General features: G+C 46.9%; 1 protein-coding gene and 1 pseudogene across 5 annotated transcripts; both read left to right on the top strand.

Annotated features, from left to right (window-relative positions):
• The first annotated feature begins 2,083 nt into the window (after positions 1 to 2,083).
• On the top strand, positions 2,084 to 24,135 carry LOC139366382 (inositol polyphosphate 5-phosphatase OCRL-like). Of its 5 annotated transcripts, none has more exons than XM_071103816.1 (21): positions 2,084 to 2,118; positions 2,761 to 2,874; positions 5,668 to 5,853; positions 6,166 to 6,433; positions 7,658 to 7,813; positions 8,320 to 8,421; positions 8,798 to 8,912; positions 9,075 to 9,191; positions 9,534 to 9,715; positions 10,079 to 10,190; positions 10,471 to 10,580; positions 11,064 to 11,199; positions 11,424 to 11,534; positions 11,930 to 12,095; positions 12,522 to 12,757; positions 14,342 to 14,365; positions 18,117 to 18,236; positions 18,611 to 18,695; positions 20,275 to 20,402; positions 20,631 to 20,742; positions 21,148 to 24,127. In XM_071103816.1, the coding sequence occupies exons 3-21, from the start codon at positions 5,688 to 5,690 to the stop codon at positions 21,270 to 21,272; spliced, it is 2,571 nt and encodes an 856-aa protein (XP_070959917.1). In that variant the 5' UTR covers positions 2,084 to 2,118; positions 2,761 to 2,874; positions 5,668 to 5,687; the 3' UTR covers positions 21,273 to 24,127. The 5 variants fall into 5 exon arrangements, 4 of the variants coding, with proteins under 4 accessions (XP_070959917.1, XP_070959918.1, XP_070959915.1 ...); XM_071103814.1 differs by lacking the exon at positions 2,084 to 2,118 and adding an exon at positions 4,383 to 4,521 and having other exon boundaries at positions 2,778 to 2,874; XM_071103817.1 differs by lacking the exon at positions 14,342 to 14,365 and having other exon boundaries at positions 21,148 to 24,135.
• A 347-nt stretch (positions 24,136 to 24,482) lies between these two features.
• On the top strand, positions 24,483 to 55,193 carry LOC139366023 (peripherin-like; annotated as a pseudogene).
• The last annotated feature ends 5,755 nt before the right edge of the window (positions 55,194 to 60,948 follow it).

Here is a 60,948-nt window from a genome sequence, read left to right as displayed (position 1 = left end):
CCTGCTGAAGAAAAGCAGGCCCAAACCATGATGCTGCCACCACCATGTTTGACAGTGGGGATGGTGTGTTCAGGGTGATGAGCTGTGTTGCTTTTACGCCAAACATAACGTTTTGCATTGTTGCCAAAAAGTTCAATTTTGGTTTCATCTGACCAGAGCACCTTCTTCCACATGTTTGGTGTGTCTCCCAGGTGGCTTGTGGCAAACTTTAACCAACACTTTTTATGGATATCTTTAAGAAATGGCTTTCTTCTTGCCACTCTTCCATAAAGGCCAGATTTGTGCAATATACGACTGATTGTTGTCCTATGGACAGAGTCTCCCACCTCAGCTGTAGATCTCTGCAGTTCATCCAGAGTGATCATGGGCCTCTTGGCTGCATCTCTGATCAGTCTTCTCCTTGTATGAGCTGAAAGTTTAGAGGGACGGCCAGGTCTTGGTAGATTTGCAGTGGTCTGATACTCCTTCCATTTAAATATTATCGCTTGCACAGTGCTCCTTGGGATGTTTAAAGCTTGGGAAATATTTTTGTATCCAAATCCGGCTTTAAACTTCTTCACAACAGTATCTCGGACCTGCCTGGTGTGTTCCTTGTTCTTCATGTCTTTCGCTGTTTCTCTCTGCGCTTTTAACGGACCTCTGAGACTATCACAGTGCAGGTGCATTTATACGGAGACTTGATTACACACAGGTGGATTGTATTTATCATCATTAGTCATTTAAGTCAACATTGGATCATTCAGAGATCCTCACTGAACTTCTGGAGAGAGTTTGCTGCACTGAAAGTAAAGGGGCTGAATAATTTTGCACGCCCAATTTTTCAGTTTTTGATTTGTTAAAAAAGTTTGAAATATCCAATAAATGTCGTTCCACTTCATGATTGTGTCCCACTTGTTGTTGATTCTTCACAAAAAAATACAGTTTTATATCTTTATGTTTGAAGCCTGAAATGTGGCAAAAGGTCGCAAAGTTCAAGGGGGCCGAATACTTTCGCAAGGCACTGTATATAATGACAAGGGACTTTATAGGGGTGTTTTGGAAGAGAAGTTGGGTATACTACTTACGGTGCCATCTCCAGCTAGCCTATTTGGAACAGAGTGTCCTGACCTGACACATTCAGACAAGCAGCCAGGGTTGCATCATGTTCCACTTCTGCACAGTAATCACATTTCTTGTTAAGAGTTGAAAGGAAGTGTGGACATGTTCTGACGCCCTGCCTGCTGCTGTACAGTCATTGGTAGGGAGTGAGACTTGACCTACATTAACCCTCATCACAGCTCAGACAGACGCTCCATTTGAGTTGGATTAGAGCTCAGGCCTTGTGATCATTTTCATATGAGGCTCTCATTTATTTGAATGTCTTGCATGGATTTCAGTTGGAATCGACTTCAGTTCACTGATGTTTTGGCTGTTGCATTGTCATCATCAGGGAGAGAAATATGACCCTACATTAACCCACACATCACAGCTCTGAAGCTCTAACATAAATACCTAATCATTTACTTTTCATTGCGCTTGCATTTGAATATCTTGCATCATGAAACGGCAACTGTTTGGGCTAAGTTACATAAGTTCTGTTTACGTTGATCTTTTTCCACTTAAATGTTTTAGGGAAGTCTGTAAAATCACTATGACAACACCTCTCTTGCTCACTATACTGCTCACTAACACTCTCTGAAGTGTTATTGAATGGTACCATTGTTTGCAGTGCATGCTAAGGAAATGCTATTGAACTGCTACAGTTCAGAGCAGATTTCAGAGATTTGATATAGAACGGTTCCTGTACCAACAGACAGCTGATTGTGATGCAGAGCCCCTCTCTTGTAAAGCCTGCAGGCATTTAAACTTGACATTCCTTAACTCCCTACCATGGTAGCAGTATTAACTCAAGGTTATTGCTTGTCGTAGTGGAACAAGTCCAAGGTGCTTTGTTTACGATGGCCAGACATTTGAAAGTCAACAGCTAGTAGCAAGAGCCTATTGAAACCTGTTGTCATGACATATTCACTCTTCCCCACAGACCTTTGAGCCTCACGTTTACAACTCTTTAATGTTCTCTTTTTAACTGCTTTATTTCAGAGGCCGAAGAAGCGCTGCTCATTGACTTGCCATCAAAAAGTAAGACTTTTCTCCTCATACTTCCGTTTTTTAAATGGTCATCCACCTTGATAGGAATTGTTTCTAGTGGAGGTTTGCTATAAGTAATTCAGCATCATTATGTTGTTGTTTGTACCTTTATTATAGGAGCTTATGTGCAAGACCAGTGTTGTGGCAACAGTACTACAATAAAAACATGACAATCGTTTGTAACAGAGCTCTTCATCCAATTTGGTTACATTTTTAGTGCATGCCATGCATGCCCTGAGCTCCATGCCTGGTTGTCTCTGCAGATTTATTTAGTTGCAAAAGTTGGTCATGAGTTGCCTGTGGCGATGGGACCACCTGCACTCTGTTGAAATAGCTCACTGTTGGCAAATCACTGTCTACCTCATTTTGTGCGGAGTTGGTAGACATGCAAGTGGACATGGGTAGTGTCTCCATGGTTGTGGTGAGTGAGTAAATGGTATATTTGTATAGGCTAAGTTGTGGTGAATGTAACAACGTATCCTGTCATGTGTTGTCTGCCTGCCCCTCCTGCCCTGTCACTCTATACCCAGCAATAATTGCCCCTTAGGAATAAATAGTGTATTGAATTGAATGAGTCTGTGGTAGCCATAAGGGGAGTCAATGGTGGATGTGTGTTTCTCCCTGCCCCTCCAGCTTGCGTTAGGATACGGGTCAGAGGGGAGAAAGCCCTGGAGCTGATTCTGGAGCTCCAGGATGATGAGCGCAGCCAGTCCTTCTTCTCCCAGTTGAAGAGAGCCAAGCAGCAAGGTGAGCCAGTCTCTCTCTCGCCCTCGCTCTTTCTCTCTTTTTCTCTTTCTCTTTCACTCTGTCTTTCACACTCAGTCTCTCGCTCTGTCTCTCGCTCTCTGTCTCTCGCTCTCTGTCTCTCGCTCTCTGTCTCTCGCTCTCTGTCTCTCGCTCTCTGTCTCTCGCTCTGTCTCTCGCTCTCTGTCTCTCGCTCTCTGTCTCTCGCTCTCTGTCTCTCGCTCTCTGTCTCTCGCTCTCTGTCTCTCGCTCTCTGTCTCTCGCTCTCTGTCTCTCGCTCTCTGTCTCTCGCTCTCTGTCTCTCGCTCTCTGTCTCTCGCTCTCTGTCTCTCGCTCTCTGTCTCTCGCTCTCTGTCTCTCGCTCTCAGTCTCTCGCTCTGTCTCTCGCTCTCTGTCTCTCGCTCTCTGTCTCTCGCTCTCTGTCTCTCGCTCTCTGTCTCTCGCTCTCTGTCTCTCGCTCTCTGTCTCTCGCTCTCTGTCTCTCGCTCTCTGTCTCTCGCTCTCTGTCTCTCGCTCTGTCTCTCGCTCTCTGTCTCTCGCTCTCTGTCTCTCGCTCTCTGTCTCTCGCTCTCTGTCTCTCGCTCTCTGTCTCTCGCTCTCTGTCTCTCGCTGTCTCACGCTCTCTGTCTCTCGCTGTCTCATGCTCTCTGTCTCTCGCTGTCTCACGCTCTCTGTCTCTCGCTGTCTCACGCTCTCTGTCTCTCGCTGTCTCGCGCTCTCTATCTCTCGCTGTCTCGCGCTCTCTGTCTCTCGCTGTTTCGCGCTCAGTCTCGCGCTCTCTGTCTCTCGCTGTCTCTCTCTCGCTGTCTCTCGCTCTCTGTCTCTCGCTCTCTGTCTCTCGCTCTCTGTCTCTCGCTCTCTGTCTCTCGCTGTCTCACGCTCACTGTCTCTCGCTGTCTCGCGCTCTCTGTCTCTCGCTGTTTCGCGCTCTCTGTCTCTCGCTGTCTCGCGCTCTCTGTCTCTCGCTGTTTCGCGCTCTCTGTCTCTCGCTGTTTCGCGCTCTCTGTCTTTCGCTGTTTCGCGCTCTCTGTCTCTCGCTGTTTCGCGCTCTCGGTCTCTCTCTGTCTCGCGCTCTGTCTTTCGCTGTCTCGGGCTCGCTGTCTCGTGCTCTGTCTCTCACACTCTGTCTCTCGCTGTCTCGCACTCTCTCTCGCTGTCTCGCACTCTCTCTCGCTGTCTCTCGCGCTCTCTCTCTCGCTCTCTCTCGCTGTCTCGCGCTCTCGCTGTCTCGCCCTCGCTGTCTCTCGCTCTCTCTCTCGCTCTCTGTCTCTCGCTCTCTGTCTCTCGCTCTCTGTCTCTCGCTCTCTGTCTCTCGCTCTCTGTCTCTCGCTCTCTGTCTCTCGCTGTCTCATGCTCTCAGTCTCGCTGTCTCTCGCTGTCTCGCGCTCTCTCTTGCTTCTCTCTTTCTCTTGGTTCTCTCTCTGCTCAACACTACTGTACCCTACAGACGCCCTTACTCACTAGTGCATGTATTATTCATGAACTCATCCAACATGTATTTATTTCCCCAGGGTGACTGACTTCCACGCCTTAGTAATTTCCCCCTACGTCCTCTTCTCTCACGTTTCACCTATGTCCACCGGTTACATTCCTCAGCTATGTTTACGGTCAGAGGCCCCTTTCAAGGTGGCAGTGGCACCGTACCTACTGGTATGTCCTATCTCTGATGTTGAGTTACCAGAGCCACAGTTGATAATCTCCTGTAGCCGTGTCTTTTTGATTTAGTTTTGACTGTGGTTGATGTGGATTGTGGCTTATGTAAATGGGATTACTCGTATCACGTTAATATTGGTGTCCACTGTCTTCATATAATTTGCCACAGTTAAAAGACTGGCAGGGCTCTACGCTGACCTTTATTACAAGGTGCATGTGTGTGTGTACGTTGAAAAATGTAGGCGCACACAAAGACATTTAGGAGCACAATTAAAAATATGAACGGTGTTATAGATAGAGTCCTTCATTCTTCTAAGCGCACTGGTGCTCCTAAATTAACATTCCAGGTTAAACAACAAAATATTTAGGCGCATACGCGAGTGAAATGGTCTCACTGTAGAGCCCTGACTGTGTCCCATCACTACTCTGTTATAGATGCATTGTATATAGACTAATGTTTCAACCCCCCAAAAGTGCTAAAAATATAGAAAATCCATTACATTTCTTAATGATTATGACCTCATTTACAACACCCACTCCTGGAATATTGAAAGCAATAGGCTATCTATTTTAAATATAGGTCCCCAAGCAGTTTGGCTTGATTGGGGACAGTAACAGTTTTTGAAATGTCGAACCATTGCCTTGGCATGGCTGATTAATGATTGAGACAGTGTAACCCCATTACCACAGGCTGAGGGTTGCTTCCCAAATGGCACCCTATTTCCTATGGGCCCTGGTCAAAAGTAGTACACTTTATAGGGAATAGGGTGCCATTTGTGACACATCCTCTTTCTCTCTAACAGCCCTGATGTGCTGGGTGTTGCCTCATTTCCCTAACATTTTATCTCTAGTAGTATTTGCGTTGTGAAAGGTCAATAGAAACAAGATGGGTGTGTATAGAACAATGAGTGTGATCCTTGGAAGGGAGTGTTGTTGTGCTATTGTCATTGTATTGCATTTCTCTTTAGATCTACAAAAAAACAACCTAGATTTACTGTAATCTATGAGATCATTCTTGGCACTCGTATTAGGTTGCTTTCCACATTTGCAGTTTCCAACGTGTAGAGAAATGCTGTCTCATGTAACTCACAGAGTAGCTTTGTCTCTTGATTGAGTGATCCAGCTCTGCCAACTTTTCCACAGTCGAGTCCAAAAGCAAAGCGATGGATCCTATCATGCCGGCTCCCCGCAAGGTCTCTGTCCCAGTCCCACCCATCCCTCCTCAGAGAGGGATCCACAAAGCTGTCAACTCTCACACCAAGCCCACCGGCGTACCGCCACCGCCTCCCAACCTCAACAACAGCTCTTCAGCCAACCAGACCGGCACAGGTATGGACACATGGATAATATTGGTCAAATTGAGTGAAGAAGTTCAAATTGATTGCATTTTATATAGAGCTTTTCCAGATTCTCAAAGCCCTTGACATTGTATAGAGAAACTTAACCTTATCCATAACCAATGTCCAGCGCCCAGCTGGGTGATGCTACTGCAGCCATTTTGCACCGGATAGTTACCGGACATCAGCACACATTACAGTCAAGAGGTCAGGTGTGAATCCTAGACACTTATTGCATATGACGGTTGAATGATACAGTGAATGTCACAAGGTTTCTCACATATGAATCTCTCCTCTATCTCAGCTGACAGACAGGACCCAGCTCTCTCTCTGGCCATAGACTTTGGCTTCGAGGACAACTTCAATAATTCCCTTAAAGTGGAGGAGAAGAAGAACCAGCAGAATGGCATCGGGCCCCCCCGGGAAGCTCCTCCAGTTCCCCCTCTGCCTCCACGTAAAGGCTCCTACACTCCCTCCAATCCTCTCCCACCCACGCCCATCCCCACTTCCAAAGACAGAGTTTCGTCCATACAGGCTAAAGATGCCGCCTTCATCACGCCTGCCAAAACAGAGTGAGTGTTACCAGTAGGACCGTCCCATAGTATGCTCATCCTATTGGAGATGTTTTTTTTCCCTTTAAAGAACTATCTGTATTTGGCTTCTGTAGAGTACCACAGTGAGAGTCATAATACTTATAAAACCTAGTTGTCAAACAGGGAAATGGTTCCTAACACTTTTCCACTGTTCATTTGTCCCACAGGGGATTTTTAGAAACACTTAAAATAGGGTCTATGTTTCATGTAGGCTTACCCTGGCATGATGTTTTGATAGCTATGTAAATTTCTCTAGGACAAGGTGACTTCTATCATTATATTCACCTGTATTTAGTTTAGTTTAGTTTATTTTTTATTTTTACAGGGACAGTGCACATTAATCAACGTTTCAGTAAAAGTGCCGGTTTTAGCCAGCCGGCTAATTTTCAACCGCAGTCCCTGGGCAGGTTATTAAAAACAATTACAATATAGACAATAGCAGCATAGAACAAGCAAGACATAGCAACATAGGACAAGCAAGACATAGCATACAGACAGAGCAACATAGGACAAGCAAGACGTAGCATACAGACAGAGCAACATAAAACAAAAAGCAGCAATTGAACCCTCAAAAATGAAATCCTAATTAGCTGCTAATGTGGCTATCATAAAGAACTACAAATCCCATGATGATCTGGACGAGACTGCTGAACCGAGTCAACGGTAAGGATCTCTGGATGAACTATCTGATGTTAGCTAAATGTAGTAATAAATAAATTGGCAATATTTCTTTAAATGGACAATTCTATGAACTGTCTTGTGCAAGTTTTAAATTGACACAATACCTGTTAGCAAAGGTGTTAGCTAGAGATGACGTGCAGGAGCTTGTAGTTTTGCATGTAATTTACTTTGATGCTAATTAGCATTTTGATAAAAGTCACCTTGTCCTAGAGAGATATACATGGTTATCTAAATGTCACAGCAGGGTAAGCCTAAACGAAATACAGACCTTATTTTAAGTGTTTATCAAATCCCCTATGGGAAAAATGAATAGAAAAACGAATGGAACCATTTCCTTGTTTGACCGCTAAGTTTTATGGGTATTATGGCACCTTCACTGTGGGGCTCATTTGGTGTCAAAGGGCCTCTATTTATAATTTCGGTGGCCTAGATCTTGATTTGTAGCCTTTACATCACACCCTACCTGAAAAATAATGTAATGGAATAACTGTGGGAATGACTCATCCTCACCTGATGTTGCAGTCTTAGTGTTGACCGGCCCACCTCGTGGTGTGACAGCCCCACCACCAACAGCATGCGGAACGCCATGTTCTCCACTCAGGCCAGCCAGAGAGAGTACCTCATCAAACACCGCCTGGCCAAGAAGGAGAAGGAATACGTAGACATCAAGGACTTCAGGTGACTGTCCATGGGTTTGTGTGGATGGTGGGTGGGGCAGTGAGTCACCGGCTGGGTTCAAACCTGGGCCTCCTGTGTGACCACATTAGCTTGTGGAGATGATGCAAGTCTTCAGGTCTCAGCCAAGGTAACATCACAAGAGTGGTTCATTGAACCAGCTCCATTACATATGCTCCCCTGCAGTAGCCACTTGTGAGTCTGGCCAGAAAGTTGAGGAGATCCATTGAAAGTTGAGGAGATCCATTGAAACTTGAGGAGATCCATTGAAAGTGGGTTATAGCAGCAGTTATTCCACATTTTTCTGTCGTTTTTCCGTGGTCCATTTTCAAAATGTGCAGTGTCCTGGGTTGAACTAAAAGTGTCTAAGCCAACTTTTAGTCACTGAGCTGTAAGTTCTTATTCTTAGCTGTAACCCTTATCAGGCTACACTCTAGCACTAAACTCACACATGTTTCTGTCTACATAAGTATGTGAATGTCTATATAAGAATGTTTTGTGTGTTTCAGATTCTTTTCTGGAACGTGGAATGTGAATGGCCAGTCTCCAGACAGCAGTCTAGAGCCCTGGCTGTGTTGTTCGCTAGAACCCCCTGATGTCTACGCTCTGGGGTCAGTGACATGTCTATCTGAGTACCCAATGTCTTCTACACAGCATGTATGAAGGAATGAACCTGGGTCGTATTCATCAGTGCACACCGTAGCAAAAATGTTTTGCAACGAAAAACGAAGACAAGCGTTTCTTATTGGACAACTTCAGGTAGTCCCTCTCTTCTTCAGTCCGTTTTCTTCTGTTTGTTGCCTCGTGAATACGACCCAGAGTTGTGGAACTAACAATTGGATCCTCTTAATTCCTCATTAATGATGGGATGGACGTTGCTAGTTGTAAACTAGACATTTCATTACATACTATAAAGAGTGCTTTTGAAGACTTTCCCAAACATTGGAACTACCGCACTGATTTCCCTGTGCATTCTGGGTGCTGTAGTTTCCAGGAGCTGGACCTGAGCACAGAGGCCTTCTTCTATCTGGACTCCTCTAAGGAGCAGGTGTGGGTAGAGGCTGTGGAGAGAAGTCTGCACCCCAAAGCCAAGTACAAGATGGTGAGTCAATAAGCGGAATCTTCTCATCTTCAGTGGAAAACACAAATGGTTTAATCAACTACAAAATTTCATTCTTGTAATTATACACTGAGAGCAGTTGATAAAAGGACACGTTTGTAATAGGTTGATAGAAGCATCCATATCCAAATTCTGTCTTCCCAGGTGCGTACCATTCGACTAGTGGGCATGATGCTAGTGGTGTTTGTCAACAAGGTGCACAAGAATCACATTAAAGAGGTTGCGGCGGAGCACGTGGGAACTGGCATCATGGGGAAAATGGTACGAACGAGTCAAGTCAACTAAGAGGAAGTGTTTGCCTTTTGCTCCCATTAACTTTACGACTTAATAACATCATAACTTTAAACTTTATGACATTTATAGATACAGTAGGTACATAGAACATAGACATCATGTAAATGATTAGATATTTGAATACCGCAATAATATACTGCTACTGCAAAGTATTGTATTATTATGTTCATATACTGTAAAAAGGTATAGTTTTTCATATAACTAGTGTCCTTTAAACCCATACGGCCTGAGCATCTGTTGCAAGACGCTTTATTAAACAAACAAATCAATCAGTCAGTCAACGTACAATCTTTTCTTTTCTCATTCCAGGGCAACAAGGGAGGTGTGGCGGTGCGCTTTGTGTTCCACAACACCAGCTTCTGCTTTGTCAACTCCCACCTGGCGGCCCACGTCGAGGACTTTGAGAGGAGGAACCAGGACTACAAAGACATCTGTGCCCGCATGAGATTCCACATGCTAGACCACCCTCCCCACAATATCATCAAACACGAGTCAGTCCCCTCCAAGACCCATACTGTAGAGTCATAGTTCCAATGTCTACATTAGCATACCACTTAGTGCATTAGCCATGTATTCTCAGTACTACTATATGTTTCAGGGTCAAGGGGCTTACAGTAGTCATTACTATTATAGATGGAATTCTTTGGTGCTAATGTAATTCAATCCCAGAGAGAGAGACATTCTCAGGTAATAGTCCGGCATTTCAACATGTCATTTAACTGTAAAATAGTGTAACCATGCCACAGTATTTTTTTCTTCATACAGTGTAATGTGTAAACGTATGGTATTACTGTAAGACTGTTTACATGCTGTTGTGTTACAATACATAACTCTTCATCCATTCTGTGGTCCAGTGTAGTGATCTGGGTAGGAGATCTGAACTACCGGTTGTTTGTGTACGATGCAGCTGAGGTCAAACAGCTCATCTCCCACAACCAACTGAGGAAACTGCAGGAGTATGACCAGGTGAGAATACACACACACACACACATCTGTTATCTAGTCCGTTGTCAATGTTTTAAACACTTTTTAAAATGTATATTAAAATACGAATGAACTAATACTGCTTGAAGTCATGTTGGCATTTTAAAGTTCTGCACAACAACAAAAAGAAAGACATTCAATATAACAAAGCCGGATTTAATTTCCTATTTTCTCTGGTTTAAAGGGTTATAAATACTGGAGTTCCTCTGTCTGTCTCTGAATAATGTGTTGTTGGTATATTTCCCCTTCTGCCTCGATGAAGCTGAATATCCAGAGACAGAACAAGCGAGCTTTCACAGACTTCATGGAGGGAGAGATCAATTTCATGCCCACGTACAAGTATGACGCCAAGACGGACCGCTGGGACTCTAGGTAAAATACCACTGATCCGGATTCCTTTTCCACCAATCACATACTTCTAGAACACCCATAGAGTTTTGTAGTCTGATGTGTCAGCTGTTACCCCCCCCACCCTCCACCCAACTGAGTCCAAAGGATATACCCCGTGTAGGCTAATCCTCATATGCCATAGCACCTTGATTATTCATGTTAACATACCTGGTAAGATCAAACCTGAAAAGTCATATTTCCAACCATTCTCTCCAATATTGACGAGGTGGGCCGGGCCCCCTAAGCAGCTTTGTACCCCACTGCCTAAATAACACCCCACTGCCTAAATAACCCCCCCCCCCCCCCCCCCCCCCCCCCCTCCCAGTGGTTCCCACAGTTTGGGAACCACCCACTAAGTCCACGTTGTCAATCACTGTTTCAATCTGCTATCTTTCATTTGGTGCCGAATGAACAGCTGACCCCGTGTCTCTACCCCTTGTCTTTTTCTCTGGGGTTCTCCTGCAGTGGGAAGTGTCGTGTCCCAGCGTGGTGCGATCGGATCCTGTGGAGGGGCAGTAATGTGAAGCAGCTCCACTACAGGAGTCACATGGAACTGAAGACCAGCGACCACAAGCCTGTCAGCTCCCTCTTCAGTGTCGGGGTGAGGATCATGTAAACACACACACAGAATCTGGAAATCACATCTGACTGATTGAGGTCGAGACAGTCAAGGGAGACCTGACTTTAGTAAAATACACGTACCTTTAACATACTATACAGCTCATTGAGGATCATAAAATACAAGTTTGTTCTTGAGCAGCGTGCTTTATGCTATATTGAATGAATCGTTGTTGGATTGATAAATTCTATTTGTGTGTGTCACAGGTGAAGGTGGTGAACGAGGCACGCCACAAGAAAGTCTTTGAGGAGATTGTGCGCATGATGGACAGGATGGAGAACGAATTCCTCCCGTCTCTGGCACTGACCCACAGAGAGGTGAGTCGACAGAACACAGAGACATGATTCTCATCTTATTGATTTCCTGTCCAGCATTTCCTCCCCCCTGATATTTTGTGTCATATCAATAAGTCTGTTTTGTCAGTGAAGTCATGTTGATACCAAGACAGCAAGTATTGAGTCAGGGACTTGTGATTTTAAAATCCTGATGAAAAATGATAGCCTAAGAAAATGGACAAGTCTGCCCAGATGCTTGAGTTACTTTGCAGGTGTAGAATGGTATGGGGATCTATTTGCATTTCAAACAATCTACTGCATAGATCAAACAAACATTCTTGCACTCTAGCTTACTATAGCAATGTCTGTGAGTCTGTCCTCCTCTCAACCTCTCTCTTCCTCTCCCCTGCTCTCCATCTCTCCCTCGCCTCCCATAGTTCACCTTTAAGGACGTCAAGTTCCGCCAGCTGCAGCGAGAGAGTTTTGTGATCTCTAACGACGGGCAGGTCGCCTGCCACTTTGTCTTCATCCCCAAGCTCAACGACTTGCAGTACTGCAAGAACTGGCTCCGCGCTGAGCCCAGCGAAGGCTTCCTAGAGCCCAGTAAGTCTCCTTCACTTTCAGCCAGGCAGTCACACATAATTATCACACCATAATTTGCAAATAAATTAATTACAAATCCTACAATGTGATTTTCTGGATTTTTTTTCTCATTTTGTCTGTCGTAGTTGAAGTGTACCTATGATGAACATTACAGGCCTCTCTCATCTTTTTAAGTGGGAGAACTTGCACAATTGGTGGCTGACTAAATACTTTTTTGCCCCACTGTATGTACTGTTCTCAATGGTGTCATTCATCTTTTGTCATACCACCAGGGCTGTTTTCTTGAGGCACCAAAACCAAAGAAAATAGACAAACAAATCCTACCTGGATTTGTTCAATAAGAAACGCTCATGTCTACTTTTATTACAAATTGTTGTCAATGGCATACCCAAATGAACACTTCCCTTCTCGGTCTCTCCCCACCAGACGAAACTTTAGAGATCTTCCTGGATGTGTACGTGAGCAAGGACTCGGTGACGCTGCTCAACTTGGGAGAGGACGCCATCGAAGACATCCTGGTGCTGCACCTGGACAGAGGCAAGGACTACTTCATCACCATCTCCGGCAACTACCTGCCCAGCTGCTTCGGTACCTCGCTGGAGACCCTGTGCCACATAAAGAAGCCCATCCGGGAGGTCCCCATCACCAAGCTCATCGACCTGGTGAGTGTAACTAGCTAATGTGAAGTTGCTGTAGCAACCAGGGAGGGATACGTTCAAGGTAGGATAGGAGTGATGTATGTATTGAAAAGCCATTTAAATAGTGTTCATTGCAGGATTAATTGAACAGTCAATACATTTAATGTTCATGCAGGATTAATTGAACAGTCAATACATTTAGTGTTCATGCAGGATTAATTGAACAGTCAATACATTTAGTGTTCATGCAGGATTAATTGAACAGTCAATACATTTAGTGTTCATGCAGGATTAATTGAACAGTCAATACATTTAGTGTTCATGCAGGATTAATTGAACAGTCAATACATTTAGTGTTCATGCAGGATTAATTGAACAGTCAATACATTTAATGTTCATGCAGGATTAATTGAACAGTCAATACATTTAGTGTTCATGCAGGATTAATTGAACAGTCAATACATTTAGTGTTCATGCAGGATTAATTGAACAGTCAATACATTTAGTGTTCATGCAGGATTAATTGAACAGTCAATACATTTAGTGTTCATGCAGGATTAATTGAACAGTCAATACATTTAGTGTTCATGCAGGATTAATTGAACAGTCAATACATTTAGTGTTCATGCAGGATTAATTGAACAGTCAATACATTTAGTGTTCATGCAGGATTAATTGAACAGTCAATACATTTAGTGTTCATGCAGGATTAATTGAACAGTCAATACAATGTCAATTTTTTATATACTTCTTTAGTCATTGAAGGCCGCAATGGCAGATAGTTGTTTTTCTCCATGACACTTTTGGCACGAGACTCCGCTAAACTTGGCTTCCCTAACCCTAAACCCTCTAAATGGGTAAGAAATCAAAAGCAGCTAACACTGCAGCAGGCCTCAAAGACTGGTGTTGAAGAGTACATAGATTTGGTCTAGATATTTGTCCATGTCTCAACCTGTGGCTGTGTTTAGAATCCCCAAGGGGATAAGGAAGTGGCAATTAGTGTGTACAAATGTCAGAAGGGTTTTCCTGAAACATTGGGAGCACTGACTAAGTCTAGACTAGTCATATACTCGGGTCTACTTTATAATACAAAAAGTCTGTCCATGCATTTCTCCATATTGTTATTTTACACGGGCTATCTATATCCACCTTGGCCTTAGTTAGAGTCTATGTTTATATGATCCATTTCAAATGATCTCTTGCTTCCACGGTCACTATTCTAATGTCATTCTGTTTGACTCTGCACGGGTACATTTGTTTGGAATAATTCCATTTTAAAGGTTCAATCTGTAACTTTTTGACCCCCTGAAATGCTCAAGAAATCAATGCTGAAACAAAAAACCACTACAATCAGTGTGTATTACACTCGCATAAAGACCCTCTCCCAGTCTTGGCAGCCCGGGACAATACTTTTTTGAAATCAGAAATGACCTACAGATCGCACTTTTAACACAGCCTATCATTATCTTCCTGACTCCTTGGTGGTTATGCATTATCTCCTGTCTACAGTATCTCCTCTGTTCTCTCTTCTTTCTGTCTCCTCCCTCATTGCCTCTCATTGCCTTGATCATTCCTTTCCAACTCTTCACTGCTCTGCTGGGGGCGAAGGGAGAGGACAGCTACATGGAAAAGGTACATTCTACACGGTGTGTCCACCGTAGAAATAGAATAGTTAGAGTCGTTCTATTTCTATGGTGTCCCACTCTCCACTGTGAGGCTAATCTGATGCCCTGCTGTTGCTCAGCGATGTAGGCAACCCAGGTTCTAGTCAAGTAGTGTTGCTTTTCTGATTTGACATAAAAACACCTGAAATTGACCAAATATATACAGGACCTCGTGTTCTGGATTAGGGAAGCACATTGGTTCAGACAAAACCATGGCCAATTTTTACATGCTAAGGGCTTCAGTCACTGCAGGTCACTAGACCCAGTGGTGTCCTGTCTGTCCCTGTTACAGTAGTAGTAGTTATAGTACAGGTCTCTAGACCCAGTGGTGTCCTGTCTGTCCCTGTTACAGTAGTAGTAGTTATAGTACACGTCTCTAGACCCAGTGGTGTCCTGTCTGTCCCCGTTACAGTAGTAGTAGTTATAGTACAGGTCTCTAGACCCAGTGGTGTCCTGTCTGTCCCTGTTACAGTAGTAGTAGTAGTTATAGTACAGGTCTCTAGACCCAGTGGTGTCCTGTCTGTCCCCGTTACAGTAGTAGTAGTTATAGTACAGGTCTCTAGACCCAGTGGTGTCCTGTCTGTCCCTGTTACAGTAGTAGTAGTTATAGTACAGGTCACTAAACCCAGTGGTGTCCTGTCTGTCCCCGTTACAGTAGTAGTAGTTATAGTACAGGTCTCTAGACCCAGTGGTGTCCTGTCTGTCCCTGTTACAGTAGTAGTAGTTATAGTACAGGTCTCTAGACCCAGTGGTGTCCTGTCTGTCCCTGTTACAGTAGTAGTAGTTATAGTACAGGTCTCTAGACCCAGTGGTGTCCTGTCTGTCCCTGTTACAGTAGTAGTAGTTATAGTACAGGTCTCTAGACCCAGTGGTGTCCTGTCTGTCCCCGTTACAGTAGTAGTAGTTATAGTACAGGTCTCTAGACCCAGTGGTGTCCTGTCTGTCCCCGTTACAGTAGTAGTAGTTATAGTGCAGGTCACTAGACCCAGTGGTGTCCTGTCTGTCCCCGTTACAGTAGTAGTAGTTATAGTGCAGGTCACTAGACCCAGTGGTGTCCTGTCTGTCCCCGTTACAGTAGTAGTAGTTATAGTACAGGTCTCTAGACCCAGTGGTGTCCTGTCTGTCCCTGTTACAGTAGTAGTAGTTATAGTACAGGTCTCTAGACCCAGTGGTGTCCTGTCTGTCCCTGTTACAGTAGTAGTAGTTATAGTACAGGTCTCTAGACCCAGTGGTGTCCTGTCTGTCCCTGTTACAGTAGTAGTAGTTATAGTACAGGTCTCTAGACCCAGTGGTGTCCTGTCTGTCCCTGTTACAGTAATAGTAGTTATAGTACAGGTCTCTAGACCCAGTGGTGTCCTGTCTGTCCCTGTTACAGTAGTAGTAGTAGTTATAGTACAGGTCTCTAGACCCAGTGGTGTCCTGTCTGTCCCCGTTACAGTAGTAGTAGTTATAGTACAGGTCTCTAGACCCAGTGGTGTCCTGTCTGTCCCTGTTACAGTAGTAGTAGTTATAGTACAGGTCTCTAGACCCAGTGGTGTCCTGTCTGTCCCTGTTACAGTAGTAGTAGTTATAGTACAGGTCTCTAGACCCAGTGGTGTCCTGTCTGTCCCTGTTACAGTAGTAGTAGTTATTGTACAGGTCTCTAGACCCAGTGGTGTCCTGTCTGTCCCTGTTGCAGTAGTAGTAGTTATAGTACAGGTCTCTAGACCCAGTGGTGTCCTGTCTGTCCCTGTAGTAGTAGTAGTTATAGTACAGGTCTCTAGACCCAGTGGTGTCCTGTCTGTCCCTGTTACAGTAGTAGTAGTTATAGTACAGGTCTCTAGACCCAGTGGTGTCCTGTCTGTCCCTGTTACAGTAGTAGTAGTTATAGTACAGGTCTCTAGACCCAGTGGTGTCCTGTCTGTCCCTGTTACAGTAGTAGTAGTTATAGTACAGGTCTCTAGACCCAGTGGTGTCCTGTCTGTCCCTGTTACAGTAGTAGTAGTTATAGTACAGGTCTCTAGACCCAGTGGTGTCCTGTCTGTCCCTGTAGTAGTAGTAGTAGTAGTAGTAGTTGTACTAGTCCTCAATGTAATATCCCCATAAGACTGTCATTAAATGTGCTTGAGTGCATATTATAAGCTCTGTATTTCAAAACCCTTATGAAGGCCAGAAGCCCCAACTGCAATAAATAAGCTTTTTTTATTTAATTCCATTGTCCTCCAAGTATTGCTGAATCTCCTCTCTCCTCATTTCATGCATCTTGATTGGAAAGAGACCCATGGCTCCTCAGGAACAGGGTTAGAGTTAAAATGTACAGGAGGGTAGCTCTCCAGGAACAGGGTTGGAGTTAAAACCTACAGGAGGGTAGCTCTCCAGGAATAAGGTTGGAGTTAACCTACAGGAGGGTAACTCGCCAGGAACAGGGTTAGAGTTCAAACCTACAGGAGGGTAGCTCTCCAGGAACAGGGTTGGAGTAAAACCTACAGGAGGGTAGCTCTCCAGGAACAGGGTTGGAGTTAAAACCTACAGGAGGGTAGCTCTCCAGGAACAGGGTTGGAGTTAAAACCTACAGGAGGGTAGCTCTCCAGGAACAGGGTTGGAGTTAAAACCTACAGGAGGGTAGCTCTCCAGGAACAGGGTTGGAGTTAAAACCTACAGGAGGGTAGTAAATCAACATCCAGGGCCTGATGTAATAGAGTTCTGTAAAAGCCTTTATTTCTGGTTGTAGCCAAGGCGACATCTTTCTTAGAAGCTGCACTCAAATACCCTTAAGGAACAACGGTAGCACTTTGAGAGGCTCTCTAACTCTTACAATAACTTCGGCCTAGCTCTTGATATTGTAATTGGCTCTGCAGGCTATCACGGTGTCCCACTCCAGTCCTGTGAGTGTGTGTATCCGTATGTGTGACCCCCACTGCCAGAGCTTATTTTTGGACCCACTCTCGCTTGTTCTCAGCTAGATACGAAACAATGCGATCCACTCCCAGTTAAATGGCTGTCCTCCAAGACGACCCGACATCCAACCCTCGAGATAATCCACTCTAATATGTTCCCTATACCTGAAATGACACGCAATTATTATGTAATAATTTTAGGAATGGAATCAACGTTCTGATCAATGCAAAGGTGATGGCACAGGATTAATCAAATCCTCCTTAGGAATTAAGCAGCTCATAAGTTTATGAATCGACCGGGTAAAGTTGGGTAAAGCTGGTTCCAGTCACGTTACAAACCATAGAGATGATGTGTCAGAATCAGCCTGTGCTCTGACACCATTTCTTCAGTATACTGTAGTATCTATGATGGTTCTCTCAGTATAGTATCTATGTTTCTAACATGTTGTGATGGTTCTCTCAGTATAGTATCTATGTTTCTAACATGTTGTGATGGTTCTCTCAGTATAGTATCTATGTTTCTAACATGTGATGGTTCTCTCAGTATAGTATCTATGTTTCTAACATGTTGTGATGGTTCTCTCAGTATAGTATCTATGTTTCTAACATGTTGTGATGGTTCTCTCAGTATAGTATATATGTTTCTAACATGTTGTGATGGTTCTCTCAGTATCGTATCTATGTTTCTAACATGTTGTGATGGTTCTCTCAGTATCGTATCTATGTTTCTAACATGTTGTGATGGTTCTCTCAGTATCGTATCTATGTTTCTAACATGTTGTGATGGTTCTCTCAGTATAGTATATTATGTTTCTAACATGTTGTGGTTGTGTGTTACTTCAGGAGAAGTCCAGGCTGAGCTTCCTGATGGTGGACAGTGCCGGCACGGAGGACAAGCCCTTAAAGATTCCCAAGGAGGTGTGGCTACTGGTGAACCACCTCTTTACCATGTCCTGCCAGCAGGTGAGAGGATAGTTAAGGGAAATGTTCACAGCACTTTTATTTCTAGGTCGTACCACATCTGAGTGTGTTCTCAGTAATGAAGATTCTGAAATGCTGTTTGCAGTGAATTTGGATGATTTTCAGAATGAGGTATTCCTTAGAGGAGTAACCTTGGTTAACAAGGAATCCAAACAGAATATCACTCCATTTCACTATTGTCACTTCGGTTTTTTAAGAAGTGAAACAGCGCAAAATTCAGTTTGTATTCCAGGCTAACTCTTCTAGGCACTATTCTAGACTTAGTCTTTCAGCCCGTAAATAGTATTCTACCCTACCCTTATTTCAACGTCATTTCAAAACGACATTCTCCTGTAAACTCCTTGCCGTTCTTCCAGGAGGACCTGTTCCAGACACCGGGCCTGCAGGAGGAGCTGCAGGGTGTCATCGACTGCCTGGACACCAGCATTCCTGACTCCATCCGTATCCTTACTCATATGTCCCCAGTCATTCCTGACTCCATCCGTAATCCTTACTCATATGACCCCAGTCATTCCTGACTCCATCCGTAATCCTTACTCATATGACCCTAGTAATTCCTGACTCCATCCGTAATCCTTACTCATATGTCCCCTGTCATTCCTGACTCCATCCGTAATCCTTACTCATATGTCCCCAGTCATTCCTGACTCCATCCGTAATCCTTACTCATATGTCCCCAGTCATTCCTGACTCCATCCGTAATCCTTACTCATATGTCCCCAGTCATTCCTGACTCCATCCGTAATCCTTACTCATATGTCTCCAGTCATTCCTGACTCCATCCGTAATCCTTACTCATATGACCCCAGTCATTCCTGACTCCATCCGTAATCCTTACTCATATGTCCCCAGTCATTCCTGACTCCATCCGTAATCCTTACTCATATGACCCTAGTCATTCCTGACTCCATCCGTAATCCTTACTCATATGACCCTAGTCATTCCTGACTCCATCCGTAATCCTTACTCATATGTCCCCAGTCATTCCTGACTCCATCCGTAATCCTTACTCATATGTCCCCAGTCATTCCTGACTCCATCCGTAATCCTTACTCATATGTCCCCAGTCATTCCTGACTCCATCCGTAATCCTTACTCATATGTCCCCAGTCATTCCTGACTCCATCCGTAATCCTTACTCATATGTCCCCAGTCATTCCTGACTCTGTCCGTAATCCTTACTCATATGTCCCCAGTCATTCCTGACTCCATTCGTAATCCTTACTCATATGACCCTAGTCATTCCTGACTCCATCCGTAATCCTTACTCCTATGTCCCCAGTCATTCCTGACTCCATCCGTAATCCTTACTCATATGTCCCCAGTCATTCCTGACTCCATCCGTAATCCTTACTCCTATGTCCCCAGTCATTCCTGACTCTATCCGTAATCCTTACTCATATGACCCCAGTCATTCCTGACTCCATCCGTAATCCTTACTCAAATGTCCCCAGTCATTCCTGACTCCATCCGTAATCCTTACTCATATGTCCCCAGTCATTCCTGACTCTGTCCGTAATCCTTACTCATATGTCCCCAGTCATTCCTGACTCCATCCGTAATACTTACTCATATGACCCCAGTCATTCCTGACTCCATCCGTAATACTTACTCATATGACCCTAGTCATTCCAACCCCCCTGGCCCAGATCCGCTAGTAAGCCCAGCCCTGTAACAGGACACTGTGACTGAGATGCCACACAGTTAGTTGGGTCACTGCGATAAAGCGGCTGCTATACACAGACTGGTGCCAAGGCATAGATTAGCAGTGTGGAGGAAGTATGATATCTGTGGTAGTTGGGGGGTGTACGGTGTGCAATCTTCCTGTCCGTCCGTATGCTCACGCACCAACACACACAACCAGCTTGTTTGAGGGTAGCTGTTTAGGATTCAAGGGGATTTGTAGATCAGGGATTCAACATGTAGTCATGTTCAAACACTGTACACCCACCCTCGGCCAAAAATCTGTCCCCCTCAACTTTGTCTGACTGTTTCTGACTGTTCCCTGACTTTGTGTCAGCTGGTTGTAACCACTCCGTGGCCGAGGCCCTGTTGATATTCCTGGAAGCTCTGCCGGAGCCAGTGGTCTGTTACGAGCACTACCAGCGCAGCCTGGACTGCTCCCATGACAGCCGCCTCTGCAAACAGGTGCAGTGAATTCAATTACGATTTTAGGGTGGCCTAACATTAAATATTTTCACATAAAAGTCATTTTATATGAATCTGGAAATGGATATGAGTAGGAGTCATTGACTTCTGTTGAATCAATCAAGTTAATATGTATAATCATTGTAAAACATACGACACACATCCTCTCGGATCTACAAGGGGCTGGTTGTAGTTCTCATCTGTCTTTTCTCTGGGCTGTTTTGTCAGTTGATCTCCCAGCTGCCCCGGGCTCACCGCAACGTCTTCCGCTACCTGATGGCCTTCCTCAAGGAGCTGCTGAAATATGCCCACAACAACAACCTCACTGCCAACCTCATAGGTCAGTTCCCCATGGCCACATTTTCTATAACCTACATGTGCTTTTTCAGTAGGGTACACTGTAGCAAAGCGTTATGCCACGGAATGCAAATATCTGTGTTCTTATTGGACATGTTCAGACAGTAGTATGTCCCCACTTCTCTCCAATTCAAAACGTATCTTCCATACTGAACACGACCCAGATTTAGGGTCAATACTACTTCAATTCAATAAATTCAGGAAATGAAATTCCCAAGTCTAGAATAGAAAAATGTGATTTATTTTCAGTAATGTTGATAAAACATTTAACTGGAGTTTCAATTCTGACTGAATTTAAATGAAACGGCTCTAAACCCATGTTGCTTTAGAAATGCCTCTTTCTCACATCTTCCTCTACCTCTCTTTCCTCCACTGTGCCCCATGCCAGCTACCCTCTTTGCCAGCCTGCTCATCCGACCCCCGCCCAACATGGTGGGCCGACAGACAGCGCAGGACCGACAGAGAGCCATCGACTTCATTCTGGGCTTCCTCATGGGAGGGGACGAGGAGTGAGGGGTCAGGGGATCAGACCGCCGGGACCTTTTGATGACATACTGAGGAATGGGGTTTTGGTGGACACATGGTCCATGTATGTGTGTAAGGGACCATGGTGGATTGTGTTGTGGGAGAACAAACAGTGCAATTATATGGGACCCTCTCTTATCAGACTCTTATCAATGCCCCAGCCCCCAGCCTTTGTAGTGCTGTACTTCAGTCACTCACAACCATCACCATTAACCAAGTCCCATAGTTTTCATCTCTGCTCATTGTGTGGCTGCAGGACCAGGAGTTTAGGTGTTGGGCAGCTTGGAGTGACAGTGAACAGTCAACTGACTGACGCCCCACTCCCCAGGCAACCCCCACTGAGGACTGTTCCGTGCCCCATTCAACCCCCACTGAGGACTGTTCCGTGCCCCATTCAACCCCCACTGAGGACTGTTCCGTGCCCCATTCAACCCCCACTGAGGACTGTTCCGTGCCCCATTCAACCCCCACTGAGGACTGTTCCGTGCCCCATTCAACCCCCACTGAGGACTGTTCCGTGCCCCACTCAACCCCCACTGAGGACTGTTCCGTGCAAAAACGACTCCCTTTACCTGATTTGAATGTGAACTCTGAATGGAAGTACAATATGTATGTAGGAACCCACAGATACTAAGATAATGATGATCTGTTAGTACGTTACACTAAAGATACACGTAGAGGGTCGTGCAGAAAATTTGGATCGCATTCTACCTGGTGGATATTCCTCTCAGAGGGAACGATTCAGCCCATGGGTACGTAGTGATATCGCACGCAAGAGACTTCTGGTGAACACAGAGAGACTAAATGAATCCTTGCTTGTCCGAAATACCGACCAAGGAAGTTTGACGTTTTTCTACAAGATAATGATGACAATCCGGAGCAGTCCTTTCTGGGATCTGGGAGACATATTGGGGGATATGTTAGAACTCTTAGTGGGCTATGGTTTAAACAAATGTTATTTATGATTTATATTTTTTCCTTACATAACTTTGTACCATCTTTAGAGTTTATTTCAACTTCATACTTCTTTTAAGAGACCACATTTTGGATATTGAGCGTTATCGTGAGTTAGGCTGATTTCTCCATTCAAGTACATTACAACTCTGAACCCAAGTCACACTAACTTGACACTAACTTGACAGTAGAGTGATCAGTCATCCCTCCTGCTTGTACGGTATGTGCTATTCTACGGGCCAGTTTCTCAGACCCAGATTCATCTTATTGGAGAGTTAACATTCGCGATTGAGCATGCTTTTTTTTTTTTGTTCAAGAGTGGTTCAATGTGGTTGTCTCATCCAGCTATCTTAAGATGAATGCACTAATTGTAAGTCGCTCTGGATAAGAGTGTCTGCTACATGACTAAAATGAGTTGGCTTTTAGTCTTGAGTCTGGGAAAAACCCTCCCTACAGTGTGCTACAGAACATAACAAAGACAAACCCACTACGGCATCGATGTCTTAACTGTTGCAAACAGTCCCTCTCCTGTCCGTATTGACCTCTTGTGGGTTTTTTGACTGCTGTCACCTCTTATTATGGTGGTGCAAACTGTGTGTTCAATATGTATGTATTGTTTGTTGGTCATGCAGGTACCATCGTTTAAATGCTTGTTTATATGTTTATTTTCTCGCTTCAGCCTCGTCTGCCTCGCTGTCTGCCTCGCTGTCTGCCATCATACTGGTTAGAGCCTCATTGTATTGGGCCGGTGTGCTCAGGCAGGGGCCTTTCTTGTCACAGTCGATTCAGACAATATAATGCCCTGTTTTACTGTCTTGAGTATCATCTAAAGTAGCACCCTATACCCTATATAATGCACTACTTTTGACCCGAGAGCTCTGGTCAAAAGTAGTGTGCTATATAGGGGAAAGGGTGCCATTTCGGACGTACGGAATACTTTTTTCAGTTGCAAAGCATTTTTTTACAGTGCAGGTTGAACAGGATTTAGATGTTCATTACTCTCCGCTGAGACAAAACTGTTTTTTCCCCCCTAATGCTGTCGTGGAACGTGTTATGGTTGTGAAACGAGGAACTCTAATGCTGTGACATTTCTACAGTGTTTCTTCCCTTTGTTTTCCACACTGTTGTCTAGTAACGTTGGTAATAAGGCGTGAAAACAGCTCCTGGCTGGCCTGTTGTGTGACACGCTTGGTCTATGACACTTGTTTCCACTGGAAACGTTTCCCTCTCTTATGTCTCCAGTCAACTAATCTAGCCAGAAAAGCCTGTTACTTAGTCAACAGACATGTACTGTAATCTAGCCAGAAAAGCTACAGAAAAGGCATTCAAAGTTTTAGTGTTTTTTAATATCGCATGATATTGTAGCTAACACAATGACAGGCTGTTAATTAAAGCACTTAACAGTTTGGTTGTCTCTCTGTCAGCTCTCACCCAGAGAGGATTTTGAGTGGAGTTGGCCCAAGTCGTGTGTGACTTCCGGACTGCAATCATCCGTACAGTACATTCGCTTTGCTTAGCTTTGCCAAACCATGATTGGCCCTGGATGGATTGGTCCTACCTGTTGTCTCGGACTCTAACCGAGGAGGAACAGTGAATCTGAGATTGTCATCTCATTCACAACACAAAGCTTTTACATCAGAGACGAGGTCATCTCCAGCTGCAGAGATATTGTCAGAATTGAATATTCAAATTGGGAGATGAACCCACACTCATGTTGTCCTAGCTGTCCCTTCATCTGTGGTCTGTCTGTGTTTTCATGTGTTGTCTTTTCCTGCTCTGCTCCCCTTCATACTGTGGCTTTTGTAATGGTCTGTCTAGTAATAATGCTACATGTGCACAGCTGTTTTTGGTATTTTTAATTTATTTAACGGAAATAAAATAATGTATGAAAAAAACACTTTGTATCTAACCTCTTTAATTGGTGTACCCAGTTGTTCACAGGTGAAACACTCAACAGCCCTTTGGGAATCCTTTCTATCTTGTAAACACCATCTAGATAAAAAAATAATAATATTGTGACATACTTACTATGGCTGACTTGTCTGCTCCATGTCAAATGTCCAGCTGCTGACGCTAACCCCTGTAGTTAGACCAGTCAGCGGGCTGGGAGAGATCCATTGCCTGGATGAAACACTCCCCCCTCATCTTCATGTATAAAGTCCTCAACCTGGACTCACTATCATCCGTTTGGCTGTGTTAGTTACTGTAGCCCCCGCTTGCAGTACCAGTCCCAGTAAACCAACCATGGCCATGGTGAGAGTGTCTTCCTACCGCCGGCAGTTTGAGGAGGAGCAGTGGAGTCAGAATGGAGGGTCCAACAGAGATTGTGGGGCGGTATGGAGAACACTGTGCACCGAAGATGGTTTACTACAGGAGATGGACTGTATGGACAACACTGTGCACCGAGGATGGTTTACTACAGGAGATGGGCTGTATGGAGAACACTGCACTGAGGATGGTTTACTACAGGAGATGGACTGTATGGAGAACACTGTGCACCGAGGATGGTTTACTACAGGAGATGGACTGTATGGAGAACACTGCACTGAGGATGGTTTACTACAGGAGATGGACTGTATGGAGAACACTGTGCACCAAAGATGGTTTACTACAGGAGATGGACTGTATGGAGAACACTGTGCACCGAGGATGGTTTACTACAGGAGATGGACTGTATGGAGAACACTGCACCACTGCACCGAGGATGGTTTACTACAGGAGATGGGCTGTATGGAGAACAGGATGGTTATGGAGAACACTACAGGATGGTTTACTACAGGAGATGGAGAACACTGTGCACCGAAGATGGTTTACTACAGGGACTGTATGGAGAACACTATGGATGGTTTACTACAGGAGATGGACTGTATGGAGAACACTGTGCACCGAGGATGGTTTACTACAGGAGATGGACTGTATGGAGAACACTATGCACCAAAGATGGTTTACTACAGGAGATGGGCTGTATGGAGAACACTATGCACCAAAGATGGTTTACTACAGGAGATGGGCTGTTTGGAGAACACTGTGCACCGAAGATGGTTTACTACAGGAGATGGACTGTATGGACAACACTATGCACCAAAGATGGTTTACTACAGGAGATGGGCTGTATGGAGAAGACTATGCACCAAAGATGGTTTACTACAGGAGATGGACTGTATGGAGAACACTGCACCGAGGATGGTTTACTACAGGAGATGGGCTGTATGGAGAACACTGCACTGAGGATGGTTTACTACAGGAGATGGACTGTATGGAGAACACTATGCACCGAAGATGGTTTACTACAGGAGATGGACTGTATGGAGAACATTGTGCACCGAGGATGGTTTACTACAGGAGATGGACTCTATGGAGAACACTGTGCACCGAAGATGGTTTACTACAGGAGATGGGCTGTATGGACAACACTATGCACCAAAGATGGTTTACTACAGGAGATGGGCTGTATGGAGAACACTGTGCACCGAAGATGGTTTACTACAGGAGATGGGCTGTATGGAGAACACTGTGCACCAAAGATGGTTTACTACAGGAGATGGGCTGTATGGAGAACACTGTGCACCGAAGATGGTTTACTACAGGAGATGGACTGTATGGAGAACACTGTGCACCGAGGATGGTTTACTACAGGAGATGGACTGTATGGAGAACACTATGCACCAAAGATGGTTTACTACAGGAGATGGGCTGTATGGAGAACACTGCACTGAGGATGGTTTACTACAGGAGATGGGCTGTATGGAGAACACTGTGCACCGAGGATGGTTTACTACAGGAGATGGGCTGTATGGAGAACACTGCACTGAGGATGGTTTACTACAGGAGATGGACTGTATGGAGAACACTGTGCACCGAGGATGGTTTACTACAGGAGATGGGCTGTATGGAGAACACTGCACTGAGGATGGTTTACTACAGGAGATGGACTGTATGGAGAACACTGCACTGAGGATGGTTTACTACAGGAGATGGACTGTATGGAGAACACTGCACCGAGGATGGTTTACTACAGGAGATGGACTGTATGGAGAACACTATGCACCGAGGATGGTTTACTACAGGAGATGGGCTGTATGGACAACACTGCACTGAGGATGGTTTACTACAGGAGATGGACTGTATGGAGAACACTATGCACCGAGGATGGTTTACTACAGGAGATGGGCTGTATGGAGAACACTGTGCACCGAGGATGGTTTACTACAGGAGATGGACTGTAAGGAGGACACTGTGCACCGAGGATGGTTTACTACAGGAGATGGACTGTATGGAGAACACTGCACTGAGGATGGTTTACTACAGGAGATGGACTGTATGGAGAACACTATGCACCGAGGATGGTTTACTACAGGAGATGGGCTGTATGGAGAACACTATGCACCGGGGATGGTTTACTACAGGAGATGGACTGTATGGAGAACACTATGCACCGAAGATGGTTTACTACAGGAGATGGACTGTATGGAGAACACTGCACTGAGGATGGTTTACTACAGGAGATGGACTGTATGGAGAACACTGTGCACCGAGGATGGTTTACTACAGGAGATGGACTGTATGGAGAACACTGCACTGAGGATGGTTTACTACAGGAGATGGACTGTATGGAGAACACTGTGCACCGAAGATGGTTTACTACAGGAGATGGACTGTATGGAGAACACTGTGCACCGAGGATGGTTTACTACAGGAGATGGACTGTATGGAGAACACTATGCACCGAAGATGGTTTACTACAGGAGATGGACTGTATGGAGAACACTGTGCACCGAGGATGGTTTACTACAGGAGATGGACTGTATGGAGAACACTATGCACCGAAGATGGTTTACTACAGGAGATGGACTGTATGGAGAACACTATGCACCGAAGATGGTTTCCTACAGGAGATGGGCTGTATGGACAACACTATGCACCGAAGATGGTTTACTACAGGAGATGGGCTGTATGGAGAACACTGTGCACCGAGGATGGTTTACTACAGGAGATGGGCTGTATGGAGAACACTGCACTGAGGATGGTTTACTACAGGAGATGGACTGTATGGAGAACACTGTGCACCGGGGATGGTTTACTACAGGAGATGGACTGTATGGAGAACACTGTGCACCGAAGATGGTTTACTACAGGAGATGGACTGTATGGAGAACACTGCACCGAGGATGGTTTACTACAGGAGATGGGCTGTATGGAGAACACTGCACTGAGGATGGTTTACTACAGGAGATGGACTGTATGGAGAACACTATGCACCGAAGATGGTTTACTACAGGAGATGGACTGTATGGAGAACATTGTGCACCGAGGATGGTTTACTACAGGAGATGGACTGTATGGAGAACACTGCACTGAGGATGGTTTACTACAGGAGATGGACTGTATGGAGAACACTATGCACCGAAGATGGTTTACTACAGGAGATGGACTGTATGGAGAACATTGTGCACCGAGGATGGTTTACTACAGGAGATGGACTCTATGGAGAACACTGTGCACCGAAGATGGTTTACTACAGGAGATGGGCTGTATGGACAACACTATGCACCGAAGATGGTTTACTACAGGAGATGGGCTGTATGGAGAACACTGTGCACCAAAGATGGTTTACTACAGGAGATGGGCTGTATGGAGAACACTGTGCACCGAAGATGGTTTACTACAGGAGATGGACTGTATGGAGAACACTGTGCACCGAGGATGGTTTACTACAGGAGATGGACTGTATGGAGAACACTATGCACCAAAGATGGTTTACTACAGGAGATGGGCTGTATGGAGAACACTATGCACCAAAGATGGTTTACTACAGGAGATGGGCTGTATGGAGAACACTGTGCACCGAAGATGGTTTACTACAGGAGATGGACTGTATGGACAACACTATGCACCAAAGATGGTTTACTACAGGAGATGGGCTGTATGGAGAACACTGTGCACCAAAGATGGTTTACTACAGGAGATGGACTGTATGGAGAACACTGCACCGAGGATGGTTTACTACAGGAGATGGGCTGTATGGAGAACACTGCACTGAGGATGGTTTACTACAGGAGATGGACTGTATGGAGAACACTATGCACCGAAGATGGTTTACTACAGGAGATGGACTGTATTTAGAACATTGTGCACCGAGGATGGTTTACTACAGGAGATGGACTCTATGGAGAACACTGTGCACCGAAGATGGTTTTCTACAGGAGATGGGCTGTATGGACAACACTATGCACCAAAGATGGTTTACTACAGGAGATGGGCTGTATGGAGAACACTGTGCACCGAAGATGGTTTACTACAGGAGATGGGCTGTATGGAGAACACTGTGCACCAAAGATGGTTTACTACAGGAGATGGGCTGTATGGAGAACACTGTGCACCGAAGATGGTTTACTACAGGAGATGGACTGTATGGAGAACACTGTGCACCGAGGATGGTTTACTACAGGAGATGGACTGTATGGAGAACACTATGCACCAAAGATGGTTTACTACAGGAGATGGGCTGTATGGAGAACACTGCACCGAGGATGGTTTACTACAGGAGATGGGCTGTATGGAGAACACTGCACTGAGGATGGTTTACTACAGGAGATGGGCTGTATGGAGAACACTGTGCACCGAGGATGGTTTACTACAGGAGATGGACTGTATGGAGAACACTGCACCGAGGATGGTTTACTACAGGAGATGGACTGTATGGAGAACACTATGCACCGAGGATGGTTTACTACAGGAGATGGGCTGTATGGACAACACTGCACTGAGGATGGTTTACTACAGGAGATGGACTGTATGGAGAACACTGCACCGAGGATGGTTTACTACAGGAGATGGGCTGTATGGAGAACACTGTGCACCGAGGATGGTTTACTACAGGAGATGGACTGTATGGAGAACACTGTGCACCGAGGATGGTTTACTACAGGAGTTGGACTGTATGGAGAACACTGCACTGAGGATGGTTTACTACAGGAGATGGACTGTATGGAGAACACTGCACTGAGGATGGTTTACTACAGGAGATGGACTGTATGGAGAACACTGTGCACCGAGGATGGTTTACTACAGGAGATGGACTGTATGGAGAACACTGCACCGAGGATGGTTTACTACAGGAGATGGACTGTATGGAGAACACTGTGCACCGAAGATGGTTTACTACAGTAGATGGACTGTATGGAGAACACTGTGCACCGAGGATGGTTTACTACAGGAGATGGACTGTATGGAGAACACTGTGCACCGAGGATGGTTTACTACAGGAGATGGACTGTATGGAGAACACTGTGCACCGAAGATGGTTTACTACAGGAGATGGACTGTATGGAGAACACTATGCACCGAAGATGGTTTCCTACAGGAGATGGGCTGTATGGACAACACTATGCACCGAAGATGGTTTACTACAGGAGATGGGCTGTATGGAGAACACTGCACTGAGGATGGTTTACTACAGGAGATGGACTGTATGGAGAACACTATGCACCGAAGATGGTTTACTACAGGAGATGGACTGTATGGAGAACACTATGCACCGAAGATGGTTTACTACAGGAGATGGACTGTATGGAGAACACTATGCACCGAAGATGGTTTACTACAGGAGATGGACTGTATGGAGAACACTATGCACCGAAGATGGTTTACTACAGGAGATGGACTGTATGGAGAACACTGTGCACCAAAGATGGTTTACTACAGGAGATGGGCTGTATGGACAACACTATGCACCAAAGATGGTTTACTACAGGAGATGGGCTGTATGGACAACACTATGCACCAAAGATGGTTTACTACAGGAGATGGGCTGTATGGAGAACACTGTGCACCGAAGATGGTTTACTGCAGGGTGTCTCAACCTTTTTTATAACAGGCTGGGAAGCTTATTGGTGGACTTCTTCCATTAAACTAGAATGTAGCAGACAACCCTCTGAAGGACCGGGCAGCAACATCTTAGGGACCGTTTCTGGTCCAGTCACCAGAGTTTGAGTGACACTGGTTTACTAGAAGGAGGCTAATGGAAAGAATATGATGTTTGTATTGTGTTGTGCAAATTGGAGATGGGTTGAGACATACAGTACTTGTAAGGTTTATGGTAATTTGTCCGTTTCAGAATTCAACAAAGTTTGAGTTATGACCAGATGTTTGTTTTCTTTCACTGAAGTATGTCTGAGTAAGCTTTGCACTATTTCTATATACATTATAGAAGGTCACTCCGTTTAACATAGTGTTTAGTGTTAGTTACGCCTTGTTCGTCCCAAGGGAAAAGTTTGACAGGTGATGACAAACGCCTTTTGTACTTGCATCAAACAATGAAATCAGGTTACCCCGGGCGGTGTTAATTTACACAGAGCTGATTTGGGAGAGGCAGCTATGCTATTCATTCAAAACTTTTCAGAGATTGCGATCTTGTGGCCCTTGATTTTCAATGTACATGCACAAAACCAACCAATACTTGTGATATTTAACCTATAGGTGTGTGTGTGTGTGTGTGTGTGTGTTGTGGTGTGTGTGTGTGTGTGTGGTGTGCACCCCTCCCACTGGGGTGTGGCTGCTGAGGAGTGTACGTGTGAGAAGCTGGACTTCGTGGCTGCCAAGGCGCTCGACAAGGAGAGTCTGGTCCAATTCACTGAAGACCACAGCGTTATTCTCGCCCTGATCGTTTTGTGGCACTCATCAACATGGTGAAGCCGGGATGGATTCAACCCTCTAAACATTGTCCTACGGTTGTAGGAACATTGTCCTAAGGTTGAGCAAACATTGTTTTGAGATGGACCAATATCATATCACCATATATCCAGTGCAAAACGCTACGATAAATCAAGTGTTTTTCTTGTAGTCAGTCTGTTGTAGTCAGTCTGTTGTAGTCAGTCTGTTGTAGTCAGTCTGTTGTAGTCAGTCTGTTGTAGTCAGTCTGTTGTAGTCAGTCTGTTGTAGTCAGTCTGTTGTAGTCAGTCTGTTGTAGTCAGTCTGTTGTAGTCAGTCTGTTGTAGTCAGTCTGTTGTAGTCAGATGCTCCAAGGAAGCAACCCATTAAATGTAACATACACAGGGTTGTACAATTCCAGTAACTTTCCCCAAAGTCCCATCTTTCTCAGATATCGTGGTTAGAATATACCTGAAATCAGACAGAAATAAGCAAATCATCTGAATCCTCCAACCGGGATGTTTGGAAAACCAGGCAATTTTCTGGACAATTATCAGAATTTTTCAACCCTAACCATGCATGTCATTTCCTGTGTCAAAAAAAACATGCTATATCATTGTACGTGCTGTTTGTGCCCTTTTAGGTGCGCTGCTTTGAGGAGGACAATGACTCTCTGGAGGCCCAGATCTGTGAGCTGCAGGAGAGGCTGGCTGGCCAACAGACCACCTCCCAGCTGTCCCTGAATGCAGCTTGGATGACATGGTGGAGAGACTGCTTAAGGAGAGGGTACATATTAACAATATAGTGGAATGGAGGCATTCAAATCACACTAGGAGCTAGGAAACAGACCGTTACCACTACCTACCAGTGCCAGACTGATATGCCACTGCGTGTCCAGGATTGGAGCCTGTGTGATGTGGAGGAGCTGAGGAGAGAGCTGGACTGTCTGCAGGAGCAGTATGAGCAGACCGTCCAGCAGAGGACACTCATCCGACTGGAGTGGGAGGATGTTGGCCTGGTAATGACCTCACTCCTGCACCCCTGGCGGCCATTTTGGTGTTATTGTTTAGTATGTGTTGATTTGTTGTCTTCGTTTGTTATATATTCTCTAACAATGAGTAGACTTTTAATGTGTGCTACTGTCGATATAGAACATGCATAAAGACATAGATCTAACTTGTGGTAGCTCAACTTCTGTACCCAATCTTCATCTGCAATGAAGTACAATCATCTTCAAAAAGAAAATATTTCGAAATGCAAATAGGCAAAGAAGGGTGGAAAGAAAGATAATTCATCTGAACATTCAGAGGGCCAATATTTGGGAGCGTTAATGCAACTGCACTAAACTATAATAACCACTAGATGGCACTATTGCCACGACTTGCCAACACTGTTTTGTCCTCTCCTATTAAACACATACCAGCTGTGTGTCTCATCATAGCCCAGCAGCTCCTCTGTAGCTCTATAGATCTCTACCCACTTTGTTGAACTGATCATCAGTCCTACAGTCTGGGCCGGCAGCCACAACGCAACCCGAGAACCCCAGTCTTAACAAACCCTACTATCCCATTTCCTCTCATTCCCTCCCTGCCTGCCACATCACACCCCTCTCCAATGTCAGCCCAGATGTGGGAGAAGCTGTTTTCATGTCTCCTTATTGAGTCATTCAGGCTTTTATCCCATACAGATGTAATACAGACAGTAATATAGTCGGAGCAGTAATGCTGCTGGCTGGCTCAGCCTCTGGCTCCGATAGGAAAGCAGCTGGAGTGTGGAGAGAGACTAGAGCCGGTGGGAAAAGGACACAGGCAGGGAGTGGAAAGGAGAAGAGAGATTGAATGTGATTGTGAACCAGTGTTGGAAGCAGCTCCTCGGGAGGAGGCTACTGTCTTTCTCGGAAGACAGACAGGCCGACAGACAGGCCTTGGAAGGGGTCAACAAGGCATGGCTGGGTATTTGAAGTCCAGCCTTGCCATTGGCTATTGATTAAGCTACATTTTGGACAGCTTCCATTGTCTGGTCTGGTCTTGTCTGGTCTGGTCTGGTCTTGTCTGGTCAGCCAATTCTCTGAGTGTTCTTTTGAGCTTGTATCTGGGGCTATGGATACAATGTTTGGTTCAGCAGCAACAACGTGTTGAAGGCTGGAGGAGCTAGCATATTCTAATTCAAAGCAGTAGATGGTGCTATAAAGCATAGCTAACCTTAAGCGACGAGAGGAGAGGAGAAGGGTCATGTAGGGGAGATTTCTTTAGTCTTTACAGTCCACAGTCTGCGAGCGCAAAACTCTCTCCAATTGACAGGCTCATGTTTGCCTAGAGATAACAGCAACAGACCGCCTGCCTCTTGTGTGACATCCATCAGGGCCCCATGTGTTCCAGCAGCCACAGCAGAAAGGTTCCCACCTTGGACCCGTTTTTCATTCAGATGTAAATGCTAGCACCAGGAGTAATTGAATTCATCACCAATTAATCAGGCACTTAAAAAGGGCTGGATGAGCTAAAAGCTAATTAGCTCTCTCCATCCCCCCCTCTTCTCTGCATTGCAGTGTCTAGCTTGCTACCTGCTGGCTGAATGAATAGAGTGTGTCATGGTTCTTATGTGCTGAATTTCAAATAGAACCTAGCCCCTTCTTCTTACCTCTTACCCCCTAGGCACTCATGTAGATATTAAAGGATTGGATTGGTGTAAGCCAGTGTTTTCCACTACTGGTCAAGGGGACATATGTTTGTTTTTGCCTAGCACCAATACACCTGATTAAACTAAAGACTTTATGACGAGTTGATTAGTTGAATCAAGTGTCTTATTGCTCCCCTTTGGGTCCCCAGAACCAGGATTGGTAAATACTAGTGTAAGCAATATTGTGAAAATGCCATCCAGCCTATCAGAAGACAAGCTGGAGCTTTCAACATATTGTTAACACCTATCCAAACAAGTTTGATCTAAACAAGTGCATAGTGGGTAGGGACTACGGGTTTAGTTGGAACAACTAATAGTGTTTGTGGTTTTCTGATGAGCGCTGTTGGTTTTCTATTGATCTAGCTCTCTGCTGCGAGGGGGGGGAGGGAGGGAGGGCGAGCGAGGGGGGAGGGAGGGAGGGCGAGCGAGGGAGGGAGGGAGAGGGGGAGGGCGAGCGAGCGGGGAGGGCGAGCGAGGGAGGGAGGGCGAGGGGAGGGAGGGAGGGCGAGGGGAGGGAGGGAGAGCGAGGGGAGGGAGGGAGAGCGAGGGGAGGGAGGGAGAGCGAGCGAGGGAGGGAGGGCGAGGGGAGGGAGAGCGAGCGAGGAGGGGTGGGAGAGCGAGCGAGGGGGGAGGGAGAGCGGGTGAAGGGGGGAGGGAGGGAGGGAGAGCGAGAGAGGTGGAGGGAGGGAGAGCGAGCGAGCGAGAGAGGCGGAGGGAGAGCGAGGCGGAGGGAGGGAGAGCGAGAGAGGAAGGGGGGGAGCGAGGGTGAGCGAGCGGGAGGATGAGCGAAAGGAGGGAGAGCGAGGCAGAGGGAGGGAGAGCGAGGCAGAGGGAGGGAGAGCGAGGCGGAGGGAGGACAAGCGAGGCGGAGGGAGGGAGAGCGGGTGAAGGAGAGGGAGGGAGAGAGAGGCGGAGGGAGGACAAGCGAGGCGGAGGGAGGGAGAGCTGGGGAGGGAGGGAGAGCTGGGGAGGGAGGGAGAGCGAGCGAGGCGGAGGGAGAGCGAGGGGGGAGAGAGGGAGAGCGGGTGAAGGGGAGGAAGTGAGAGGGAGGGAGAGCGGGAGGGAGGGAGAGCGAGAGGGAGGGAGAGCGAACGAGAGGCGGAGGGAGGGGGGGAGAGCGAGGGTGAGCGAGCGGGAGGGTGAGCGAAAGGAGGGAGAGCGAGGCAGAGGGAGGGAGAGCGAGGGAGAGCGAGGCAGAGGGAGGACAAGCGAGTCGGAGGGAGGGAGAGCTGGGGAGGGAGAGCGAGCGAGGGGGGGAGGGAGGGAGGGAGGGAGAGCGGGTGAAGGGGATGGAGGGAGGGAGGGAGAGCGAGAGGGAGGGTTGGAGGGAGGAAGAGAGAGAGCGAGAGGGGAGGGGAGAGCGAGGGTGAGCGAGCGGGAGGGAGAGCGAGGCAAAGGGAGGGAGAGCGAGGCAAAGGGAAGACAAGCGAGGCAGAGGGAGGGAGAGCTGGGGAGGGGGTGGGAGGCATAGGGAGAGCGAGGGGGGCAGGGAGGGAGAGCGGGTGAAGGGGAGGAAGAGAGAGAGAGGGAGGGAGAGCGAGAGGGAGGGAGGGAGGGAGAGCGAGAGGGAGAGCGAGCGAGAGAGGCGGAGGGAGGGAGAGCGATAGGGGAGAGGGGTGAGCGAAAGGAGGGAGCGCGAGAGAGGCGGAGGGAGGGGGGTGAGCGAGCGGGAGGGTGAGCGAGGGGGAGGGTGAGCGAAAGGAGGGAGAGCGAGGCAGAGGGAGGAGGAGGGAGGGGGAGCTGGGGAGGGGGAGGGCGAGCGAGAGAGGCAGATGGAGGGAGAGCGAGCGAGAGAGGCGGAGGGAGAGCGAGCGAGAGAGACGGAGGGAGAGCGAGCGAGAGAGGCGGAGGGAGGGAGGGAGAGCGAGCGAGAGAAACGGAGGGGGGAGGGAGAGCGAGAGAGACGGAGGGAGAGCGAGCGAGACGGAGGGAGGGAGGGAGAGCGAGCGAGACGGAGGGAGGGAGAGCGAGCGAGACGGAGGGAGGGAGAGCGAGCGAGAGAGACGGAGGGAGGGAGAGCGAGCGAGAGAGACGGAGAGAGGGAGGGAGAGCGAGCGAGAGAGACGGAGGGAGGGAGGGAGAGCGAGCGAGAGAGAGGGAGGGAGAGCGAGCGAGAGAGACGGAGGGAGGGAGAGCGAGCGAGAGAGACGGAGAGCGAGCGAGAGAGACGGAGGGAGAGCGAGCGAGAGAGACGGAGGGAGGGAGAGCGAGCGAGAGAGACGGAGGGAGGGAGGGAGAGCGAGAGAGACGGAGGGAAGGAGAGCGAGCGAGAGAGACGGAGGGAAGGAGAGCGAGGGAGAGCGAGCGAGAGAGACGGAGGGAGGGAGGGAGAGCGAGCGAGAGAGACGGAGGGAGGGAGGGAGAGCGAGCGAGAGAGACGGAGGGAGAGCGAGCGAGAGAGACGGAGGGAGAGCGAGCGAGAGAGACGGAGGGAGAGCGAGCGAGAGAGACGGAGGGAGGGAGGGAGAGCGAGAGAGACGGAGGGAAGGAGAGCGAGCGAGAGAGACGGAGGGAAGGAGAGCGAGCGAGAGAGACGGAGGGAGAGCTGGGGAGGGAGGGAGGAAGGGAGAGAGCGAGCGAGGCGGAGGGAGGGAGAGAGAGGCGGAGGGAGGGGGAGCTGGGGAGGGAGGGGGAGCTGGGGAGGGAGGGAGAGAGCGAGCAAGGCGGGGAGCTGGGGAGGGGGAGGGGGAGCTGGGGAGGGGGAGGGCGAGCGAGAGAGGCGGAGGGAGGGAGAGCGAGCGAGAGAGACGGAGGGAGAGCGAGCGAGAGAGACGGAGGGAGGGAGGGAGGGAGAGCGAGCGAGAGAAACGGAGGGGGGAGGGAGAGCGAGCGAGAGAGACGGAGGGAGAGCGAGCGAGACGGAGGGAGGGAGAGCGAGCGAGACGGAGGGAGGGAGAGCGAGCGAGACGGAGGGAGGGAGGGAGAGCGAGCGAGCGAGCGAGAGAGACGGAGGGAGGGAGAGCGAGCGAGAGAGACGGAGAGAGGGAGGGAGAGCGAGCGAGAGAGACGGAGGGAGGGAGGGAGAGCGAGCGAGAGAGACGGAGGGAGAGCGAGCGAGAGAGACGGAGGGAGAGCGAGCGAGAGAGACGGAGGGAGAGCGAGCGAGAGAGACGGAGGGAGAGCGAGCGAGAGAGACGGAGGGAGAGCGAGCGAGAGAGACGGAGGGAGGGAGGGAGAGCGAGAGAGACGGAGGGAAGGAGAGCGAGCGAGAGAGACGGAGGGAAGGAGAGCGAGCGAGAGAGACGGAGGGAGAGCTAGGGAGGGAGGGAGGGAGGAAGGGAGAGAGCGAGCGAGGCGGAGGGAGGGAGGGAGAGAGAGGCGGAGGGAGGGGGAGCTGGGGAGGGAGGGGGAGCTGGGGAGGGAGGGAGGGAGGGAGAGAGCGAGCAAGGCGGAGGGAGGGAGAGCGAGGCGGAGGGAGGGGGAGGGAGAGCGAGGCAGAGGGAGGGAGAGAGAGCTGGGGAGGGAGAGCGAGCAAGGGGTGTGAGAGCTGGGGAGGCGGAGGGGGGGTGAGCAGGGCGGAGGGAGGGAGATCTGGGGAGGGAGAGCGAGCAGGAGGCAGAGAGAGGGAGGGCGAGCGAGCATGAGGGAGAGAGTGAGGGCGAGCGAGCAGGAGGCGGAGGGAGGGAGAGCGAGGCGGAGGGAGGGAGAGCGAGGCGGAGGGAGGGAGAGCGAGGGGGAGCGAGGAGGAGGGAGGGAGAGCTGGGGAGAGTGAGCGTGGGGGAGGGAGGGCGAGCGGGAGGGTGAACGAAAGGAGGGAGAGCGAGGCAGAGGGAGGGAGAGCGAGGCAGAGGGGGGGTGAGCGAAAGGAGGGAGAGCGAGGCAGAGGGAGGGAGAGCGAGGCAGAGGGAGGGAGAGCGGGGGAGGGGGAGCTGGGGAGGGGGAGGGAGAGTGAGCGAGGCATAGGGAGAGTGAGCGAGGCATAGGGAGAGTGAGCGAGGTGTAGGGAGAGCGAGAGGGAGGGAGAGCGGGAGGGAGAGAGAGAGAGGACGGAGGGAGAGCGAGCGAGCGAAAGAGGCGGAGGGAGGGAGAGCGAGGCGGAGGGAGGGAGAGCGAGGCGGAGGGGGGGTGAGCAAGGGTGAGCGAGCGGGAGGGTGAGCGAGCGGGAGGGTGAGCGAAAGGAGGGTGAGCGAAAGGAGGGAGAGCGAGGCAGAGGGAGGGAGAGCGAGGCGGGAGGAGGGAGGGAGAGCGAGGCGGGAGGAGGGAGGGAGAGCGAGGCGGGAGGGAGGGAGAGCGAGGCGGAGGGGGGGTGAGCAAGGGTGAGCAAGCGGGAGGGTGAGCGAGCGGGAGGGTGAGCGAAAGGAGGGAGGGAGAGCGAGGCAGAGGGAGGGAGGGAGAGCGAGGCAGAGGGAGGGAGGGAGAGCGAGGCGGGAGGGAGGGAGAGCGAGGCAGAGGGAGAGCGAGGCAGAGGGGGGAGGTGAGCAAGGGTGAGCGAGCGGGAGGGTGAGCGAAAGGAGGGAGAGCGAGGCAGAGGGAGGGAGAGCGAGGCAGAGGGAGGGAGAGCGAGGCGGAGGGAGCAGGAGCTGGGGAGGCGGAGGCGGAGGGAGAGCGAGCGAGGGGTAGGGAGAGCGAGAGGGAAGGGGGAGGGAGAGCCAGAGGGAGAGCGAGCGTGCGAGAGAGGCGGAGGGAGGGAGAGCGAGAGAGGCGGAGGGAGGGAGAGCGAGCGAGAGAGGCGGAGGGAGGGAGAGCGAGCGAGAGAGGCGGAGGGAAGGAGAGCGAGCAGGAGGCAGAGGGAGGGAGAGCGAAGGAGAGCGAGGAGGAGGGAGGGAGAGCTGGGGAGAGTGAGCGTGGGGGAGGGAGAGCGAGCGGGAGGGTGAATGAAAGGAGGGAGAGCAAGGCGGAGGGAGGACGAGCGAGGCGGTGGGAGGGAGGGAGAGCGAGGCAGAAGGAGAGAGAGCTGGGTAGCGGGAGGGAGGGAGAGCTGGGGAGGGAGGGAGAGCGAGCATGAGGGAGAGAGGGAGGGCGAGCGAGCAGGAGGCAGAGGGAGGGAGAGCGAGGCGGAGGGAGGGAGAGCGAGGCGGAGGGAGGGAGAGCGAGGCGGAGCGAGGAGGACGGAGGGAGAGCTGGGGAGAGTGAGCGTGGGGGAGGGAGAGCGAGCGAGCGGGAGGGTGAACGAAAGGAGGGAGAGCGAGGCAGAGGGAGGGAGCGCGAGCAGTAGGGAGAGCGAGCGGGAGGGTGAGTGAAAGGAGGGAGAGCGAGACGGAAGGATGGAGAGCAAGGCAGAGGGAGGGAGAGCAAGGCAGAGGGAGGGAGAGCTGGGGAGGGGGAGGGAGAGCTGTGGAGGGGGGAGGGAGGGAGAGCGTGGGGGAGGGAGGGAGAGCGAGCGGGAGGGTGGGAGAGCGAGCGAGGGGGATGGAGCGGGCGAGGGGGAGAGGGGGAAGGAGATCGAGCCGCGGCTGGAGGGACAGCGAGGGAGGGAGAGCGAGAGGGAGGGAGAGCGAGCGAGCGAAGGATAGGGAAGGGGGGAGAGCGTGGGGGAGGGAGGGAGGGAGAGCGAGCGGGAGGGTGGGAGAGCGAGCGAGGGGGATGGAGCGAGCGAGGGCGAGGGGGAGAGGGGGAAGGAGATCGAGCGAAGGATAGGGAAGGAGAGCGAGCGAGGGGTAGGGAGGGAGAGGGAGGGAGGGAGAGCGAGCGAGCGAGGGATAGGGAAAGAGAGCGAGCGAGGGGGAGGGAGGGAGAGCGAGCTAGAGAGGGGAGGGAGGGAGAGCGAGAGAGGGGAGGGAGGGAGAGCGAGCTAGAGAGGGGAGGGAGGGAGAGCGAGAGAGGCGATGCGAGAGAGGCGGGAGAGCGGGCAAGAAAGGCGGGACGGCGAGCAAGAGAGGCGAGAGAGAGGTCGAGGGAGACTGAAAAGGAGCAAAGAGAGAGCTGAGAGAGGGCAGTGAGAAAGGGAAAAGGAGAGTTCCATCTCTCCATCACTGTTTTTCCTCTGTGGAGACCGGCCACTAGGCTGCTGGCTAACACACTCCCTCAGGTACACGCTCGCTAACTCCCTGCACCGGATGACTCACAGTGCCCCTTTGTTTTATTAACTGCTATTATTATCAGACATATTCCCCTGATGAATGGACTGCCTCATCATTACTCAAGGTTCAGGCTGCTGGGGTGTTTCATTCTGCTGTGATGGATGCCTGGAGGTTGGTCGTGGAGTTGTATTGCTACCTGAAGATGTACATGACGGGGTCTTAATGGTGTGTCTGTCTGCAAAGGGTTGAGAGTCTATCCTGCTGAGCATACAACACACACCTCACAGCCTAATGTCTGTGTCTTAATGTTGTGTGTGTGTGTCTGCAGACGGTTCAGAACATGGTGGTCCCTGTAGAGGGTCCAGCTGCAGCAGGGAGAGAAGTCCTGGAGTTTTACAACCCTGACATCCTGGATATCAAGGAGTACTACAGCCGGCTGGCTGAGACCCTCCAGGTAGGGATTCTGGAGAACACACGCGCTTAGCATGCGTGCACGTGCGGTGTACATTATGTGAACATACCTGCACACAGAACACCCACACAAACACCCTTCAACGTAACCGCCTGGCCAGTCCAGGGGTAACTCTGAGCCTTCAGATGTTCCTCCTGACTTAACACTGGAGACGAACCTGAGAATCAGAGCTGCTGCACCAGAACAGACCCACTTTGTCCCACTGTGTGTGTGTGTCGGTGTGTCTGTGTGTGTGTTAAAATGAGTGAGTGTGTTACAAGCTAGAGGTGCTCTGCTGGGGTCAACCTGGCTCTCCGGTGTGTCTGACCCTCCTCGGGGTCCCTGGTTGGGGATTTTGGCCCTCCTGGTGAGATCACGTCCGTAATCAAACCGCTGGGGTGCTTCCTAGGTGGTGTGATGTGTCTGTGTGGAGGCTTTGGCCCAAATTGACAGCAGCTTTTATGGTAATAATTACACTCTCCTATCTCCTCCTTCCCTCATTCGTTGCCAGCTGGACAGCTTGCTGGCCTCCATTATTGTCTCACAAGGTGCATTGTCTCCAGCCCCAAATGATTGCCATTGGGATTGAAGTGTGATTTTCTGGCTGACTCTGGTACACGTTGCCCTCGTTGCCATTCATTTACGGTCTCATTTGTTCCCCTTCATCAGGACTGCGTTCCAAATGGCACCCCATTCCCTTAATGGTGCATTATTATTCTCCCTGTCTGGGTGGTACAAAGTACAGGACACTGATTATTCTCCCTGTCTGGGTGGTACAAAGTACAGGACACTGATTATTCTCCCTGTCTGGGTGGTACAAAGTACAGGACACTGATTATTCTCCCTGTCTGGGTGGTACAAAGTACAGGACACTGATTATTCTCCCTGTCTGGGTGGAACAAAGTACAGGACACTGATTATTCTCCCTGTCTGGGTGGTACAAAGTACAGGACACTGATTATTCTCCTTGTCTGGGTGGTACAAAGTACAGGACACTGATTATTCTTCCTGTCTGGGTGGTACAAAGTACAGGACACTGATTATTCTCCCTGTCTGGGTGGTACAAAGTACAGGACACTGATTATTCTCCCTGTCTGGGTGGTACAAAGTACAAGACACTGATTATTCTCCCTGTCTGGGTGGTACAAAGTACAGGACACAGATTATTGGAAGGGTATTTACATAAGGACTTCTTTGCACTTGAATAACCCACACATACTGCTTTTCTAAACAACAACTGGAAGACAATGGACATTTTAACTTGTGGTTGTTGTACTGCTTATGAATATGTACAGCCTAAAATAATGTGACCCGCCTAGGAAAGTCATTCATCAGACACACTCATGGAGTGTCATGCAGTAAATGAATGGTAGTGACTATGTTGATATGTTTCCAGTGCGAGTTCAAGGAAACTGGTGTGGTTGTTGTCAACGTTGGAGCTGGAAAGGCGCTGGCGGTGGCCAGAGCTGCGGGGGTCACAGCCGTTGCCCAAATAACAGACGTCAACGAACTGAAGAAACTGGTGAGTAACCTCCCTCTCTCTCTCTGGCATTCACCTACTTTTTAGACAATCATAACCTGCAGATTTTACTCCTTTCTTTCTCCCTGATTGTTCACCCTGCAATCACTACCTATAGATTTTTTTTTTTTCTCTCTCTCTCTCTCTCTCTCTCTCTCTCTCTCTCTCTCTCTCTCTCTGTGTGTGTTTGTCTCTCTGTCTCTCAAGCTTCTTTTTCTCCAGTAAATTCATACTTCTTAGACGTCTAATCAGAAAAGCCCACAATGAGTTCAGAATCAAACATCAGCCACTAAATCAAGAGAAATGGTAGAAAGTGAATGGCTTCTTCCCACAGACAGTAAGGTTTAGGGAGGGAAAGGCAGTTCACTCCATTATTTAACATACGTTTCACAATACTCTCTTTCTTCTTCATCATCTTCTGAACCTTCTCACATTTCTCCTCTGTGTCTCCAGAGACTTCAACCCCAAACTGAAGAATAGAAATAGACCCTCATGTGTCACATCTAGCACATCCACCCCCTTCTCATAGAGATACTGAAACACACAACAGAGAGGCTTCATTGAGAAAATTGTAGAAAATCTCAGTACAGTCATTCAACAATTAGTCTCGAACCACCCTAAAAGTCAGACTTACTCAGTAATTGACAACTCATTGAATTACTCAATGACTAAGTTTACAGTATTCAAGGAAATGGTGGAATGTTCCATTATAGTCCATCAATCAAGAATTAAACCCTCCCCAAACCACTTAATATAATCAGTCAATGACTTAAGTCTACAGTAACTAATAATAACTAGTAACTAATCATCAGTGGTCGACTGCAGCCGACACCGGATCATTTATTTGATTTGATTTATTTAACCCTTATTTTACCAGTTAAGTTGACTGAGAACACATTCTCATTTACAGCAACGACCTGGGGAATAGTTACAGGGGAGAGGAGGGGGGATGAATGAGCCAATTGGATGCCAGGGATGACAAACATGGCGGTTTGGTTCCCATTACTGTGGTTGTGGCCCTAGCCCCAGCTCTTTAAATAAACAGTCCCCCTCGGTAACCGCAGTCGCACTCTCATAACACCGTCTCCTCTTCCCTAATGTACAGCACGCGAGCCCACGCTTGGCCCAGCCTGGGCCTAGTTTGATGGACAGGTCCCTCCATCCCTCTTTTACTCCCTCCCTTCATCTCTCTCTCACCGGCTGTGATGGATGTCCCAGGTCTGGTTTCTCACCCAGACACAACTTGGCCAAACAAACCAGCTTGCAGTGAAGTCCGTCAGGCTCAGCCCAGAGATGTGTATAATAGTGTAGAACAGGCATTGATATGGATGACAGACACACCCCTGCCCGCACATGCAGGGCATTCGGCCAGGGCTCACTTATCATGCCAGAAAGAGAGAGAGAGCAGAGGGAGAGAAGGAGAGAAAAGAGAGATGGCCAGGTTGGGATCTCATCAGCCCTATGTTAGTTCTGGGACTGACTGGGTCCTCCTGGCAAATGGCACCCGATTCCCTATATAGTGCACTACTATTGACCAGAGCCCAGATGTAGTGCACTATAATAGGAAATAGGGTGCCATTCTGGACGCAGCCTGGAGCTCCTGTGATCTACCTGAAAGAGAAGCAGACGGCCTGGACCCTCATCATCCGTCTCTGACAGCTAATTGTTGAACTTCTCTGATTGCTGTAATTACTCACAGCCGGGCGGCGGGTGTGTGCTGGGATTGTGCGTGCGTGCTTGTGTGTTTGGCTTGTTTGGAAGAGAGTATTCCGTTTGAGCTTTTAATGTGCAGTTTAGAATGAAATTGGCAGATCCATTTTCTCTAGAGATGAACTACAATGATTGTGCCAAGTCACATCTCGATGAGTGTGGAATGTGGATCAATTACATTTATACCGATGCACGTTGTTATGATGTTACCTCCAACCATGAACCTGAATCTCTGGTTTTGTGTGTCTGTGTGTTTGTACTTGTGTGTCTGTGTGTTTGTACCTGTGTGTGTAGATTGTAGAGCTTGAGAAGGAGGTTACAGAGCTGGGGAGGTGAGATTGAGGTGAAGAGAGAAGCAAATGTGGAGGAGATCGCTGACCTGGAGGTAAGAGAGATCTAGGAACAGTTTACACTACCCTCAATCCTAACCACAGATCTAAGAACAGTTTACACTACCCTCAATCCTAACCACAGATCTAGGAACAGTTTACCCTTCCCTATCCTCAAAATATCAGACTCGAGACTAGTGGTTAGGGTCAGCTTCTACCTCCATCCATCCCTTAAACCCAATGGCTCTATTCCAATAACTTATACCTCCATCCACCCATCCCATATACCCAATGGCTGTATTCCAATAACCACATTATCATACCACTTAGAATGCGTAAAATACATAGATAGTGTACATGGCTTTATAATAAGTGGTAGTGTGGTTATTAGAACATGGCCCTTTATCTGTCTGTTTCTTCTCAGTGTCGTATTGAGGAGAGGCAGGAGCAGCAACATGGCCTGCCGGTCCAGATGAGGGAGCAGTGTGGGGAGTACGAGGGGCTGCTGGGTCAGACGATAGCCCCCGACATCGAGATCGCTGCCTACAGGTGAGACCTTTCACTGATGTGTTTCACCGACAGGGCCCCATGCACAACAACAGATAACGTACAGTGTGATCATCAAGGCCTCTGTAGTAGTGAAAAAGATGGAGAGGTCCTGCATCGTTTACTTATGGGCTTGTTCAGGAAGGAAACTGAAGTACCCAAAACACATGAAAAAGCACACTTGGAAAGACCATGACTAACCTTAATATAATATTCTCTGTAGTTTTACAATGACAATAGCATCTTCAGATGACATGTTGACCTAATATTTAAAATTTTCTTCACAATATTTGTGTAGCCCTACATTGTGAATGTGTGAGTAGTATGGGTGGCAGAATGTCACCTGGGAATCCCCATATCCATAATATCCATATTAAGACATTCCTGAGGACAAAGGCCTGACATCCAAGGTCATCCGGGGTCACAGGAAACAGGCCCTACGACAGTCCGAGAAAACATAATGCAATTTCCTGTCCGGTGTCCATGAAGAAGTTTTTGTGTTTCTGTCTTACTGCCCTCCTGTTTTGTCTTGTGTCCCTCCCTGTCTGTGTCCCTGTCTGTGTCCCTGTCTGTGTCCCTGTCTGTGTCCCTGTCTGTGTCCCTGTCTGTGTCCCTGTCTGTGTCCGTCTCTGTGTCCGTCTCTGTGTGTCCCTGTCTGTGTCCGTTTCTGTGTGTCCCTGTCTGTGTCCCTGTCTGTGTCCCTGTCTGTGTCTGCCTGCCTGTCTGCCTGCCTGCCTGCCTGCCTGCTCGCTCAACCATCTGGCATCCTGGTATGTAGAAGGATGCACTTTGCCCTTCCTGACCCCTACCTTTGGACAACCCTTCGCTCACCCCTCTGCTGCTCTGAACACATCCTCGTGGCTCAGGAAGAGGCAGCCTTACACAATGCCTCATTAGAATGGACAGGGGGACCTCACACTGTTGGGACTTTATTATCCAGCCTGTTAATGTCAACAGCCCCGTAACATAGTCAGCCTTACCAATGTAGAGTTCTTTAAATACTGGTCCCCCAACAGACTGTTCCAAAGACATACACACACACAGACTCAAGACGCACACACACACATTTTCATTAACACACACGCACACACAAAAATGTAGTCAAGGCAGACAGTCTGGGGGCCAAGTTGCCTAACTTTTTTACAGGGCTGTTTTGTCATCCATGATTAAAACCATGAATAAGAAATGAAAATGTTTTCTCCTCTCCGTGCTGCAGGACACTAGTGCCACCTGTAAAATGTATAGAGTCTAATGACACTAGTGTCACCTGTAAAATGTATAGAGTCTAATGACACCTGTTAAATGTACACCGAGCGGGCGGAGCTAGCATGTTGGAGTGAACGGCTGTGCGTGAGAGGCTCCTGCAACTTTTTTGCGAAATAATCTAATTTAACCTACTTTATGGCACTTTTTACAACACATGTTTCTTTCTAATATAAGATTGTAACTATTTATATGAAAATGCCGAGTAATAAGCGACCAAAGGACAATAAATCCACAGCGGAGGCCTACTTCCCACTAAACAATGAGACAGACATGGCGGGAGGCACATGCAACAACGTGACACTTACAGAACTTACCCGGGCTTTGGGGGAGCTACGTGTTGCTATAGCTGAGGATCTTAAGGCCACTATTGCTGCTGAACTGGACACCAAAATCGAGAGCATCATTCGAACGGTCGCTTCGCATGGCCAGAGTATTGTGGACCTTGAGAAAGCTTCTGAATTCAACGCTGGTAGGATCGACGAGTTAGAGAAGCTATGCACGTCATTGCAGGATAGTGTGCAGAGGCTTTCTGTGAAAGTGGTGGACCTGGAGGTCCGATCCAGACGTAATAACCTTTGCGTTGTTGGTCTGGCAGAGGGGGTAGAGGCGGGCTCTCGCCCCACCGACTTCTTCGCCAAGCTATTGAAGGATGCAATGGGATCGGATGTTTTGGATTCGGATCCCCAGCTGGACCGTGCACATCGATCCCTCGTCCCAGTGCCTGGACCGGGCCAACGTTCTCGCCCAGTAATCATCTGTTTTCACAGTTTCAAGACCAAGGATCTTATCCTGCGTGAAGCTCGAATGAGGGGCAACCTGTCACATAAAGGGCATCCATTCCGTGTCTATGAGGATTATGCGCCCGATGTGGCAAAGCATCGCGCCGACTACAGAGATGTCATGACCAAACTCTACAAACTCCATCTTCTTATTTTACAATCCTTACATTATTCTTACTACCATACCATTTATTTATTGCTTGCCGGGGACTGGGGATGATGGTTGGGAAGGGGCAGACGCAGACACCTGGTTAGCAAGTTGATGTTTTGTGCCGTTCTGCCTTTGTCTAGCCGTAGGCCGCTCTCCCGACTAGAGTCCCACCAGCCCTCTGTAGTGCTTATGGCTGTGTAAGTGTGCGTGCATATAATTACTATTTGTACTTTATTACTATTTTCTCTTAGCATTTTAGTATTATGTATGTTTATATTTTAAATCAGTGTAGATTGTTATTCTTGGGTATGCATGTTTGTATGTGTATATGTGCAAATGGATGTATATACATATTTTTTTAATATATATATGATATTTTTTGTTTGTGTGTGTGTGTGTGTGTGTGTGTGTGTGTGTGTGTGTGTGTGTGTGTGTGTGTGTGTGTGTGTGTGTGTGTGTGTGTGTGTGTGTGTGTGTGTGTGTGTGTGTGTGTGTGTGTGTGTGTGTGTGTGTGTGTGTGTGTGTGTGGGTATATGTATATATGTATATATATTATTCGGGGGGAACGTTTAATTTAGCAATCCTTGTTCTGATCTCCTGACCCACAGTATGTAAAGGTACGGCTGACTATGTCGGTTGCGGATGGTTTATTTTTTGACCGGCAGTGCTTAGCAATATAATCTTGAGGCTATATCTTGCTTATCTCTGGGATTGACCCAGGATGACGCTTAAATGCGCAATATGAGTTGCAACTTATTCTGTTTAGGTTTATTAGATGCTAACTGAACACTTTATTCGCGGGAGCCTCCTCCGTTCATATGTTAGTAGAAGTTCTAGGATAGTGAGAGGTGAACGTATAGTTGGGATTTTATTTTTGTTTTACCTCTTGTTCGAGGTCGCGCCGTGCTTTTTTGGCATTGGCCAGACAATGTGCTTATTATTTTTACTTTTCCTTTTTTTTCTCTCCTGTTTGTGCATGCCTGTTAAATGTGGGTTGATGGGGGGGGTGTAAGTGTTGGGTAAATTAGGGGAACAGGGTGGGAAGTAAAGGTGCTTGCAGGGGGGGAGGGGTTGGTTTGGATACTGCTCGGGTGTAGGTGCTACATATGCTGATCGTGATGGTTTGGTGTGCTTTCTTACTTTTTTATCAAGTTACATGTTATGCAGGCCACCATAGGAACTACAAACGAGAGGAAGGCGGGGCTTACATTCACTTCCTGGAATGTCAAGGGTTTAAACGAACCAATTAAGAGAGGCAAGGTCCTAGCCCACTTGAAAGCACTCTCATCTGATATTATATTTTTTCAAGAAACCCATCTGAAGAATAACTCTCATAGCAGACTTAAGTGTAGGTGGGTGGGGCAAATGTATCACTCTAACTTCTCTGCCAAAACGAGAGGCACAACGATTCTGGTACGGAAAGGAATTCCCTTTCTACATAAAACCACTATTGCGGATAAAGAGGGTCGGTATGTGATCGTAATAGGAGAAATCCACTCTACCTCAGTAACTCTACTAAATATCTGTGGGCCAAACATTGTTAACCCCTCTTTTTTCAAAAGAGTCCTTGCCCTGATTCCAGATATCTCACATACTAACCTGGTCATTGGAGGGGACCTTAACTATGTGCTAGACCAATATTTGGATAGATCCTCTACCCGGCGCACCCCTACCTCCTTTTCTTTTATTTATTTATTTTTTTCTTTTTTTTACCCCTTTTTCTCCCCAATTTCGTAGTATCCAATTGTTGTAGTAGCTACTATCTTGTCTCATCGCTACAACTCCCGTACGGGCTCGGGAGAGACGAAGGTTGAAAGTCATGCGTCCTCCGATACACAACCAACCAAGCCGCTGCTTCTTTAACACAGCGCACATCCAACCCGGAAGCCAGCCGCACCAATGCGCCGGAGGAAACACCGTGCACCTGGCCACCTTGGCTAGCGTACACTGCGCCCAGCCCGCCACAGGAGTCGCTGGTGCGCGATGAGACAAGGACACCCCTACCGACCAAGCCCTCCCTAACCCGGGCGACGCTAGGCCAATTGTGCGTCGCCCCACGGACCTCCCGGTCGCGGCCGGTTACGACAGAGCCTGGGCGCGAACCCAGGACTCTGATGGCACAGCTGGCGCTGCATTACAGCGCCCTTAACCACTGCGCAACCCGGGAGGCCACCCCTACCTCCTTTTCAAGCGAATTCTTGAATACCTACATAAAAAATTCTAACTTATTTGATATATGGAGGATCGCTAACCCTACGGGTAGGGAATACTTCTTTTACTCTCATATTCACAATGTTTACACTCAAATTGACTACTTTTTGTTGAATGCTAGACTACTCCCCTATACCTGTAATGTGAGGTATCATGATATTATAATCCCGGACCACAGTCCACTCACCTTCTCCCTGAGATTGGGTGACATTGTACCAAACGAGAGGGTCTGGAGGTTGAATCCTCAGCTCCTCACAGAACCAACATTCTGTGAATATCTTAAAGACCAAATTACATTTTTCTTTGATACCAACGACAACACAGAGACTTCCCCAGCATTATTGTGGGAAACACTGAAGGCTTATCTGAGAGGCTGTATCATCTCCTTTCAGGCTGCCAGGAGTAGGCAAAACAGAGGAAAACTGGAAGAACTGGAGGGACAAATTTACTTACTGGATAGGGAGAATGCTAGCCATCCATCTATGGAGAAACATAAAAACATTACCTCTTTAAAATTAGAATATAATCAGATTCCCTCAGCTAAAATTGGGGGGGGGGGAAATGTATAAGAATTGTATACCTGTCTTGTATACACCATTCTTGTGTGTGTTTAATAAAAAATATTTGAAACGAAAAATGTACACCGAGCCATTTGGACTAGATGCTCACCATCACGTTCAGCCTTATTTTTTAGTTATTTTACCAGGTAAGTTGACTGAGAACAGGTTCTCATTAACAGCAACAACCTGGGAAATAGTTACAGGGGAGAGGAGGGGGATGAATGAGCCAATTGTAAACTGGGGATTATTAGGTGACCATGATGGTTTGAGGGCCAGATTGGGAATTTAGCCAGGACACCGGTGTTAACACCCCTACTCTTACGATAAGTGCCATGGGATCTTTAATGACCTCAAAGAGTCAGGACACCCATTTAACGTCCCATCCGAAAGACGGCACCCTACACAGGGTAGTGTCCCCAATCACTGCCCTGGGGCATTGGGATATTTTTTTTTAGACCAGAGGAAAGAGTGCCTCCTACTGGCCCTCCAACACCACTTCCAGCAGCATCTGGTCTCCCATCCAGGGACTGACCAGGACCAACCCTGCTTAGCTTCAGAAGCCAGCCATCAGTGGTATGCAGGGTGGTATGCTGCTGGCATATCAATTAATCTTATTGATTAAAACACACTGTTTTGCAATGAAGGTCTACAGTAGCCTCGACAGCACTCTGTTGGGGAGCACCATGGTGTAGCTGGAGGACAGCTAGCTTCCATCCTCCTCTTGTTACATTGACTTCAACACAAAACCTAGGAGGCTCTTGGTTCCCACCTCCTTACATAGACTTACACAGTAATTATGACAACTTCCGTTGGACGTTCTCCAACCTATCAGAGCTCTTGCAGCATGAACTAACATGTTGTCCACCCAATCAAAGGATCAGAGAATTAATCTAGTACTGAAAGCATAAGCTACAGCTAGCTAGCACTGCAGTACATAGAATGTGGTGAGTAATTGACTCAAAGAGAAAGACAGTTATAAAGTTTTCAACAAATTCATTTCTTCAAAAATATGAGAGAGATTTCGTATCTTTTTTCTCCATTTCACTTACTTAGCTTGCAAATGCAGCTGGCTAGTTTAGCCTACTGAAACACCCTGCTCAAACAGATGGATGCTATGTTAGCTAGCTGGCTATGACTTTCCAATACATCACTGGAACTCTTCCAAGTCAATGTAAGCTTCTGGTTTTATTAATTTATTGCCACCGGTGTAACTTCTTACTGACTTTACACTGTAATGTTACTGCATGATTGTAGCAGGTTTACTAACACATTAGTTATATTAGCTATGTTGACTAGGACGTTACTTTAGCTAATATGGTGACAACGATGTAGGCTGTGTGTAGCGTTTATGACATGGTTTGGCTTTTTTGCCCAGTCACATACAACTGATGTGCTGTGCATTGAAGTCCACAAACGAGGGGAAAAGTTGAGAGGAGGAGAGTGCATAGAGGCGAGAAGGAATACAACATGGTGTTTACGTGTGATCAGGGGTGTATTAATTCCACAGATTCTGTTGAAATACTTTTCTTAAACGGAAGCAACAGAAACAGGGATAAAAATACCTGCATTTGTCCAATAGAAACTCTCGTTTGGAACTGTTGGACTAATGATAAGCTAGATGCAGGCAAGAGCGCGCAAGGCACTATTGAATGTGTCTGTCCATCGTGTCCGGTCATCATGTCATCATGTCCGGTCGGGCTGGGGTGTCTGTCCACTGTCTGTCCATGTGTCACTGTCTGTCACCTCAAATTTGTCTCTCGACGTTTCAATCTGGTTTTAGACCCCATCATAGCACTGAGATTGCACTTGTGAAGGTGGTAAATGACCTTTTCATGGCGTCAGACCGAGGCTCTGCATCTGTCCTCATGCTAATAGACCTTAGTGCTGTTTTTGATACCATCGATCACCACATTCTTTTGGAGAGATTGGAAACCCAAATTGGTCTACACGGACAAGTTCTGGCCTGGTTTAGATCTTATCTGTCAGAAAGATATCAGTTTGTCTCTGTGGATGGTTTGTCCTCTGACAAATCCACTGTAAACTTCGGTATTCCACAAGGCTCTGTTTCAGGACCACTATTGTTTTCACTATATGCAGTGGGGCACATACTTATTTTCCACCATAATTTGCAAATAAATTCATAACAAATCCTATAATGTGATTTTCTGGATTTTTTTTATCATTTTGTCTGTCATAGTTGAAGTGTACCTATGATGAAAATTACAGGCCTCATCTTTTTAAGTGGAGAACTTGCACAATTGGTAGCTGACTAAATACTTTTTTGCCCCACTGTATTTTACCTCTTGGTGATGTCATCCGGAAACATTATGTTAACTTTCACTGCTATGCGGATGACACACAGCTGTACATTTTGATGAAACATGGTGAAGCCCCAAAATTGCCCTAACTGGAAGCCTGTGTTTCAGGCATAAGGAAGTGGATGGCTGCAAAGGTTCTACTTTTAAACTCGGACAAAACAGAGATGCTTGTTCTAGGTCCCAAGAAACAGAGATATCTCCTGTTGGATCAGACAATTAATCTTGATGGTTGTACAGTCATCTCAAATTAAACCGTGAAGGACCTCTGCGTTACTCTGGACCCTGATCTCTCTTTTGATGAACATATCCAGACTGTTTCAAGGACAGCTTTTTTCCATCTACGTAACATTGCAAAAATCTGAAACTTTCTGTCCAACAATGATACAGAAAAGCTTTTTTCACTTCTAGGTTAGACTACTGCAATGCTCTACTTTCCGCCTACCTGGATAAAGCACTAAATAAACTTTGGATAAACACGGATGCTAGAATCGTGACTAGAACCAAAAATGTGATCATATTACTCCAGTGCTAGCCTCTCTACACTGGCTTCTTGTTAAGACTAGGGCTGATTTCAAGGTTTTACTGCTAACCTACAAAGCATTACATGGGCTTGCTCCTACGTATCTTACCGATTTGGTCTTGTCGTACATACCTATACATACGCTGTGCGTCACTTGAGTGGGTTGAGTCACTGACGGGATCTTCCTGTCCGGGTTGGCCCCCCCTCCTTGGGTTGTTCCGTGGTGGAGATCTTTGTGGGCTATACTCGGCCTTGTCTCAGGATGGTAAGTTGGTGGTTGAAGATATCCCTCTAGTGGTGTGGGGGCTGTGCTTGGCAAAGTGGGTGTGGTTATATCCTGCCTGTTTGGCCCTGTCCGGGGGTATCGTCGGACGGGGCCACAATGTCTCCCGACCCCTCCTGTCTCACCCTCCAGTATTTATGCTGCTGTAGTTTGTGTCGGGGGGCTAGAGTCAGTCTGCTATATCTGGAGTATTTATCCTGTCTTATCTGGTGTCCTGTGTGAATAGAAGTATGCTCTCTCTTTTTCTCTCTCTCTTTCTCTCTTTCTCTCTCTCTCTCTCTCTCTCTCTCTCTTTCTTTCTTTCTTTCTTTCTTTCTTTCTTTCTTTCTTTCTTTCTTTCTTTCTTTCTTTCTTTCTCTCTCTCTCTCTCTCTCTCTCTCTCTCTCTCTCTCTCTCTCTCTCTCTCTCTCTCTCTCTCTCTCTCTCTCTTTCTTTCTTTCTTTCTTTCTTTCTTTCTTTCTTTCTTTCTTTCTTTCTTTCTTTCTTTCTTTCTTTCTTTCTTTCTTTCTTTCTTTCTTTCTTTCTTTCTTTCTTTCTTTCTTTCTTTCTTTCTTTCTTTCTTTCTTTCTTTCTTTTCTCTCTCTCTCTCAGAGGACCTGAGCCCTAGGACCATGCCTCAGGACTACCTGGCATAATGACTCCTTTCTGTTCCCAGTCTGGCCGTACTGCTGCTCCAGTTTCAACTGTTCTGCCTGCTGCTATGGAACCCTGACCTGTTCACCGGATGTGCTGCCTGTCCCGGACCTGCTGTTTTCTCTCTAGAGCACATATGTCAGAGTCAAGGCCCGCGGGCCACATCTACGGCCCCTGGGATGATCTTGATTTATTATTAGAACCGGCCCGCAGCAAGCCGGCAGCCCGCAGATCTACATTTCTCTGCTTCATTTCAATATTTATTCAGTCGTCAGCATCACAGTAAAATTAACTTTCAGATACCCATCAAAAATCGGAAGGTGGATACTCGGGGGTTTCAAACAAGGTGGGAGTCTCTCTCTCTCTCTCTCTCTCTCTCTCTCTCTCTCTCTCTTGTGAAAAAGGGAAAAGATTTTATTCATATTCCTTCTCTCTCTCTCTCTCTCTCGGGAAAAGATGCAAGAGGAAAACGCGACAGGTGAGCTCTCTCTCTCAGTTCAAGGCATTTCTCTCAGAGGTGCGATGGCTCTCTCTTGGACAGCAAAGGGAAAGACACAACACAACTCCGAGACGAAATGTTTCTGTGTGAAATGGCTTTTCTGTGTCATTACGAGTCATCTGAATGCAATAAACTTCTGCAGGGTCGGGATCGTGTCATCTCTACAGTCTCTCTCTCTCTCTCTCTCTCTCTCTCTCCCGAGCACACAGTTCTCTCTCTCTCTCTCTCTCTCTCTCTCTCTCTCTCTCTCTCTCTCTCTCAGGACCTGAGCCCTAGGACCATGCCTCAGGACTACCTGGCATAATGACTCCTTTCTGTTCCCAGTCCACCTGGCCGTACTGCTGCTCCAGTTTCAACTGTTCTGCCTGCTGCTATGGAACCCTGACCTGTTCACCGGATGTGCTGCCTGTCCCGGACCTGCTGTTTTCAACTCTCTAGAGACAGCAGGAGTGGTAGAGATACTCTGAATGATTGGCTATGAAAAGCCAACTGACATTTACTCCTGAGGTGCTGACCTGTTGCACCCTCGACAACCACTGTGATTATTATTATTTGACCCTGCTGGTCATCTATGAACATTTTAACATCTTGGCCATATTCTGTTATAATCTCCACCTGGCACAGCCAGAAGAGGACTGGCAACCCCTCATAGCCTGGTTCCTCTCTAGGTTTCTTCCTAGGTTCTGGCCTTTCTAGGGAATTTTTCCTAGCCACCCTGCTTCTACACCTGCATTGCTTGCTGTTTGGGGTTTTAGGCTGGGTTTCTGTATAGCACTTTGTTACATCAGCTGATGTAATAAGGGCTTTATAATTAAATTGGATTGATTGATTGATATGCACCTATGTTGTCAACTTTCATTCATAGGCTAGGTTGTAGCAACCCCATGATGGATGTAGGGAAAATTTGAGTATCATGTAGTAGCCTAAACCTATCGATGTTACTTTGAACTGGGGGAAGGGAATATGAATGGCAGCCATATAATATGCTGTAATAGAAATAAGGCCATGCTCATGAAACAAATAAATAATAATCTTCTCTCATCATAAACAGCACTGACCGCCACTAGTTTCTATGGAGGCTAGACATGTTTCTATGGACGCTAGCCATGTTTCTATGGAGGCTAGCCATGTTTCTATGGAGGCTAGCCATGTTTCTATAGAGGCTAGCCATGTTTCTATAGAGGCTAGCCATGTTTCTATAGAGGCTAGCCATGTTTCTATAGAGGCTAGCCATGTTTCTATAGAGGCTAGCCATGTTTCTATAGAGGCTAGCCATGTTTCTATAGAGGCTAGCCATGTTTCTATGGAGGCTAGCCATGTTTCTATAGAGGCTAGCCATGTTTCTATAGAGGCTAGCCATGTTTCTATAGAGGCTAGCCATGTTTCTATAGAGGCTAGCCATGTTTCTATAGAGGCTAGCCATGTTTCTATAGAGGCTAGCCATGTTTCTATAGAGGCTAGCCATGTTTCTACAGAGGCTAGCCATGTTTCTATGGAGGCTAGCCATGTCAAGTCTGAAGTGTAGAACACTGTACTGTGTATGTATTCAGCAGACCATCTTCCTTTTCCTCTTCCCATTCCTCTCTTCTATTCCCAGGAGTTTGGTGGAAGAGGAGAATGTGCTACCTGTGAGAGGAACCGATCCAGACCAGGCCAAACAACCGGCTTTCGGCGATTGATATCCCCCATATGGATTTGACGTGACGCCAAAACGCAACAGACCCAAATCATCCATTAGAGATCCCATGAAGCTAACCTCCACACAACCATTTAAGCAGATGTAAACGTATCGTGACAGATTAACAACTTCTGGAGGGCGAGCCAGGCCATTGATAACAGGTCACTGGCAGGTGACCCCTGTCCTATTAGAAAGATGGAATTGTCTAACATTGGGGGAGTCTCTTCAGTGTCTGTGAAGAGACTCTGAAATGTCCCTAAGTGGTCTCTATCTGTTGTGGCTACAGTGTCTGGAGGTAACTCACTGATATGAGACACACACACTCTAGACCACCTCAGTGTGTGGCTGCTCTGTAGAATCATTTACCTCCCAATGCCCATCACCCCTCACTCCAACACGAGCTCATTACACGCTGTTAACCCCTGACCTTTCACTGTTCACAAGCCGTTGGACAGCTCTCAATATCCAATAAGATAGCCTTAACTGGTCATGGCAGGTCACCTTTCATTTGCTTTACGGTTGTGGGTTTTACACAGAACTGGCAGTCAAGTCAGTCACACCGTTCATGTATACTTGGGAACTGGTATATTAGCTTTGCAAATGGTTGGTGAAGTTGACATTCTGCAGCTCCTATGTACCTGGTCGACTACAGCAGGGAGCTTGTGTGCAGTCCCTGACTTATTTTCTCATTCTCTGCCCATAACCTGGAGGAACTTAGTCAAGTTTAAACCATAACAATAAAAATAAATGTTGCTTGACATCACCTTCCTTTCTTTTTCACTCTCCGTGAACACAGTGTCAACAGTGTCTGTGGAATGTGAATGTGTTCGGTGTGTGTCATTTCCCCCTCTTAAGTGCCTCTCCTCACCATCATAACTACATTTAACAGAGCAAGAGTTATGCCCTGTGATCCTTGTCCCATTTGTCTTCATGCTTAACCTCACATGTGAACTTTCTTTGCTATTAATGGTATCAGAGGCTTGTTAGCTCGGCCATAAAGATAAAAAAACGCAGCTAATAATGGATAAGATTAGCCACAGCCAGTGATCTCCTGTTGAATTTAAACACACACATCGTCACACATAAGATAGGGAGCCCTTTCCAAATCCCAATGGTTTATGTTGACATTGTTCATGTTATGCCATTACACTAAGTCCTGATCTCCTGCCCTATCATGCAATTCATATTAATCTCATGACCAAATACACACACTTGTAGTGTTGGGACTGGCTGGGTTATATTAGGAACTGCTACTTGAGAGGAAAAGCAGGCATTGAGTTGGAGAGGAAGCTAACAGAAATTGCACATGATATGACAACAGAGTCGGATTACTGACCCACCAACGCTGCTCTACCTCTGGTATGGATAAACAAATGGGATGGTTCTCTGCATGACACTCACACACACACAAGGAGAAGGTGTAGGAGAAGGCTGCAGCGGCCAGGATGACTTGTTTAATTGTGTGGACGTGAAACATGGCGAGCAGGGAGGAAGCCGGCCCCAGGGTCTAAGGGGCCTTTATTTTCTCAAGACTGCAGCGCTCAATCATGTCCTCTGCCTCTGAGGACTGGACCTATAAGACTTATACCCTCCCCCCAAGCCCTCTACCATCCCCGTGTGACAGCCAACCACCTATCTCCTCTACCACATGGGAATGCTAGGTTCTGATGGTCGATCTCTGAACCTTCTTTCTGTACATGTGTTGAAAAGGAGTGGAAGAAGAGAAACTCAGATGTCAGAATATGTGCTACAAGAGATGGACTGTAGGGCCTCTCTCTCCCTTTATTCTTCTCACAAATTCTGTCTTTTGAGGGAACATGTTGGGAAGTATTCATACACAGTAGGAATATAATACACGCACACACAAAACGGTTAACATTTTCCAAATACAAGACAGCTTGGCAAGATTTGTATTATTCCAATCAAATTGGCTTCAGCAGGGTACACTAAGAACAAGCGTTTATTTGCTCTACCAGACCAGAGGTATGACACTGAGTCACTGATGACTTTCACAGGGGACAATGTTATTTTGATTCAGCAGAAATTCTCTTTAGTGGACTGGGTCATTCCGGTCACTTTAGGGGTCATTTTCTGTCTCAATGATATAATTACTGTAGTACCAAATGTATTATTAATTATCACTATGCTGGTGTATTATTTCTAACTTCAATGCAAATCGTTATCTGTCTTTTGAATTTAGCAGAGCTTGCATTAATAATATAACTCAACGTAGCAGGAGTAAAAGAAACTCCTGAAACTAGATCCCCTACATACTGGTCTGGAACTAGATCCCCTACATACGGGTCTGAAACTAGATTCCCCACATACTGGTCTTGACAAGAAGAAGAAAAATGTGTAGGAGGAGTTAATATGAAGTGTGGCCTTGTTAACAGTTCAGTGCTATTCCGAATACTTGCGATCTCCCTACCCTAACCTTACCTAATCCCTACATGAACCCTTTTCCACTTAACATTTTAATTTCAATGGGGTATGGATGTCCCAGTGATCCCAGATAGCATGGACATGGATTTTTCTGCCTTTTCTGTTCACACATACATTTTTAACAAAAAAATCCTTGGCTTTTTTATTCTTGAATTGAGTTGGAATTCTGTTGGTTTAGAATGTTACTTTTGTACACAAACTCAATTTAATGTTCATTCATGTTGAGCTGCTAACCCTATGTTGTTGTTTTTAGCATTCCCTAGCTATGCAGCTTAGCATGTTAGCGTTTTAGCAAGGCTATTTTCTTTGGTAAACAGAGTTCATTGTATCTCACTGGTCATGTACTGCCTGTTATATTGTACTGCCTGTTATGTATGTTGTACTGCCTGCTCTTTATGGAAACTTCTGCCTTCTTGAAAACCAACAGGTCACTGCTCAATAGCAAGCAGTAGTATTCCCACGTTCTAGCTACCTAGCTTTTGTTGTGGGCTAGTTTGCAGCAGGTGTTATCGAAGAGGATGTTGTTGCTAACTTGTTAGCTTCTGCCTTTTCAATAATAACTTTACACAAGAAGTTCAATTTCAAATTAAAATAATCTGGTTAGTGGAACTGTGTTTTTTATTTCAGCATGCTTGTTGTTGTTAGCCATCTCTTTGAAAATAACTTGTGTGTGACAGCATTTTGGCATCATGAAGTCTTATTAAAATCTGTTCATATACATCCCCAGGAAGAATATGCCCCTTTTAAAAGTGGCATTTTCTGACATTGACCATGTAGAAATGTTCATTTTCACATTTTCATAAATTCTTAGAAAGTTTGGGAATTATGTATACTACGGCTTTTGTGAAAATTCTATAGCAATATAGCAGCTGTGCATTTGGACAATTAATAGACACTGCAGGAAATACAACCAAATAAAACCATCTGTATTGTCAAGGACCGGAGTCTACACAGACCGCTGCGCTATAGTCAATCAGAGCTACAGTAGGCCTTTATACAAACAAGCCATTTGCCACACGGGCCTGCCATCATTCACTTTGAACTTTACTGTGTGTTTACAGGCAGTTGCGACAGCGCGACTTTAGATCATTAGAACGCATATGCCAAAAAACACAAAAATACACCTGAATGGATTTCTGCAGATATGTAAACACCACTGGAGACCTCTTACATTTTGAGAACTTTACAGTCCTATTGATCAAACAACCATGAAAAGGTAAGCTCTCTCTAACTCAGTTATGCACATCAACAACAAGATCAACAACTAATGCCAGACAAAATCTAATGAAGGAACATTAGATAAACTCTCAAACTTTTTCAGCTAATTGACCGTCAAAATTGCAATGATAAACGATGTGGAATTGTAGCCTCCTCATCCTTCTGCAGCTTGCCTGCCAATGCCTGCTTGTCTCAACCAAGTACCCAAGCTAACAGGTTAAAGTTGGCTAGCTTGCTAACTAGCTACAGTACCAGTCAAAAGTTTGGACACACCTACTCATTCAAGAGTTTTTCTTTAGTTTCACTATTTTCTACATTATTTCAAAACTATGAAATAACACATGGAATCATGTAGTAACCAAAAAGGTGTTAACAAATCAAAAAATATTTTAAATTCTTCAAAGTAGCCACCCTTTGCCTTAACAGCTTTGCACACTCTTGGCATTCTCTCAACCAGCTTCACCTGGAATGCTTTTCCAACAGTCTTTAAGGAGTTCCCACACGCTGAGCACATGTTGGTGGCTTTCCCTTCACTCTGCGGTCCAACTCATCCCAAACCATCTCAATTTGGTTGACATCAGGTGATTGTGGAAACCAGGTCATCTGATGCAGCATTCCATCACTTTCCTTCTTTGTCAAATAGCCCTTATACAGCCTGGAGGTGTGTTGGGCATGGTCCTGTTGAAAAACAAATGATAGTCCCACTAAGCACAAACCAGATGGGATGGCGTATTGCTGCAGAATGCTGTGGTAGCCATGCCGATTAAGTGTGCTTTAAATTCGAAAAAAAATACCAACTGTCACCAGAAAAGCACCATCACACCTCCTCCATGCTTCACGGTGGGAGCCACACATGTGGAGATCATCCGTTCACCTACTCTGCGTCTCACAAAGACACGGCAGATAGAACCAAAAATATCTAATTTGGATTCATCAAACCAAAGGACAGGATTTCCACCTGTCTAATGTCTATTGCTCGTGTTTCTTGGGCCAAGCAAGTTTATTTATATTGGTGTCCTTTAGTAGTGGTTCCTTGCAGCATTGCGAACATGAAGGCCTGATTCACGCAGTCTCATCTGAACAGTTGATGTTGAGATGTGTCTGTTACTTGAACTCGGTAAAGCATTTATTTGGGCTGCAATTTCTGAGGCTGGTAACTCTAATGAACTTGCCCTCTGCAGGAGAGGTAACTCTGGGTCTTTCTTTCCTGTGGTGGTCCTCATGAGAGCCAGTTTCATCATAGCACTTGATGATTTTTGCGACTGAACTGGAAAAAACAAAGTTCTTGAAATTTTCTGGGTTGACTGACCTTAAAGTAATGTTGGACTGTCGTTTCTCTTTGCTTATTTCAGCTGTTCTTGTCATAATATGGACTTGGCCTTTATCAAATAGGGCTATCTTCTGTATGCCATCCCTACCTTGTCACAACACAACTGATTGGCTCAAATGCATTAAGAATGAAAGAAATTCCACAAATGAACTTTTAAAAAGGCACATGTGTTAATTGAAATGCATCCCCGGTGACTAAATCATGAACCTTGTTGAGATAATGCCAAGAGTGTGCAAAGCTGTCATCAAGGCAAAGGGTGGCTATTTGAAGAATCTCAAATATAAAATATATTTTGATTTAACACTTTCTTGGTTTCTACATAATTTCATGTGTGTTATTTAATAGTTTTGATGTCTTCAGCCTCATGAGCTTAGTTCAACTGTCGCACTCCATAAGAACCCAAAATATAAGCTTGTTTTTCTCCAGTGTTTGTAAACATTGTAAATGTAAACAACCTCTGTATATCCTCATAACATGGTTAAAACAACAATTTTGATATCATGGATTGTCAATCCTTGCATCCATAGCTCTGTCTATTTATCGGAGAGTGGTTACATTTCTCCAGGCCCATCCCTCAGCTTTTTACCAAAACAGAGGCAGAGCACCATTTTGTTATTTTTTTTCACCTGCGGATTTGCCCTTTAAAAAGCTGCATATTATCAAGATATCCACGTGTCACCAACAAAAAGGTTAACAATAGGCCTATAGCAAATGCAGAATATGGCAGTCATTTTTCGCATACAAAGCTTTCCCTCGCCCTCCATTTGGCAATTCTTACCATAATTCTATCCTCCTGATTCCTGCTTACAAGCAAAAATTCAAGCAGGAAGCACCAGTGACCATATCAATAACAAAATGGTCAGATGAAGCAGATGCTAAGCTACAGGACTGCTTTGCTAGCACAGACTGGAATATGTTCCGGGATTCCTCCGATGGCATTGAGGAGTACACCACATCAGTTATTGGCTTCATCATCGGCCTC

Source organism: Oncorhynchus clarkii, chromosome 14 (genome assembly GCF_045791955.1).
Source record: "Oncorhynchus clarkii lewisi isolate Uvic-CL-2024 chromosome 14, UVic_Ocla_1.0, whole genome shotgun sequence".
Taxonomy (NCBI): domain Eukaryota; kingdom Metazoa; phylum Chordata; class Actinopteri; order Salmoniformes; family Salmonidae; genus Oncorhynchus; species Oncorhynchus clarkii.
This window is presented reverse-complemented; position numbering and strand designations above follow the sequence as displayed.

Coding starts and splice junctions, on each gene's coding strand:
- LOC139366382 (XM_071103814.1), top strand. CDS start 4,470: ATGTTTACGGTCAGAGGCCCCTTTCAAGGTGGCAGTGGCACCGTACCT. Junction 10,191..10,470: donor AACTGCAGGAGTATGACCAG/GTGAGAATACAC, acceptor GCCTCGATGAAG/CTGAATATCCAGAGACAGAA. Junction 20,743..21,147: donor CCTCACTGCCAACCTCATAG/GTCAGTTCCCCA, acceptor GCCCCATGCCAG/CTACCCTCTTTGCCAGCCTG.